Here is a 59,526-nt window from a genome sequence, read left to right on the forward strand (position 1 = left end):
ATTGCATGGGCTGGGAACATCACCTGCATTGCAGTGCACAACAACTTACCTGTCACTTTCTAGGTCACCAAGGCAGGTGATCTGAAGTTACCCCCTGAGAAGCATCTGGCAAGCCCTGCAAGGCAGGCAGGGGTCCCAGCAGGCACCAAGGTTGTCACCTGTGTGCCTGTCTGATGTCCGCCACAAAAGATGTGCCAAAAATTTAGTGAGGAACAAATTTACCAGCAGCGGCAACACACCACCGTGCACAGCAAGACCCACGTAAAGACGCAAAGAGCATCTTCTGCTGGGGAAAACCCTTCTCCCAGTGAGAATACCCGGGCCTCTGTCATTTGGAGGAAACCGAGGATTCCCAAAAGCCTGCGTCGTGTTTTGACATCTGACGGGCACCCAACAGCAGCTGCAGCCCCTGCGCGTCTCCCCCGCTCACTCATACCGTGTGTTCAGGCCAGGCAGCGAAGCAGAGCGAGACACCACGTGAGAGACAGACAGATACCATCCTCCAGGTCACACTAGTAGTGTATTTATTGGAATATCTCACATGCAGGAACCAAAGTAGAGATGACTTCTGGAGCAAGTTAAACAATGGAAGATTAATACAGTTGTATCATCCTTAACGTAAACACTTTCTATGTGAATACAGCAACATTTCAGTGTTGGGTTTCTTTGCTTTTTGTGTATTTTGTTTCTCTTTACACAGTCAATCTCTTTAAAACAGTTATGTCCCCCTTCTCCCCCTGCCCCATTCCCAAACAAAAAAATATCCAGTATCTTCAGTAAATAAATATTATCCACTTTTATCTGGAAAGCCTACAGCTGTAATATACAGAGAAGCTATTACACAGGTTACATTTGTAGGGTTAACGATAGCTCATAATAACATGTACAGAATGAGGAGCTTGTACTCATAAAAACACAGAGCAGGGTGAGAAGTCTGGCGTAGGTTTGCCATGGGCTAAAGAGAACCAGCACCGGAGCTCGGCACCGCTCGAAAGCCAGCTGGGTCTCGGTGAAACGCAACCTCGCCTCTCTCCTGGATGGAGGAGCAACCTGGGGCACGGCGTGGGGAGGCCGGGGCTGGCAGCCTGGGGATGGACCAGGCGGGCACAGCCCGCTCCAGAGGTTGCAGTTTGGGAGGGATGAGTGGAAGGCGCTGCGTGGGCACCAGCGATGCCTCTGGGCACCTGGCAAGGGGATTGCTGCCTCCTCTCCTCTGGGGGTGGGCAAGGGTGGGTGGGTGCACCCAGCAGCTGAAGGGTTACCTCCAAGGCGGCTAGAAATCCACTCACCGACTGCCTGCTTCATTATTTCCATAAAAATAACTGTCCTGAGCTGTTTTTTTCCAGGGTAGGCTCCGCAAGCCTTGTGGTTAGCATTTAGGAGGTAAACAATGACTGAGCTGGATGAGGCTGGCCTGGGGATGGAGATAGCACAAGCAGTTCCCACTCCACAGGACTCCCAGCAGCCGCAAGAGACTTGACAACTCATCGGATGAAAAAGACTGTTGAAAATGCTGCTGTGTTTGCTCTCCTGGTCTGCATGTCCTGTCCTCATGGGAGAAAGCAGGAGAGCAGTGAATGGAGAGGAACAGGAACAGGCTGCGTTGGCCAGGGTGCTGGGGAAGGGTGAGCCCAGCTCCTGCAGCAGCTTACAGAGGGGGACCATCACCCCTGCCCTGGGTCTGAAACCACCGCCTGGATCTGTTCTTCCACCACTGGAGGGAAACATCTCGCCACCACAGCCAGCTCTGCTGCATCCTCCATTTAAAAGTGGAAACAGCCAATGTATCCCATAAAAAAAAGCTGAACGAAGTCAAACGAACAGAAACCCCCACTAAAATCCTTTTTCAGCTTGGAGGTGTAAAAACACCCCTGGAAATGGCAGAGCGGGTTTGATCAGCACATTTCAGAGATGGAGGCTGTGATAATTGGAAGGGGAAAGGTATGTGGGAGGCTACGTGAGGGTCCCAGTAAGGACCAGTCTCTGCATTTATGTTGTTCCCTTTGAGAGACACCATGCTACGTTTTTATGAGCAATTCTCCTATGAGCCTTACCTACATACTAAACACCCTAAATGTCTGTACAGCACATTGTTATCTATTACACCTGCCAAAGATGCAGCTGAAATCTACACGTAACAATTAAAAAACCCAAAAGGATATATTTAAATAGAAACCATTCATTTCTTACATCTCAGCACATGAAGGGTTAACAGAAGAGGTTAAAAAACACACTGGAAAGAAAATATATTGACAAAATAAATATTTTAACCTAGATTAGGGTATAATTAGAACTTACAAAGGACCCCAATAATAATTTAGTGTCATTGAGTGTCAAGCTGTGATTCCTAATATGCCTAGGAAGCATTGGGATGTTATTTTTCATGGAAAGTGGATCAGGCTGCAGCTCCATCCCTCTTCTCGCAAGCGTCGGAGCCACGCAAGTCCTCTGCCCACTTGCACAGAGGAAGCACTTAGAGTGAAAGCGAAGGGAGAATAAATTGAGAGGTCGGTCTTCTGAAGCAAAAAACCCCTTCCCTTTCCCTCAAACAGTTTCCACCGCTCAGGTTTTCTGCAGACCACAGGAGGACGGGGAAGATGAGAGATCCTGATACAGGACATTAGGGAAGCTCTAGCATAGCTCTTACATTTGTTAAAGAAGGTTTGGACTAAACCACCCGTTCTGCCGCATGCTCTGTCCCCTTCGGTGCTTCCAGCCCCTGCGTGCTCAGCCCGCGAGAGGTCTGGCGGATTCGGGCTCCAAATTTAATTCACATCAGGGCTGTGCTTTTACCAGACCCGTCAAGGGTCCCACCAAAAGGACATTTAGCCATTGCCCCAGGCTGAGAACACACCTCTCAAGGAAGGCATCTCCTGAGGGCTGCCCTACTTCCAGCAAAGCCGCTGCTTGTGCTGACGGCACCTGCCACCCCCTGCAATATCCAGCAGATAACGCGGGGCGTCAGCGGGGACCACAGAGTGCCTGAGGTTGCAAGCACAGAAGAGAGTCCCTTGAGCTGTGCCAACACATGCTCCTTATCTCCCCTCAGCCCCAGCCTTCTTGTTTCATCTTTTTTCCTCCCGGGTCAGAGGGAGCAGTCACTGACAGCTCTGCAAGATCTTCCAGAAAGGGGCCAGATTCTCTTTAAAGCAACAACTTGGAAGTCCCAGGACAGGTTTAGCATGACAGAAAGAAGTGTTAACAGCGCACACCCCCCCACCCCCCTTTTTTTTTGCTTAGGGGTGGGATAAGAAGGGCCAGCAAATCCACAGCAGTGGGACTCTGCAGGGGGGCTCGATGACAGCGCTGGTGATATCCTTGCCACTCAGCATCATTTGACAATGTCCCCATGCTTGAGCAATGCGATTATCTCCTCCGGCTTGGCAGGGAAGCTGGATTAACATGCTTAGAATCACCTGATGTGGCCATTTACAGGGTCAATGTGTTTCAAGGATTTAGAAGAGCAAATACACACTTAAAACACCCACGGAGCTTTTTGCATTGACAGGAATACCAACAATTCATTCTATGCTGGCAAGACTGCTCAGGCAGTCACCAGACACTGTCTGAAATCAAATCAGCATCACAACAGAAGTTTCCTCAGGTTTCTGGGAGCTGGTGGCCACATCTGATATGTTGCGGCAAGGCAGAGTCTGGCAGGAGCTGGCAGTGGGGTGTCTGGCAGCCAGTATCTGAGCATCAGGCTCGCCTTGTGTTAAACACCGAGGGCAGCGGGCAAGAGCAGCAGTGCATACATGCAACCGAGGCAGACTGTCCTGGCACCTTCCATCAGCCACAGAGAAGATGAAATGGAGAGGAAGCCTCTGCAGACCCACATGGAAGGGCTTCAACTGGGGAAAGTGCCAGCAAGTGGGGAGAAGCAGCAGCTTGATCCCCAAGCTATCTCCATCCTTACAGTGATTTTCCCTGTCCACTTGCAAGCCATGCTACTTTCTGCACAGTGCAGAGCTGACAGGGAGCAGTGAGCTACAGAGCAGCAAGCTGCAGAGCAGAGACGAGCGCTGGGGGGTGGCAGGGCAGCCTTGCCTGGGCTCAGCTACATACAGAGGGATCTTGGAAGAGGATGCAGGCAGGGCAGGACAGAGGAGAGGATGAGCAGGGACAGCACAGAGTGACATCTGACCTGGGACAGCCTGGAAATCAAACCCCAAACAATGCTTCCCTCCGAAGATTAGTGTGACTGCTCTCAAAGACCATCAGTGCTGCAATCGGGCCATTTGGTAAAAGGTTTTATGTGTCACAACCTACCAAAGCGTGGCAAACCCTAGAGAGTAAGTTATGAGCTGAAATAACTATGCTCAGAGAAAAGCTTCTATCACTTTCACATCAGCTGTTTATAGCACAGCTTCTTGGTCTAGAACAACTTCTGAGGCAGCTTGACACACATCAGCATCCCGGGAAGCTCAGACATGCCAAGTCAGAACAAAGTGGCTGGTTGCCTAAGACAATGAGCGCCCTGAGGAAGAGGGGCTGGAGCGCTGCTGCCTGCATGGGTGTTCATCTGATAAAGTGCCTCTCTGTCAGGACAGGAGATTCTCCCTGCCATGCATTCAGCTCTCTCTTTGATCCTGCCATCTTGTGCCACTGGCTTCCTACCAAGGAACATGCTCGGGGATGCAGCGATGGCTGGAGCTGCCTGTTCCAGCTCTGCTTGTCAGCCCAGCAAGGCAGGCACACATGCTGGAATCCCTTCTGGCAGCTCCAGGAAGAGCAGCACTCTCGACCATGCCTCTGGCAAGCAAGGGAATATGCTTGTTTGCACAGACAGGAGGGAGACTGCAGCCCCGTAGGAGCTGGGAGTTAATAAAGGGGCGGAGGTATCAAAGGGCACTCCAGAAATTACAAATAGCACGGCCACAATCATCCAACACTTTGTCAGGCCCAAACCTAGAAGGAAATGAGGCGTTTCACCTCCAGCACAGGCAGGCATGGCTAATCCCTCCACAGTAACCACCTCCCTCAGCATTTTCATACAAGCCTCTGCGAGGTTTGCCTCTTTTTCTCATACCTACCACCAAGAACCAGTGTGTCTATCCTACCGGGCATGGCAGGGAATGCAGGAACCTCAGTTCACACCCAGTCCACGAGCAAGTCCCATCCATCTGCATGGATGTTATTAACAACAGCTGAGACAAATGCAGAGCTCTACAGTCACTGAAGAAGGAATCTAAGGTAAGGAAAAAATAACCTAGCTATTTTAAAAGGCAAACAGACTAGAAAAAATCCTCATGTGAGAATGCTCTCCCAAAGAGCAAAATGCTTCACGCGCTAATGTTACAGCATCCATTTAGCTCAGCGTTTTTCATTCTCGTCAACTGCCAGAGCTACTGGACATGGCCAACAGACTGCTTTCAAATTAGAGCAAGCCCAGATAAAACACAAGGAAAAAAAATACCCTGTGAGATTTAGAATATGAAGCGCCGCACAAAGTGGGGAAAAGCGACCACCATATGGTACCAGGAGATGTGTGAGTGGGAGAGTAAAGGATTTTAACTTGTGAAGCACATGTTGAAAGGGGAACAGTTGTTCCTTGCTGTCGAATCCGACACGAAAGCCAATACATTAACATTTTATCTAAAAATAAAGACACGCTCCTCCTGAACATTCCAGCTCAGTCAATTACATGCTGATCGACAGAGCAGTCTACTTGGCAGGACCTGCCTACAGAAGAGGATGATCCCTACATAAATTGAAGGGCAAGGCTGCTCTCTCCCCTCTGGGCTTTTGTTTCAACACAGTGTGACGTACTCATGCATTCTAAAGGGGTTTTCAGCATCAAGAGCTGGTTTTGTGCAGCTGGGATAGGAAGGAGGGGATTAAGCGAGTGCTGGAGAATCGTGGTCTGGCAGGAATAGTGTTGGACTTAAATAGAAAGAGTCAGCTTGTGGGGGTGGATTGTTTGGGGAGGGGGGGAAGGAGAAGCAATCTATGAAATCAGGGGGAAAGGGGTTGTTGTTAGCCAAGTATGGTGGGAGGACAAAGTGGCCGTACAGCGACCTTCGCCTGCAGAGCACGGGGGTGGGAGGGCGGCTAAGAGCAATCTTCACAGTGCAAAGAGGGCATCCTCCGAGCGCTCTTGCTTTTTCCTGCTGGAAGGATTTGTCGGAGGGGTGGGGGCTTCCAGGGGAGGGGATGGCAGATTGGGAACCATCTCCGCCGCTTTGGCTCGCTCTTCTAAAAATTTGTCAAACTCTGCAATGCAAAAAAAGAAGGGAGACAGGTAAGAAAGGGGGCTCTACGTTTAGCCCTGGGGACAGAGGTTAGCAAGGTCTGAAATTCCAGCGCCTGGCATCCCATCGGGCTGTGTTCGCAGGCACACGTATTTGTACAGCCTGACTTCCTCAGGAAAGGGTACAGACGTCCTTTGAGACACCCTAGCTCAGGCAGCAGAGGGAATCAAACCCACACGACACCATCAGCTGCGACAGAAGCGGGAAACATCATTCCAAAGGGCTGAGCAGCCTGGGGACGCATTCCTGCTGGCACAAACACAGTGCACAGCCAAGAAAGATGGCAGGAAAGCACTTACAGCCGAGAGGGCTCCTCACACCATAAATATGAAATTTTTGCTCTGAAATGCTCTCCTCACGCCTTTCCGAGTGCAGAAGCATTTGCTGGGGAACATCAGGCTGGGAGAAGTCAGCATTTCAGCAGGGATCAAAGCAGATAATTCAGTCTGCCCACTAACCTGAGAATGGCTCATAGCCACAGGCATCTCTGCTTACCTTCACTGGTCACTCCTTCTTCCAGTTCGTCTCCTTTCTGCAATTGGAACAAAAAGGTGTGTGAACACACAGGCAGTGCTTCACCTTCGCTATTATCCTCTATATACATTTAATGCAACTGGACAGTTTCTACGAATTCTTTCCACATGCTAACTATTTGAGCAGGGCGACCTGGGGAAATCACGCAGCTCCCATGTCAAGAAGCCAATGGTGATTGACATTTCACTGTGCTGCAGAGCAAGAGGATGAGCACTAGAGATGCTTCTGAAGATTGCTCGTGGACAGCTAAACTTTCCCCGTTGGACCTGAATGGCAGTCCAGCGCTGTTTCCAGTTCAGACAGTAGCCTTGGTCACACAAATACTGTAGAAGATGCCATCATTTCTGTCACATGGTCCTTTAAAAAAGTCAGGACTGCTGTTTGCATTGTGTCTTCAAATGAAATGCACTTTTAGCTGACAAAGGACACATGCCACAAAATAGCTTGGGGCCAACATTCCTCCTATGGGAGTTCACTTTAGATTTCATACAAAAATATAGCAGCTTTCCTGGCATCCATGCTGTACAAAGATGAGACTAGGGTGGGCTGGATGAAGGATACTGATGGCCAGTTAGCATCCATGAGATACAAGGGCTGGGATGCCAGGGGGTCAGTGCATTTCTACCAGCTGTGTGCATTTCAACATGTAAATTTCCAATAGTGCTTTTATAAGGAAATTTAAAGTCCAAGGATGTGGCATCCTTGTCAATCTGTCACTATGTTAAAGATGAATGAAAATACTACTTGGAAACCTCATGTTGACCTTGCTTTGAAAAAGAGAAGTATTTGTTCATACCATGGCTTCTTTACCAGGAGAGTGGAAACATACTGATTGGCCTCACAAAGGTTTTTAACGCGTGAGCATTAAAGCCACCGAGCATCTACTAGCTTTCTACTGCACAGAGGTTTCCAAAGGTACACACAGCAGCCACTGCTTCCCATGCGGAGGTACTGTTCCGATGTACCCCAAAAAGGGTGAGGAAATAAATAATGATTAGCTAGCCTAACCTGTAGCTTCCTCAGCTGGGAAGCAGAGAGCTGAAATGAACCCTTAACAAAAAAAGGAAGAGGGGAACCCAGAGTGAAAACCAAAAATCCAGTCCAAAGTTTCTTAGAGGGCATGTCTATGCTGCACCCACATATGGTCAGGATGGGGACCCAGGTACCCGGGAGAAGGGAAGCCGGTACAGTCACAGCCGCAGTGTGTGCAATCTCCAGGCTTGTTCAGGCATTTACACGGCACTTCTCTGCTCTTTTTGAGCAAGACTGTCTAGGGGATGACAGATATACAGAGCTACCTTGATCTCCCTCTCTAAGATCTTATCTTCTGCTAAATTAATTTAAATGGCAAAGACAAAAGTTTATTGTTTAAGCAGAGTGGACATGCTACATTTACTGTATCTCTTTAACAAAATGAGGCCAGTTTCTAATTAAATTAGAAAATGACTGCCTGTACTGAGGCCTGAAAAAACTACCTGCAGCTGAAAACCAGTGACATTTCAAAGACAGCCAGTCAGTCTGCCAAACTCTAACACTGAAACCCAGAATCTGTTTAAGCACTTCAGGCGGCTTTGGAGAGCAGGAGCATTTTCTTCCTTTCAGTACAGTCAGCTCCTCTGGTGCCGAGCGGAGGGCTGACGTGCTGGAGCGTGCCTGCAGCTCTGCTGCCAGAGCTGGGGAACGGAGCCTGAACCCCACAACTCCCAGCCAGGAGCTGAGCAGGCAATAGCAAGGGGCTGGGGGAGACCTTAAGGAGTAGGGAGTTATCTAGGGACAGTATCTGAAGTCATAAGAAGTAACAGAAGGAGATGATCCTTAGGGATACGGTGACCACAAGGAAACAGCTCAGTTCACTAAAGCCATGTTTAAAAGAACAGACTGAAACGCAACCCACCACTGGTCCCCAAAAGGCACTTGGTTAATTTGAGTCAGATGCTTACATTAAAAAAAAAGAAAAAAAGACCGGAGTAAATGTGTACTAGCTGTACCACTGCTTAAACCAAATGTGTATTGGTACAGCAAAACAAACTCCAGAATGAAGACAAAGCTACTTTTAGTTCTGTCTTTTGTTTGCTTGTTTGTTTAATAATTACCAGACAATAATCATTTAGGAGAAACTGAAAGTTATAAATATTGAAGAGAGACGGTTATAAATTTTTATTATTACTATTATGAAACATGTCAAGATTGCTTGCCAATTTAAAAGACATCTCCATTTGAAAGGAATCTACGCCCTGATCCAGCATCTCTTAAATGCATGCCTCAACGTAAGCATGTACTTAGATCCTGTCAAAGCTAATGCAGCCTTAAACATGTGCTTTAAGTCCAGTGCAGAACACAGGTAAACCTCAGCACATGTTTAAATGCTTTCCTAAATGGGAACCAGAAACATGATTTCTGGAACGCATGCTGTTCTGTGGTGTTAACATGGAGAAGTGAAAATAAAACAACTCAGAAAAAATCTGTTTTGATTGAATTGCTGAACATGACGCTATGTCCTCCTGCTTAGATATTCCCTTCAAAGGGAAATAAGCTACATGATTTGGAAGTTTCACTGCCTCCCATTACGAGAAGTACCAGCAATGCATTGAAAGTTATCCGTACAAGTGCTATTGCCCATGTGAAAAATGAAAATATAAAGGGTCTCACCAAGTCGGTACTGAGCCACTCCTCAATGTCATCCATGACAGAGGACTGTGCAACAGGGATCTAGGGAGTGCAGCGAGAGAACAGCAAGGCAGGCAAAAACCAAAACACATCCACAATCATGGCCACAGAGCGATGGAAAACGCCAGAAATAAGATTAAAAACAAAAAAAACACAAAGATGTAAGATGTGCTGGAAAAAAAGGCAACAAAATATAAATGGCATTTCAAATAAAGAAACACTTGGAAAGGAAATTATGAACAACAAGGCTAAAAAAAAACAGGAGAAAGATTATGGGGAATGATGTGACTTGATGCCAGCGTAAGACGGGTAACTTCTCGACCACATATTAAAACCATCAAGATGGACTGATGATTCTAATCTTGATCGTGAAAAGCTTTTAAGGGTAGAATACTGGATATCAGTTAGGTTTTGAAATGTTAAATTTACCTTTTACTTTTTAAAATGGGTATTAGCCACAGTGAAGGGTTAGCAAAAAGAGGGGCTCAAAGTCTTCAGGCAATGCTCCTATGAAAACAATTTGATTTTCTCCGCAGGTGGAGGCCGGCAGAGCCCAGGGTACACAGTCATGTTTCCTTCCAGATCCTCCTCCCACCACACCACTGAGCCTTGGCAAGCCTCGGCACACCAGTTTAAAGCAAAAGCATCCCGGCTCCCTGGTCCCACTCCTCTGCCAAAGGTGACCCTCTCGCAGCGGAGGCGGCATAACCCAACGTGTGCCAGTGCTTAGTGCGGAGTCTCAAAGGTGAAGGTGAGGAGGAGGACGGGGCAGCAACTCCTGGTGAGGGCAGAGGAGGAGAGCACAGCACGCGCTGCTCTCGGCTCCAGCACCAGCAATGCCTTGTAGTGCAACAGCAAGGCTCACCGAAGCCTGCTCGTCAGGCCTCCACGGACAGTTTAACAAGAAGGCATGGAGGGTTTGCCTCTCCTCCCGTGATAAAACCGCTCACGTTACGTTGTACAATTGCAACAGGCAGCACAGACGCAGCGTGCTGAGTGCTGAGGTGCAGCTATTTCACAAAGCGCTACAAGCAACTGGGTCAGCGAAGGGAAATTACTGCGTATTAGGTGTAGAATTTCCTGACTTAACTACACTGCTTAAATACACCAGAGGGCTGCAGAAGTAAACAGGAAAACACCACAATAGATCTCGTAAGGACAACCTGAAAAACATTTGGAAAGCAATGTCAGACACGCAGGTTCCAGGCCAGAGCACAGTGGCCGAGCAGCAGGGCTGGCAGACGAGATCTCGCGGTGCTGGCGAGGCTCTCCTAGGAAGAAAAAGTGTCAGGGGTTGTCCACAGCTTTGCCTGAAACCTCTCATGGGAAGAAGAGATGAAAGAGGCTCTGCAGATGAATTCGCTGGGGGATGTAGTTTTGTCAGGGACTTTAGTGGAGGAAGATAGACAGACGCTGAATTACAGAGGCAGCAGCACAGGCTGATGCTGTTTTGCAGAGCTCCTCAAGAAATTTTTTTTCTAATCAGGTGGCCCTTTGCACTGAGGAGGTCAGTTAAGCCCTTGCTTGAGGTGAGGTCTGCTAAGGTGGGTTAGTTGTGCCAAAGGACTGGAAATCTGGGGGTCAATCCAAAGCATCTCCCACAAAAGAGGCACCAGGAAGATGGCTTGGCTCTGACTGCAGGTTGCTGGAGAAGTGCACATGACAGATCCAAGAAGGGTCAGAGGTACAAGTTGTCATTTTGCTTTCAGCTAATACAAGAAGATCCCAAACAGAAAATAAGTTCCTGCAGTTTCCTTTGGAATGGGCCAGATTTAGGATAATCGCCCCTTTTTAATTTGCAAGGGAGAGCTGAATCATGCACGTACAACGCTAACGCAGTGTGCTGAAGCTGCTGCAAGCTGGCCCAGATGGCCATTAATATGAGGAGGGCTCTGTAGACATCTTCCAACGTGTTCCTTCCCAAGGGCAAGTTGCATCTTGTAGAACTGGCTTGTTAGTTTAACAGCTTTGGAAAATACTGGCTTCAGAGATACAAAGCAATGGATTTATTCAGCCTACAGCAACCTAAAACCTACTGCAGAAGTTTCACTGCTGTCTCTCTCCTGTATTGCTTAACGCTGCAAACAGTAAGTAATGCTTTGGAAGGTGTAGCCTTCAGAGCCGTTGGCTAGTTTGCAGCTCAGAAAGGTACTTGCATTTCTTTAAGGATAAGAAAATCTGTATGGAGAGGAGGAGGAAAATAGCAGGGTTTTTTTTGCTTTTTTTGTGAATAAAATAAGAGCAGCTGTTCTAAAAATCGTGTTGGTACTGTGTGGTCCCTGTATTAGGAGGAACAGCAATTCAAATCTTGGGTATCCAAGATTTGGTTGGGAAAACACAACAGATGACTGAGCAAGTATTGGATTCCTGAGAATTGCAGGACTCCTGAGTTTGCAGGAGTCCTCAAAGAACAGCTCAGCAGTATAGAAGTCTGTGCTGCTGTAAGATTTAAAAAAAAAAAAAAAAAAAGGCAGGGGGGTAGAAAAAAAAAGGAGTTCTACTTTCAGACAGACCTACTTTATATAACAAACAAACAAAAACTTCAGAAGTGCAAGAACACTTCTCACAGGTCATATATAAGAAGCAGAGAGAGCTGCAAGATAAACATTTGAGCATGTCAGCCATTTGCTATTCAGCACTGACCTTTTAAAAAACTTCCCCCATCTTTGAGCACACTTGCAGAAGAGCCAAAAGCTTGTATTTATTGCTCCTTCCATGCTCAAACTTTCAATTTACATTCCTCAGACTGAGCCCCATTTTCCCCATAAAACATGGGTTAAATGTATCAGGTTTAATTTGTTCAAGTATAAAGAGGGGGGAAACTCTCAAGAGTAACTGGAGGTTTTACAATATTTTAACTATCACATTGTAACATTTATATTTCATTTGAAACTGACCACACACAGAAGTTCACTTTTTGCCAGTCAGTTGTGTATTTGGCAAGTCTCACCCTTCCAGAAGCCCTAAACTGAAAAACGTGGAGGGGAGTTTTGTTAAAACTAATCCCCTAAAACACAACAGAAGCAATGTAAAAATAAATTAGCTAGTTTACACATTAAAAAAGACAACAGTTTCTGGGAACAAACAGCAGTGGCAGCCACAGACTACATGGAAATGGCTCCAGAATGGGATACCGTCTTGTTAATACTTTGATTATGCAAACATACACGGTCTAGTGAAGCGCTCAATCTTGGCAAGACAGCTCCCTAGATAGTCAGTGTTGGCTACAAGAGCTGTTTTTGTAACGATATTGTGATTTCTTTTTTAAAAGTCTATACTCTAAGTAAATGAAAATTAAGTCTCAAAATATTTTTGGGTACTTTAAGTAACTGGCTTTAATTAAAAGTTGGGCTTATAGTTCAAATTCCTTTTTTATTTAGTCTTTGGAAAATCCTACAAATGGGATCATCTCAACAGTCCTGAAAGGGAAATGGAAAAGGAGGGCTGGGAGAACAAAAATGAGTGTTCGATCCCACAAAACCCACAGGAACCTGGAATTCATGTTCATACTTATCTAAGTTAGATTGTGTTGGTGTTCTCACTAGCAATCAAAAGCCAAAGAGTATTGCCAATATGTTTCCTCAGAAGTCATAAAATCCAATATTCTACCCTTAAAAAGACAGCTTAAGGTTATTATTATCACATTTTATTTCTATTAAAAATGATCCCACTGGAAAAGAAGCAGGTATGAAATGACAATTCAGGTCTCTAGTTGAGCTCATTAATGTTCTTAAAATGTTTAACAAGGTTCATGCTAATTGTTGCTAGACTACTGTCTTGTAGTAGCTTAGTTAATTCCACTTCTTTATAGACGTTTAACAAAGCTGACACCAATACTTGGTTAGCTGCTATTCACTCCCCCCCGTTAGTTAGCAATAGTAAAGAAAGCTCTGTCATTCCTACGGTAGCAGAATGAGAGCACTGAGGTGCACACTAGCAGTCTACTCCAGCTTACTACTACAGTCTTACCATCTATTTAAAGTTGTTGTGATCTTGAAATAGCTGTCTGGCCCCAATATTAGAACACATTTGACTTTACATGTAAGGATTGAATTAGCTACTTGATTACTTCTAACTGTGTTTACACATCACATAGATGGGGAAGACAAGAGCTCAGGTGCAGTATGTTCCCCAACACAGCCTGTTGTACGTATACCTGTTGTACCAGCCAATCTGGATCTGATAGACATGTCCAGACAGTGAAAGCCTTCCTTCACATGTGGTATCACATTGTCCTTGCAGACTGCTCTGTAAAATGCCATGGCTGGACAGGTAAAGAAACCCACATGCTCTTCAGAACAAGGGAACACGCCTGCTTGCCTTCAAAAGAGAGAGGGGTTCTACCACACAGAAGAAATGAGATCTTCACACATTTATTTCTGTTTGTCCGCAATTCAAGCACTTTAGGCTCCAAGAAGATGATGTATTTCAACAGTCTCATGTTACCCAAATAATTTCCACATCTTAGATCCTATCTCTCTGTTGAAGGCATACATAGTGGCAACTCACTTTGTTACTAATTAACATCTCAGCAAAGGTTTAATTTAATCTTTACTCACTTATCTTTACTACGGAGAGGAATCTCTTCTCCAGCCAGGCATACTGCTGGTGGTCAAGATGCAATGCTGAAAGGTGTTTGTATCACTTTCTGTGAATTCTGGTTCAGTTTCATTCTTCCCCTGCCACTGTCCCAAACAACGTCTGGCCTGACGTAGTGGCTTAAGCAACACCTGCTTCTCACTTTCGTAACAAATACCCATTTGGCCTGTGAGTGGGGTGACAGACTATTCTAACAAATGAATATATTCATGCAAATCTCAATAGCTGTCCAAACTCATGAGAATGGAACTGGAATTAACCTGCACTAAAACGTGGTGGCCTTGTGTCTAAGAGCTGCTGATACAGACCCTTGTATGACACCTGCATGGTCTAACTTGCAAACCCCCAGACCTTACACTGCAAACAGATCTGGTACTGGAACAGCTCAGCTAACATCCCTAAGTCATGTTTGAACGAGGCACATTTTCGGCAGATATCATTTTGCCTGCGTTAGTTTTGTAGGCAGAGCTGAAATGGATAAAGGTGTGGTTTGTGTCTCCATGGTCCCGGCATCACCTTGCCAGCAGAACTGAGCTGTAGATTAAGCTGACACAGAAACAACACTGCCAAATTCACTGGGAGAGTACACACGGAGCCCTGAATGAGCCTCCCTCTGCAAAGGTGTGTTGGTGAACTGGGATGCACAGAAATGGAGTGGGAAGAACTCAACCCTAAGCTTAAACGTGTCGCGGTTTGGAGAGATCGTCAGGTCATGAGGGGTGCGAGTACCGCTCTGGCAGGTGGAGACACTTTCAGTGGTCTCAGTGTTGTACAGGCACAGGTAATAGCAATGTCAGCTCACCCCTCTTTCCCCTCTCATCTCTAAAGTACAAAAAGTTACCAAAGAATGTGCACATCAAGTTCATACCTGGGATGCTAGTTATTCCACTGGTATTGCAAATGCTACAAAGTTGTATTAATAAATATGGTTAAGAACTACAGCCAGTTAAGAGAGAAACAGAGTTAATGATTAGTTTAGTTTTATTTTAGGTATTTCTCTCTCATACTTAGCATAAAAACAAGGTGACAGGCTTGTAAGAGCAGCGACTGGCTGGACAGCCAGACCCCCTTCCCTCCCCAAATCCATATGCCTCCATGAATGCTGCAGTATCCTTTTTCCAGACTGAATAACCACAAGCCAATGAACGAATATCGTGTTTGTTTTTTTAATAAAGCAGTGGTGTGAGTGGTGTGAACAGCAGGGGTGCCGATTTCATGCTTCCCTGCTCTTGTAAACAGTGGAAAGGCAAAGAAGAGGAACTAACTCAATCACTGGATTATTCATTATGGATGAACATCTAACAGTGGCATAGTACATCTCTGGCTGCAACAGAGCCACCGAACAGCAAGAGCCTCTGTGAACCACAATCAACAGTATCAGAGGCAAAGCAAGCGCTGCTCACTTTATGGCTTTTCCCTCTCATGTTACAAACTGTGGGTCTCTGACAAGCACTGAAATGAAACTCTGGCTCCCAAGGATAGGTACCTACAACTGGGCTTACCCACGTCTGCTAGCAGGCACAGAACTGCTTCTGGGTGCTTGCATAGGCAGGCAGACAGGACGGTATACATGCATGTGTCCAATCACTTTGCATGCACAACCCATGCAAACTTCTGACAAATTCACAAGCTGGCCCTCAGAAATAACCTGGATTAGCTCTAAGCCTAGAAGAATAAATGCAAAGTGTTTCACAGAGTTGGTGCACTTTGATATTGCACACTGGATTTTCTCAACCTTAAACTTTCTGGGTTGTTTCTCTTTTTAAGCACTGGGCAGCTCAGTCTGGGACATTCAAGACTCTCCCTGGAGTGAGGCATTGCCATTCCACAGGCTTCCTGACACCCAGCCCCACAAGCTGCACTGCAAGCGCACACCAGCCCAAAGGGAATTCTGCACTGCACCTTTCTGAACTCAGCTGCAGTCAGGACTGTCTCAGAGGGACTTTGTGCAGTTAGGTCACATTATTGGTACTAATCTCAAACACTTAAAAGTGATGGATTACATTGTCCAAAAATACAAAATTGGTCTTAGAACTTGGCTTTAAGGCATAGCTGAGGCTATTTTTTACCTACTTCTGACTTCTGCACTTAAAGCAGACTTTTGAACTTCTCTCTGCAAGCGTGTTGATGAAGGACAACTTCAAACAAGGTCAAAATGTGCACAGATTCAGCGATCTTCAGAAGCTTGACTTTATCAGAGCACTGGCATCACTAGACACAGGAATTAAATCCTTACAGCCAGAAACACGATTGTACCTTTTGGAGTCTGAATCCTAATGTCAGTGGGGTGGAAGATGTCAATCTGGGTAGCAGTTCTCCCATTCCCTTCCTTTCATAAAGAGCTATCCCTACATTACTCAATTCAATTAGGTATGATCCTACAACTTCTGTATGTCTATTACAGACCACAAAGTTAAGCACTACCAGAAGAGGCTGCTTTAAAGACATGTAGAAAGTGTCCTCTTTATGAACAAGATCCATGAGACTTGTGTTTATCCCTCGAAAAGTGGATACTGCATAAATAAATCAAGACAGTATAAGGAACCAATTGGATCCCCAGGCCTCTTCTGAAGGTGATGTGGGATCCTACAAATGATTCAGTTGGTTACAGGCCTTTGTGCTATGTAAACCAGAAATTGGTTCAAATCTTTCCCTTTGCCCCAGGTGGGAAATAAACTCCTTGTACTGTCTGATTTCAAGTGGTTCAGTAGGGCAGGACAAGAGGTGAATGGAGGATGGTTATTCTAGGTAAAGGGACTGGGATGGGCAGTAGGAATCGCTTCACTGGTGAAGTCCTCACCATTCCTTGTGTAATTAGCCACTTGTCTATAGGCTCCATGTCTGAGTTCCCACCTTTACCTCTCCTCTGTGTTGAGAACAGAAATTGTCCATAAAGAGATAAACCACAGCAACAACCCATGATAAAGTAATATAACAGCAGCAAGTTAAAAACTTCACATACACATACACACACAGAGTTGCCTATGGTAGCTTCTGGCAGCAGCTGCATCCCCCTCTGCTGCCTGTCAGCTCTGTCCGTGGAGGTACAGACCTCACCCCGACCTCTGCACTTCCTACAGACAGTTCACAGAATTTTAACACTTCCTCCATGCTGATTTTAAAAAAAAAAAAAAAAAAAAAAAAAAAAAGTCACTGACTAGTAGTGAGGCTGATGTTTGTCATCTTCTTAGAAAAAAAAGTATAGGCTATACAACCTACTAAAATCAGTCAGACTTTACCAGAAACACTAGTATTACGCACTGTGGAGTTTCCCTTGTTTACGAAGCTGTGAGTTGCAGCACACCCTAACTTACCTCCTTAAGCTCAGCAGACAAGACTCTGCCCCAAACTCTAACAGTACGACAGCTCTAATGATGGCGTTGAGCAGGAGGGTAAGTAATGGCAGTTTGCTGCAGTGTTCTGGCAGTCTTTCAAACTGCCCCTCTTGAAGAGCGACAGAGGTTAAAAGGACCGCTGATGCATCCAGTTCCTCTGAGCAGGTTGCAGACTGCATGGCACAGCAACACAAAGACTCTCAAGATGGCTTCTTGTCCTTCAGCATCTCATCCCTGAGCCAGGGCCCGGATGCAGAGTCATTTCTAGCTCTGGAGGGGCTTGCTCAGGACCGGCAGAGCACAGCAGTTCCAGCCCACCTGCCCTGCCAGAACTGGGCTAGCTCAGCAGAGAGCCACTGGTATGTTTATGTACCTCCATGCAGATAACCATATACGTGGGATACATCTCCTGTCCCCACTATCACATCTTTTATGTCTCATTTCAGTACTTGTGCTGAGAAAAAAAAGGGAGAAATCACTCCAACTTCATCTACTATCTGTGTAACACTAGAGAATTGTTTCTTGGACACCTCTCCTCCCAGTTGTGATCATGCAACAACTCTGTGGCAACAAAAGCAATTCCCAACATGGAAAAGCAATATTAAGAAAACAGTGTATTTTTAGCTCATCTTGTTTCCAGCTGCTAAATCATATTAAAAGACAGCTAATGCCACGTGATTAGCCATCTCTCTACAGACCATTCTGAGAATGACTACATTAGAAACGTCGGATGTGCTGAATTTTACCACTGGACAACTGTGCTGGAACAAGAAGTGTGTGAAGAATGTGTTGCAAAGCTTTTGGCTCCTCCCTAGAGCTATTCTTAAATTAGCTCTCTACCCAAATTAACGTGCGTCTTTCGTTTACTGAGCACTGCCAGTTTTTTGCTACACATGCCGGGGCTGGTAACTTTAGGAGAGTTTAATTTTCATTTCCTTTAAGGAGAGACACCCACAAGCCTCACAACACCTGACAAGAAGCAGTGTTTACCAATTTCTGAAAGACTGCATTTCAAAACAAGCTATTCTGATTACATGATACAGTCATCAGGACCTTTGAAAAGAGGCTGAAAGTCTCTACGACATCTCAGAGCCCAAAGTTCCACAACCCATAAAGCGTTTGCCCAAAAAAACTTTGACCGTCAGATTAGCTTAGACACAACCCTTTGAACTGACAACACTTCGGGCAGAGCAGCAGCTATGCTGGTGTGAATGACATGTCACATTGGTGCCTCAAGCAGAATTGGCTGAGAACAAAAGTGTTAATAAATAAGGACATGACCCCATGGCCACCAGGGGAATAGAGCCCCCTTGACCAGTAGCTAAATGCAAGCCTCTTGCGTTTAGTTAGCCAGGAACAAAGAGCAGAATATCAAATCCTTTCCCAGGTCCTGCCAATAACACAGCACAGTGATACTGGGGGCTTGGGTTGTCACACTGGCTTCAGGAATTCCTCTCTCACCCCCTTAATATACTTCTGCCCCCGCGTCCCCATCCTTCCCCCTTTTCCCTCAGTACTGCTGGCATGAGTTTTTGTGGGGCCAAGCTTGAAACTGGTCACAGAGCTGACCTGGGTTATAAATTACCCTTTTTGCAGGAGGACAGGGACAGGAACAAGCAGATAGATTTGTGGGGCAGGGGGATGCTCCGTAAGAAATCATTGCTGAAGGCCTGCTACCAATGAACTATGGCCGAAGCAGGCAGGCAGCTGTGATCTGACCCGAGCTGGCTCCGAATGCAAATTCTCCCTGGCTCAGAGAACAAGCTGCCAGGCATGCCAGCTGCCCTGAGCACTCCCATTTCAACTTATGAAAGAACCAGGGCGAGATCAGCCAAGGCATGGGGAGGCAATTCTCAGTGGAGGGAGGCGTGTGCATGCTGCACTGGCTCTCCCATACTACACTGGCTCTGCCGTGCTCCCTAGTGGTCAGCACAGACCAAAATTAGACTAGGAAAAGGCTCTGAACTTGCACCGTCATCCAAAAACTTACATGCAGCTGAGTACAAAAAAGCAGGACAGTTTTAAGAAGCAGGGTGGTAGAAAGGGGTTAAGGGACGATCTGAAAGCTCTTTTCACTTCTGCCTTCACCAAGGTATGCAGACAAAGCTGGCCAAGCTTGCTCTCTCAAGCATGTTTCTAGCACCAGCTGCTGTGAGGTGACAGCACATGGGCCTCTTCTGCCCACACAAGATAGCAGGAGCCTGCCTTGGGACTGACAGAACAGACTGCGTGCAAGGGCAGTTATGGTAAGGCACGTGAAGCATTAAAAGTCTACATAATTTCTCTCCCTGTACCTTGCATGTGTATCTGAGCACTCAGAGCAAAGTCTAGCAGATTAAGACTGCAACAACTTTCATAAGCAAAAATGAACCAAACAAATGCACACCAGTGTTCACAAGACATTCCCCACTTATTCTTTTCAGCAGTGATTCCAGTCAAAGAGCTAGACCCCCCAGGCAAGCTGCAAGAACACAGGAGAATTTACTCACTATGATTTTGAAGTCTTTTAGGCTGGTGTGCTAAGTAGCAGCTCTTTAGAGATCATTACTGAGCAAGTACTTGCTTCTAGGTATCAATTTCAAAATAGCCAGTACTAGCATGTTGCTGGAATACATAATGAGAAGTCTCGGTCAAAGCAGCTGCCTAAAGCTTGGATTCCATGCACGGCTTCAGATAACAAAATGCAGAGCAACGACCTACCCCTCCTGTGTTCTGTTTTCGAACATCCAGGGCAGATGCTAGTCCTTTGACAGCCTGTGGATCCTCATACGTCACGCTGAAAGAAAGGAACAAACCACAGAACTAGAAGGAAGTCCAGCAGTCACCCATGCAGAATGCACTTGCTACTCTGATTTACTCCCCCGGAAATCAGAAAGCACATTCTTTTTCTTAACAAGATTTCAAGTGTACTAAGTGTATTCCAAGAAGAGGAGTGTGCTCTGTATAAAGACCGTCCATCAGTTTCAGTAAGCATGTTGAAGCAAAAAGAGTAAGACTAGCATTATGAAAGGTAGGCAAATAGGTTACAAGGCACCATAAGTGTCTCCTAGAGCTAGCAGGGGACTATGAAAAGAGGCCTGATTACAGATGACGTTTTGCAAAGCTCTGAAGATGACATTTGGAAACCTGACCTTGATGTGTGCATGGGGGGGAGGCAGAGGGAGACTCGAAGACAGATGAAACATAGCTAAGCAACTACAGTGAAGCATACAAAGAAATGCACTATTTACAGGGGTTGGATTTGTAAAAAGCTTCTTAAATTGTTATGCAAAAGGAACATGTAGCAGTCACGTGACAGAAGCAATAGCATCATTTCTGAGAGCACAGTGGTGAATCATGAGGTGAAGCAGATGCCAACACCTGCCCATAAATCAGTTCCTGGGAGGAGATGCATGTCTGAGCTGGAGGAGCAATTTCTCCTCCAGCATGCTGGCTTCTCCCAAGATCTGAGCACAGCACGCTGAGGCTCTCACCTACACACCGCAGCAAGTCACACTCACATCTTTACTGCCTCACTGCTGCTCCATTTACACAGCATACAATCCAAGGAAGATATAGCAATCCTCCCTTGTGAAATCATGGACTGATAGGTGCTCCTTGTTCCATTAACTTGCAGAAGGAGATAGAGGTGCAGTGTGGGAAGACTAGTTTCGTGCTTCATTTAGCACAAGAGACAGAGGGACCTCCATTAGATCTCTCTGCAATGCATCTCCTTTCTGACTATACATTAGGGCTCTCAGCCTGAAATCTCCAGTGGTAACGTACGCCTCTACAGTGGAGCACATCTTCTCAACACTGATACTACAGCTAAGGCAGTACCAATAGCTATATTGATAACCGCAAATAAAAGATCCTAATAAATTTGCTGGCTCAAGTTTTCAAGAGCTGGTAAGTTTTTGACAATCTGCTAGGGTCTGAGCTAAACTATTTAACAACATTTATTAGTTTGAGACAAGATATTGATGATGTTCTGACTGCTGGTAGCCACTACATCCTCTAGAATCTGAAACCAGAAGGAGGCAAGATATAATATATGAAAGAAAAATACCTGAGTGTGTCTTTTACTGAATCTCATTTGACAAGGATCAAAGGATTTCTTAATAAGTGCATAGATTTATTTTATATTAAAATAATTAGACCTGTTAAATGCCCTTGAAAGTGCCAGATTTGCAGCTCTAGAGATGCAAGCCCTATGCATATAAACAAATTAGGGATAGCATGGCAGCTGGGCAAGCTACACTGCCTTGACAGCCCACCAGAGTCTGACTGCTGGGCCAAAGGGAGAGTTTAACTGGATGGTAATTCTGTTTCCAAGCCCCTGATAACAGTAATTCAGTCACCAAAGTATATTCATGACCTTCAGGTGAAGGACCCTTATGCTGCTGTATCTCAAGAACTGGCCGGGTGGATGGGATGAGAAGCCTTTATGAGAGGAAGCATCTGCAGAAATAAAGGCAAGTTCATTTCCAAGTTTCCAGTGAGCTCATTAACTAAGACAGTCAAATAACATTAGTCAGCCAGTCAGCTCTGCCCAGCAGCAGGAACTTCTCCACTCGCTCATACTAATAATGACCAACAGGGTAGGGATTGGATTAAAAGCACAAAAACATACACCAAAATGACTTTTTTAGTCAAGAAGTTTCAGATTTATGCCCTTAGACAACAGCAGTGCCATGACTCAAACAGCGCTAAAAACAAACTCCAACATACTTCTTTCGCTGCTCAGCCAAGGAACTGCCTCTCGTCTGTGCAAACATGTCGAAGTCATCACGAGGATTACAGTGTTGTAGAGAGCTGAGTGTGCCACTGACGCTGTTTGTTCCCAAGTCTGCAACCAGAGGCAAAAAAAGTGAACCAATGAAATAGCAAACCATATGGAAGCACCACTGCCATGACTGTATAGGTTACAGAGGAAGTCATTAACAATACAGGGCAGCTATAGATATCATCTAGTTAACAGCTGCAGCACTGAGCACAGTTCTGTCCAGAAGAGGCTGGAGGCTGCTAATCATGCATTTCTTAAAAGATAAATGTAGACATTGTCTTATTTCTCCTGGAAGCACCACACCATAAGCACTCCATCAAGAAGCCAGCATTTGGGAATTGGTGTGCACCTGCTGCCAATCTCATTCTGAGATATTTACTATTCACTAACATGGTCCAAAATTTTGGCATAGTCTTCTCCACAATGTTGTCTCTCACCTATTGACTCTGAAACCAGCAGTTTCAAATCAAGTGATAATGATATTGGCACAGTGCTGAAAGAGGTGAAGAACCTTCACTCAAATCAAGTGATCCTATCTAGCAATCTTTGGTTTGATTTAATGTAAAACATCTGACAGTTTCATAAAAACTTTCATCCAAAGATTTCAAATATTATTTGTAGAAGTGAAACCAAGAACATTCACCAGACTGATTTCATGGAGAGCTATACCTAAGCAGAAATAAAAGTAGTAATACAAGTTTTACCATGAACAAGAACCTGCACCCTTTCCTTCAGTCTCCCCTTTGGTTAATAAATCCCTCCCTTTGTGCTGGGCTGGTTCCCAATTACAGATCGCTACAGTGCAAGGGAGTGGGAAAGTCCTCCTAATCCTACTACACACATACCCAAACCTTCCAAAGGCTACATGGCAACATTAATCAGGTGGAGGAGACCCAAAGGGAGCAGAAACTCCCTGACCCACAAGTGAAAAATGGCTCCTCATAAATTCCAACAGCCCACTGTGATAAGGGCTTGTACTGGGTGTTCAGGTCAGTCACAGGGACCTCAGCAACCGCTCAGGCTTGCTCCCACAATCACACACCTGGATTGCCTAGCAGCCCCTGCATGCTGTTCAAGACCCACAGACTGGTTAGTCTTGAAAAAGTCCACGCATGGCAGCCTCATGTTCATCTGCCCTATTTAGACCAGGTACTCACCAAGCCCTGCAAGCTGTGAAGAAAGTGAAGACGGGGGTGCTGAGTTTCCAACCATTGGGCTTACTACAGCTGGAGAGCCAGGACCCAGATCTATTAAGTTATCTTCTGTCACCTCATTCAGTACCTGTTGGGACACAAGAAACACAGCAAGTTACACATGCCAGAGATTTCTTCTTGCAGTGCAACATGAAACACCAAAAAATAATGGGCACTTCCTAAAAAGATCTCTCTTGCATATTGCCAAATGGACCAGTCTCTTGGGTACTACAATGATGGGTGCAGAATAAAAAGGGTCAGCCACCAAAAAATCTCAGTTTGACTGCTTAACACAGCAGGAAGCTCTCCTGGAGGTCATCTACATCTCTTCAGATTTAGCTAATGTGTCTGTGTTCTCCACCTCTTTTAGCACCAGACCAACATCGGATCTAAGTCAAACTGAATTTAGTAACATCTTCCACATTAGGTGTAAACTGTTTTCAGAAACATAGCTTTTTTGTCATGACTAAAGTTAGAATGCAGAGCCTGTGCTGAAGTTTGCATCACACTGCAGTAGAAGAGGCAATCAAACAGGCAAAGTAAATAGAGGAAATGGTTAGAAGAATGCAGAATAGAAAATGTAATAGTGTCACATACTAATTCATCATGAACCCAGATCTTGAACACTATAAACTGACTATAAAATAGTCTTCATTGAATGAATAATTAGAACTGTAACTCTTCAGCTTGGAAAGGGGATGTTGAAAAAGGAGATGAGAAAGGTTCTTAAAATTATGAGTGGCATGAAGAAAATTAACCTGAACAGCGGTATTGTAAGACACAGTGAAGAAGAATTAGGTGGAGCAAATAAAAATTATTAAGTGGCTCAATCAAATGTAAACAGAATATTTATTACATATAAATACCCACACAAATATGTAAAAATGTGTAGTGAAACTGTGGAGCTCACTGCTTAAGGACACTGAGAATTCCTGTAGTCCACATGGACTCAAAAAGAATCAAAAAAGTTAATAGAGCAAAGAAATGTCATCCTGAGCTAAAAGTTGTCACTTGCGGATTGCCACATTCTTGCACTCTTTTCCTGGTATCCACTATTAGCCACTACAGGCAGGACACAGGGCTGGACAGGTAAAAAGTGATACTACTGATATTAGTACGGCTAGTATGATGTAACTGCTGATAAAATAAACGGAGCGAGGTACTTACTCCATTGCTGGTATTTTGTGTTGAACGTCCCGATCTGTATCGTTCAAATCTATTTAGAAAAAAACAAAAAACCAACATGGACTATCAAAGCCACCAATAAACACTCAAAAACACGAGTTTATAACAAAGCCATGACATGCTTGCCAGTGAACTTAGTTTTCAATGGTTCAAGAGGGAACCCTGAGAGCTTTAAGTCCAAGCCAGGAAAAAGGGAGAACAGTTGCAGAAGCTGCATTCTTGGCAAATATTAAGTTGACCAATCTGATCTTGCAGCACACACATGCCTGAAAAGCACTGTCGGATTTGTCTTTGGGTTTTTTGTTTGTTTGTTTCCATTAAGTGCTTTGTGATAGACTATTCTCTTAGCCAAGGGACAGAAGGAATTGCAGCAAGATTGATGCTCCCAGCTAAGTTGAGCACCGCAGCAAGTCTTAACTCCCACTTAACAGCTCCCCCTTGCTGCAATACATGTAAATTAGAAGCCATATGCATGCTAGCACAGTCCTACCCAGGCAGCACATGTCAAGAGAAACAACGATTAGTAGATTAATTTCTTAAAACATTCCAGGTCAGCTCAAAGATTGTTAGAACCTATGTTCAAATAGGTTGGTACTTTCCAAGAATGAAAAGTAATGACGTTGGATAAAAATCCTCATACTTCTTAGGGGAAGAAGTCTGGCTAGTCAAGATTTGGTCTCTTCTCTACTCCTTCCCCAACCAGCTGTGCATCTGGGGTCGCAAACCTAAACGAAGCTTTTGTGAACTCAAAAAAGCAGAGGGAACTACCTCCTCCCAAGGCCTGTCTGAGGCCAGTCTGATCTCCTTCCTTACCAGGAAAAGCACTGTGATTTCTCAGAGGCTAGAATTTTTCCTCATTTAAAAGTAGTTTCATGTGTAACCTCTCTTTTCAGTAAAAAAAACCATAATATTGATAATAATAATAATCCTGTGGGTTTTCGCCCAGAGGGACAAAATACAACTGCATCTCAAGCAAACTAAAATGTTTTCTTAATGTAACAGAGGAAAATGCAAACTTAAAAGGCAGCAAAACCAAATTCAGGCCCAAATTTCAATTTTAGGAAACTGTGGGTGTCTACTATTACTGGAAATGCAGCTCCCTTAGCTGGAAACCTAAGACACCTCCCACCTCATATTTCTCACCAAAAGGCTTATGAGCCACACGTTCGTTTACATCCAAAGCTTCACAGTGAAGGCCAGAGCTCCTGCTTGAGTCACTGACAGAGCTCGGCACCCATACTAGATATCAGCGTGATGAATGTGGAGCTTTTGGAATAGCAGAGAAGGAACTGGAATTTATTGAATGCTCAGACCAGTGCAGCAATTCTACCACAAATAGCTTGCTAACATCACTCAGCTCACCTTTCAGTGTATAATGACTACAAATACATTAGCCCCAGTCAGCAAAGGCGCAGATGGAGGAAAACAGAAAAAACACTAAGGCTGACCAGACTAAGCCTTAGTGACAGTTACACTCTGCCATTTGTAGAATCACGCTCGTGCATGAAACACATACCATTCCACATAAAAAGCCAGCATTTGTTTCAAAGTTTGCCCCGATCTCCTCTGAATGACTAAATCAAAGACAAAAATCGAGGCCACTGAGTCTAGTTTCCAGCCTTTGCCATGACAGCATAGATTCACAGATCTAGAGTCTAATTTATTTTTAAAGGCTTGAGAAACAAAGCCCTGTGCTAAGAGCAAGTAACAAAGGGTACTCTTTAGTGCCTCACTCCCCAGGCCTGTCATTAAGGGGAAGATTAAACTTTCCCAAGACTGCTCTATCACGTGTCACCTACTGCAGCAGATGTGGCTGACAGCGCCTTTGTCTAACATGTCGAAAGTCCTGTGACCCAAGTCCCGCCCCTGGGGATGATTCCCACAGACCTACTCTTCAAAACCTCAGCTCTGCGCAAGACAGGCTTTTTTCAAGATTTTAAGTGTTACTTAAAAACAAAACCCTTACATGCATGACGGTCACGCCTACCTCAGACGGCTCCCTTTGCACTAGTACTGGAACTAGAAAGCTCAGAGATCAGAAGACAGAGCTCACGGGAGCCTCCCTAAGCCAGGAAGCAGCACAAGCATTTGTGCAGAGCCCAGGCTAGCAAGTGGAACTAGCAACTGCAGCTATGCTATTTTCAGTCCCAAGTCCCTACATCTGTACAGCACCGCACAACAGGGACTTGCAGATTCAAGTCTCTGCTAGTTCAGAGAGTTTTGCACAAGGTTGTCCTGCATTTTACGGATATGCCCCACAAAAATTCAATGGCTAGGACAAAAAAAATAATAATCATAGTATCAGAGGAAACAACAGAAACAGGAATGTTACCATAGAAGACTGTGGCTTTCTGTGGTTTGGTTTTCTGCATTTTGTTATGTTGGACTGTTGGCCCAGATGGCCAACTCTTGTCAACTGACCTATTTTACACTTAAGTGAAAACCCAGAATGAATGTAAATAGTTCATGGAAAAGGTGTCCCACCTTTCGTATCGGAGGAAGACGTTATTTAAATCATCATTCACATGCAGCAGTTCCTCTGTGACTTCTTCATTGGACACTCGTGAGATAAGCTCCACGATTCTCTGCTGCATAGCTCTACAGGTTCGGTTGAGTTCCTAGGAGGAATGCATTGTGCACACGCATTCTGATAAGCAGCTAGCAATAAGTAGATTTAGTTGAGCTCTGTTCACAGCCAAACATATCCCCCAGCTGAGAAACACTAAGACAAGTCTATCTTTGCATGATTAAATGTCACCCAAAAGCACATCTAATCAAACATGCCCTTCAAGAGACGATGGCATAAAACCTTGAGAGCCTATTTACAAATCAACATCCTGATTCTTCTTTAGCTCTGAGCACTTCAGAAAATAAATATCTGTATTTTAGTGATCTGTTTTAAGAATAAAACATGTTAATACAACAGCTTTCCAGAAGAGAGCTTTCGAGGAAAATTCAATCTGCTCTTTTTTGGCAGTATCATCCTTAAAAACTAAAAGATGCACATGGTGGAACAAGTAGGGAAAAAAAGTTCATCAGGGCTACCACAACTAGCTAAGTGTGGGCTAGGAAGAGAAGTTTTGGGGACACAGAAGTTACCAACTACGGAGAACATGAGGGTGAACACAAAACAAGGAGCAGGAGCAGGAAAAGATGACCACACCACACATACTTCAGTACTGAACTATACACAGAAACATTCCTTTCAACTGAGCAAGTCCACAGACAAGAGACTGCAAAAAGGCAGTGGGGAGTTTCAGAAGAAAATTTTAAAGAATATAGAGTAAGGACGTTTATTTTAGAAGTCTCTCGTGCCAAGAAATCTAGATTTGAGTTTGCCTAAACCAGGAGTTCTGATGCTTCCAGGACATCTCTTCCATCACCAATTACTTAGCAGAATTCTTTACTCCTGAAAGGCCTCAAGACCAAAGGTCAAAACCGGTCTGTTGAGGAGGAACTACAAGAAGAAATGTGACATATGGCATAGCACCACTGATTAGGCCCACGGTTTTACTTCAATAAGCACTGACATTTCAACTAAAGCATGTCCCTCTGTCATCTTCTCCCCCCTCCCCCAGCTCCACTTCACAGCAAAAATTCAGCACTAAACAAGGATGACTTGTTGGTACACAACCTTCGGGATGAAAGCAAAAATGTGTTTGTTTTCCTTGCTTGGTCTGACATCCTAAGCTCTGGATAAATTTCACCTAGTGCAATCCAGCTGCCTTAACAGCTTGAGGAATGTGTTCTCCAATGTCAGTTTTGATCCCATCACTTGAGAAGCAGATTGTGACATTTCAGAGGTTTGTTTGCTGCCTTTCTGAGAGGGCTGACAGTACCTATCTATTCTGCTCAGAGCTGGCTCTCTAGCAAGCTGTTTACATTTGATTGTTAGAGAAAATGTCAGGAATTATTTAAGGAGGAGGGCTATATAAACCTCAAAGCAAGGAGTCCTTACATGCAGCAACCGGCTCACAGCTTTCAAAAGACCAACCATCCTTTGTGATCAAAAACGGTTTCTCCCCAGCTCTGTGATTCAGATTTAGGATGCATCAGTCAAAGAAGGGAACCAGTTGGAATAAAGAATCGTTGCTGTCACTCCGCTTTATGATCAAGTTCTTTCACCTTAAAGCTATGCTGTAAGGTTACACTGTCAAGATGTTAGTAGTTGTTTCTGAATGTAAGCAAACTGTTCTACACTATTCTGGTCTGTTGTGGTTTCCTGGCAGCTTCTTTTGTTTTGAGCAGTCCGACCCAAATGGGCAGTAACTGAAAGGCTCTTTATTGCAAAGCCTCTCATCAGCTGCCATGATGACTCCGAGACAAACACACAATACCACTGCATGGGAGAGACCAGTTTTTGGATGGATTTCAGACTCTGATGTATCACAGAGAGCAATTCCCTGCCTTCCTCCAAATGTACTGCTGTGGGAGCCCATCCTCCCTGCTGGAGGATCGAAACAGAAGCCTCTTTCTAAGCTATGGAAAGGCAAATACCATGTTAAGGGCAGCAGCTGGAATGCTAGATCACAGTACTCCTCATCTGTATTGCATGCGGTACTGTATTACTTTCCTCAGCCAAAAGGCCACTCTGCTACTACTGGCCTAGGGAAGCAGGTATGAAGCCTGGGACATAAGCTCAACTTACACCATTTTACCTCTTGACATAATAAGTGCTGCACCGGACTGAGACTTTCCAGCAAAGAAATCCCTTTTGATTACAGAGTCTAACCCTCCGGACAGCATGAAACTTCGCCTGAGCACCCGCCTTAAGACACTACCTTCAGGAGAATCTAAAGCACATCTTCTGGAAAGACAGTTAGTTCATACATAAGATTTCAAGTGGCAGAGAATCCACAGACCCTTGGCAATATTTAGTCCAGCTGGAACCATGGAGTGTTTTTTCCTGCATAGTGACTGGGAATCTTTTGACACTGTATGAGTGATGATGGAGGAAGTAAAAGAAGCAGAAATGCTCAGGGCTTACAGAGTCTATGGCAATTCTAAGCTGCTTTGTGGTAAAGGAGACTTTATATTCAACATGGAAAAATTTCTAACTACATGGAGAAGAAAGCATTAGAACAAGTTTAAAGGGAAGTTAGGAAATCCTTGTCACTGGAAGCTTTAACAAATGAGTAACATCAAGTCATGAGACTAACCAGGGTCAAGCACAGCCCACATTCATTATGTAAACCAAACAAACCAAGGCAGTGAAGTAAACTACAACAAAAACCACATTCCCCTCAAGCACAGCAATGATCAGAATCATATTTGCCAGAAAACTTACCTGGAGTAACTCAAGGTCTGAGGAATCCTCTTGTCCAGGTACCATTTCTGTCAGCATTTCAGACATCACTTTTGTATTCCCACGAACAATATCCAGTTCACTGCGCAGCCGGGCAATCTACATTGGGGTAAAAAGACAGCAAAATACTGCACAATGTTTTGGTTTAAGCAGATCATTTTCAAGAACTGACTTTGTGATACCTCTGGTTCTGTCTGACTAGATATCTGAGGCTCCAGATATTCTAGCAGGGAAAAAAAACCAGTAAAGATAAAAAAGTTTACCCAGGAGAGAATTTTAGAAAAACAAAACAAAAAGAAAAGAACTTTGTAGAACCACTTACTATCATCACAAACCCAGATGTGCTATGCATGTATGGAAGGGAAGCAATTGAAAACAGCAGCTAAAAACAGACCTCGGTTGCAGTACACCGTGCATGCCTCACTGAAGCGTGGGGAAAGATGTACAAATGCTGATCAGGATCTTTGGCTCCAAAGTTATTATTTTTGCAGAGAGAAAAGAAGATCCTATATTAGGGCATTACAGATGCAGACTTAACTCCCTGTTAGAAAGACTTCCTGCATCTGCAAGACATTCTGTGCCTTTAAAGGAGGGGGGCTAATGATAATAACTGCTAACCTACTGCACAACCGCGGAGTGGACTGGTACATCAGATTGTGAGGTTTTGTAACTGCTGCCATTAGGAGGCCATACATACAAATCTAAAGCCTAGATTTTACAGTATAATAGGAGGAAAGATTACTAAGTAGAACCAGACCTAGGAGGCAATCAAAATCAAAAGAGTTAAAATGAAAGTTCCTCTGCAAATTGGTTTCTAATTTGATCTGTTGAAAGAGTCTCACTCAAAAGAATCATCATCCCAATACCTGTTCAGAATTAGCAGTGATGGGACCAGTCACATTCAAAGCTGGGGCCTGAGGAGCAGAATACGCCGTTGGAGAAGATGAAGAGTAAGAACTGGTGCTCATCCTTTGCTGAGACTGTGAATTGTGCATATTTGCTGCAGGATCAACTTCAGGAACACTCTGCCGCATCAGAAAGACAAGAGTTCAAAAGCTGAACTGTGACAGCACTTGCTTTGTCAGCAACCTCAGCCCAAATATGCTCAAATATAGAACATAATTACACCTTGTGGAAAAGGTCAGTGTAGTTATGAGAACATACTGGCGGGCCAGCCCATAAACAGACAGCTGCAACAAAAATGCATGTCCATCACTTTTGACCCAACCCACATGCATTTAAGTCAATTTATCTGTAGGAGAAAAGTGAGAAGCAAAATAAAAACAAGAGCCAAAGATAAAAAATTATAAATTATTTAAAACTAGGAATTAAGTTGCAGACTTACAAAAAATGATGTGATACTGAATTTAATTAATCTTGACACACGAATTGTAATCTTTCAGTCCTTGATCACTTGCATTTACCACTTCAAAGATTCATTAACTTCAGTTTTCAGAGTGAATAATCAGAACACCTGTGATCATTAAGTTCCCTCCTAGCAGCAATTCTGTCAACTTTCCAGACCTAACTTTTCAGAGGTGTAAAGATCTCAAATTACCTGGGATCAGTAAGAGATTCAGACTCTGTACACCTTTAAAAGACAGGCAGGCCTTGGTTCAGGCTTATCACCAACAGAAAAAAACATATTTTTGAGCAAAAGAAGTAAATCTCAATCATGTATCCTGCTGGACTCTCTCTGAACAAATTAGCTGCACTTGTCTGGTGGTTTTGTGGTACAAGACAAGTGTACAAACCTCCTCCAAACTTTTATTTTCTTAGATTGATGTTTGACTCAAGGGAGGAGATACCATTAGCTTATCAGCCTGACAAATGCAGCTGTATTATACTTCTCTTACATGCCCACTACTAAAAACGTCCTTCCAGGAGAGAGAAAACAGGCCAAATTCAGAGAAAGAGGAAAGGGAAGAAGGGTAGTTATCCAACTATTTAGACATCTTGGGAAAATACCCCTGGAATCGCAATGCTGCAGCTTACCCTCTGTGGTGTGTGTATTGGAGACAGAGCATCAAGATCTGCCATGGGAAACTCTATGCCTTTCCTCTTGAGTTCTTCATAAATATGCACTACTCCAGTTAAATCGGGGCTACTTCGAAAGGCATCAGCCCAAGCCTGGAAAACATGAAGGATTATCCATAGACCTTCCAAACGAAGTTCCAGCTCCACCCTGATCTCAGATACTGACTACAAAAGCTTTCATGTATTTCAGCTTCAAAGGGAAGCTGTAATCATTAGACCTTGTCTAAAAGATCCTGCAAATATTATTAAGACAGTCACGTACACATTTTATTCAAATATAAAATAGACACAACCCCAGTGCACAGTAGCAATATCTAGCCCCTGACATCATCAAAATCTGTAAATGCAAATGAAAGCCTCTTCCAATCTCCTCTACTTAGCAGTGATTGCATGCTCATCTTTTCTGGCAAATTCTATGGCCAATGACCTGCCAGAAAAAGTCTGTGTGAAAGATTAAATTGATCTAAGCAAAATTCATAAAGTCATACAATAATCTTAGGTAATCTCAATTTATTTTGTGAAACATCCTCATTTGTTGCCAAAGAAAACACACAGCTGTCAAGTTTTCTTCAGTATTTTATTCGGATCAAACTTAAATAAAAAAGGTAGTTTCTGAGGTTCTTCTATTGTGAAACATGCAGTCCCATGAGCAGCACAACTAATGAAGCCTGGGTTCTTTCAGAGCATATCCAACATTTAGACACCCCAGTGTGTCAGAAGGAACAAGTTTAAAGGGAGAATTTCCCACAGCCAGAACACTCATAATATCTCTCCCGCACGAATTCTCTGGTGTCTAAAAAGACGTCAATTCACATTTGAGCTTTTTCTTCAGTGGAAGCACTAAGTGTTTCTCTTTGCTAGCCAGCCTCCTGTACTCATGAAGTTGCTAGGAGCGTAATATCTTGAAAGCCTCTACCCTTTTTCACTTTTGCTGGAAATTAGCCAAGAATTAAAAATTTAGAGGAAGGAAAAATTGAAATATTATGACTCAATTAAAAATAAGGTATTCCACAAACCCCCACATATGTGAGGTAGAGTATCAGGGTGCTGGATCCAGAACTACTGCGAGACATGTGTGTGGGCTCTGAACTTAATTCATTTAGTCATCACTTTTACACTAGTTCTTTGACTATTTTTACTTTAAAAGCTGTTTTTAACCACTTTTTATATTTGAGAGAAATCAAAGATAGCAAAGCAAGATAAGAAATAATATTAATATTTAACTTACACTCCTATTCTGTTCGATTTTAAGAAAGAGCATTTCCTACCCTATGTGCCCAGGAGACAATCCATTATCAGTTGCAAGCTAACAATTCTGGGTTTGCTTCTCAGCTTTGTTAAGAGTAAATTAACTGCATCAACAGTTCTGATGCAGTGCAAGTCCAAACAGCCCTATTTGAGCCAGAGAAAACAGCTCCAACTGCAAAGAGCCATTCTGTTTCCTTGGAACTGACCTTCCAAACCATCCCTAATTCTGATGGAGGTATTGGCTGTACAAGTAACTCTACCCTTGCACTTTCTCTGCATTTTCAATTTACGTAAGTCATGTGAATTATGCTTCTACATAATGGCATTCCCCACTTCAACTCTGTTTGCAAGTAAGAGTGAAAAATGTTAGGCAAGGGATGGTCTATTTAATAATCACTTAAAATAAACTTAGAGGCAAAAGTATGCTGCGTTCCTACCCCCAAATTTTAATGAGGCTTGTTTGTCCAGGAGGATGTACTAACGCATCCTCTTTCACTGGCTTCCTATAGATTTTGTTGTAGGCACTAATGACAGTGAACTCACTTCATTTGCACTCTACCTTTTTAATATATTCTCTCTTCTGCAATTCTCTTTCTTGGAGAAAGGAGACACTTTCATTTGTATTCTTCTTCTGCCTGAGCTGGCAGCATTACCTACATTAGTGTGTCTCTCAGAGGTCACAAGCAGGACTGGGCGCTATTGTCCGAAGTGCTGTCTACACACAATGTAAGACAATCCCTGTCCTAGACAGCTTACAATTCAACTAGGCAAAAGTAATATTAGCTCTACTTTACGGATAAGGAGCTACACACAGAGCTTAGGAGACTTGCCTATTGTCAAACAATTGTATGACAGAGGTGAGATTGAATTCATATCTTCTAAGACTTTGGGCCAGACTATCAAAGGTAGATACTTAAGGATGCTGCTGTATAAATCCCACTTGGCACTTCAGTATGCCCGAACGGACTAATTAAATACCATTGCAAATCTGGCCCCTAAATCAGTGATCATCCCAAGACAATTTTTCCAGTGTCAGACACTTTTTAACACATGTACCCTCAAAAGAATTTGCCATGCCATGCCATGCTTCATCTTTGATGACAGTGCTCAGCTACTGGGCAGTGAGGTGGTATGAACTCTGAGGTGATATGCAAGTTCTTCCCACAGGCACAGCAATAAGGAATATTTCCAAGGCCTTTTAGCAAGGTGAAGAAGGAAGGATAAGCAGTATGTAATACATGCTAATTCACGTACACTGGGAAATAGGTTGAGAAAGTGAGACACAAGATGCTCAACATCTCAGAACAGTCAAATCTTCAGATAAGAAATTGGATGGCAGCTTCATCCACCCTTGCTATGGAAAGGCCCAGGAGTACAAGAGCTGTGTGGCTGAAGACATAGACTGTTTGTACAGCTTTTTTTCCATGCTTCCAAGTGCTATTAATCCTCTAATTTCTGTTCTTATTAATTCCCTGCTATCAAATTGTAAAAAGCCTACAGAAGGGGATAAACGTAATGTTAGTGGAGCAGAGCTGAGAAGAGATCAGTCCCCTGGAATGGAGTTAACTCCAACTGCAGGGAGCTCTAAAGAGCAAAGTCTAAGCTGAGCGAAGTGGTCATGACGTATGAGATATTTTGGGTATGCATGTCCATAGGGCACCTGAGATGAGTGACTGCAATCACTTTTCCAAACTTGTCAGGCAATCTGGAAAACAAAGTCCCCTACCACCTCCAGCTAAAGACACACTAACAGAACCCACCCACAGGCAACTTTCGTAATTCTCAGGCTTCTTATACCAAGAGGCATTTAGTACCCAGAGTGAGGCTTTTAGCTCTACTGCACTAAGTCTATTCAGATAAAGCTGTTTAATACACTTGGGCAATGACTGCAGCTTTTTGGTTATGTTACAAACACTTCCATCTTAGTTGCATTGATGACTGGGAATCCACTTAAATTCAGGACCCAGAGTAACCAACATCCCCTTAAAACACTGTCGCAAACAGTATGGAAACACACAGAGTTTCTCTTTACAGGACAGCATTTAACCTCATTTCCTGGTCACTGCATGCATCAGCTCTCCCACCAAAGCAGGCAGACATCCGAGGGCTCAGTCAGATGCACAAGAATTGCTTTTAATAATTTCATTAATGTTGTGCTATTTTTTTAAAAGCCTTGAGATTAGAGACCAGAAATAAAGGGACCCCACAGACACCAATACAATGCCCACCTAATTCCCTCACCCAGTGTATTTCCTGTTCAGAAATCACTTATTTACATTGTCATGCTCTAACGATGTCCTATCTGTGTATCCAAATAACAAATAAACCAGCAGAAACTCAACTGAATGCTTTGCCACAAAAATCAGAAGTATATTTGGAAAACTATGCTGCGCATTTGTAAATACCTTCCCATAAGAAACACTGCAGCAGGTTTATATAATTTTAAATACGCAGTGTCTTTTAGTCTCTGGTGTATGCAATAGCCTGTAGGAGCTTAGTGATAAAGCTTCCTATAATTGTCAGATTTCCTCCAGGCAGGCACCAATGTTTCCTCATGTGTTGCTAATGGTTTGTGGAATTAACATGGCTGTTTATTGTCACGCTGCACAGAAAAGAAAAGGGGCAGACAGGCCTACGTCTGAACTTCTCCACTGCAGGCAAGGATCTGACAGTGCACTTTTACTGCACAATAACCAGAGAAAAGACACCAAAAACATTTTAACTCCTATATGGTCATTTACTTTTCTATAACCATCTTTAAAAGGGATTCAGAATGCTTTCTAATGGAGGGAAACAGCTCCATTTTACGGTCAGGGAAACAGACACAGAAAGGTAAGTGTTCTGCAACTGACAACGAAAGTGCGATCCTCTAAAATTTCTTGGCCTCAGATGACAAGCCCATCACAGAAGCAAGTCTCCAGCTTCTAGATTTGACTGTTAAGTTGCAAAGCCATCCATTTATCTTTTATTAAGTCCTCTTGTTATAGAGTACATTGGTACCTCTAACTAGAATCCAGACATTTCTCCCTGGATAAAGTATCTATGCGTGTACGTGTCTGCTCTTCCCTGCCAACCTGGATATACTGTTTGTTTTTACATATAAAAAACTTGCCACATTTTTAATGATGACAGCCTGTTTAGTGATGCATAGCACTGAAGCAGACAGTCCTTATTTCAGGCAGCAACATATGGAAGCAGAGACAAGCTGTGTACCTGAATCAGTGCTAGTACTTTATCCTGTACAATAGTGGGGGGATTATTCTTGGGCGAGATGATTTTCACCAGAACACCATCTATGAAGTCACGGTTTGCCACTAAGACGTGAAAGCGATGGCCACAGTTCTTCACACAGGTCTCCAACACCTACACACACAAAAAAACCCATTCATTGTTGGAGCAAAGCTTGATCACACACACAGCACCTATGTGGTTGGTTTCTGATTTTGGTTTTGTCTTTTTTTTTTAATTTTAAAACTTTTGATGGGAGGGAGAGAAGACAGAGGAGAAATTACACTTATACTCTTAATTCTTCTTTTCTTCCCCAATTTTACCAAAAAGCTTACTTTTCTACACACACATTTAGATGCACCTCACCCACCATTAACATATTGGGGACTTTTGTGATCTACCTTTGCCTGTGTTCAAGGTAAAGACATACAGTTTCTTCCTCTTCAAAGCAGAACTTTCCAACCTGCGCAGCTGAACAGCTAAGTACATGGCATCACATCAAGAGCAGGTAAGACAGAGGACATCCTGTCACAGTGAGATATTATCGTGCTGTGGCACTCCACCATTTTCTATGTACTGGAACACAGCTGGACCCAGCTGCTCTGAGCTATAAGCCACGTTTTAGAGTTGGGAATTCAGGTGAATGATCTTCACTCATTCAAAACACTCCCTTGTGAATGTTCTGACAGGTTATACTTTGACACATTTTCCCCCTGCAACCTAGCTAGAGGCACCTTCCAGTTGCCATTCAAGTGCCATGGAAGAACAGCTGTTGATTTTTCTCTGAAGAACATGATTAGCATGGAGATAAATCCAATGCGTCACTTCTCCTTACAGCCATGCCTAATAACCACTGTGACTCTGTATCTGAGGAGTCTGTAATTACTCTCCTACTTCAGCTACTTTCATCAGCCCTGATGACACGGACTCATTCCTGATGAATTTCGCTCTTTCCTGCACAATGGATAATCTCATGGTTTGGTCTTTGGTAATCTGTCAAAATGACAATCCAGGATAGGAAATGGCAAGAAGACAGAAAGTACAGTTACGCTTCGTCAGGGAGATGCAAGAAGAGCTGTGTGAAAGAATCATACAGATCACCTACCCACAGGAGTATAACTCGATCTAGTTACTGCTGCTCATTCTTTCGACTGCTGCTGTGCAGAGCCTGCCCAGCACCACATGTTCAGGGGTGCTGCATTACCCAGGAAACCCCTAGCTAAAGTCATCAGTAGGAAAGGTCACTGGCAAATTATCTCACACCTTAGCAGTGCTGCCTAAATGCACAGAATATAATTTACACTTTATTGAGTGAAATTAGATCAGCATAAATTAACACGAGTCTCCTACACAGATCCATTCACAAGGGTAATTGTGAATCAGCTATTTATGAAGCTGAAAATATGGCAAGTTCACCATCCTCGCTTGCAGATATGCCCACAGCTGTTGCCTTGGAGTGGAGAAACGGTTGGACACAGGGAGAGGAGAGTAGAAGGGAACAGACCCATTTGGGCTACTTTAATTTTCCTCAGTCAGTACTTCGGATGAATAAGATCCACGAAAAAAAAATCAACTGAGTCAGAAAAATGCTATGCAAAGGTTCCAGCAACTCTCCCCAAGGAAGTGAGGAGGCAATTGGAGAGAAGAAAAGAGCAGAACAGTGGCTCTTAAAGCAAATAGTGTGTACATTCAAGAAACTGCCAGGAAAAGGAAAATGGCAAAAGAAAAGGATTCTGCCCTTTTGAAGCATTCCAGCCTGCCCCCACTCACCGTCAGTGCCAGCATGACCTCTCTGTAATTTTTGTTTCCATTCAGCCTCTTCTTCAGTGCTCGAATGGCATCCTTTGGACTGAAGGAGAAATACATCATTTTTAAAAGACAGATCAGACACACTTTTCACGTCATATATTGTGGGAAAAGGAATCCTGTACCACTTCCAGCTGGACATAAGCATGTGTGTTAACTTCAGATTACTTGACTAGAACCAAACTAGGGTCATGTAGAATTATGTGAGGAGACAAGATACCACAGAAGTCAAGACTGGAGCAATGCCCGAGGGCTCCACAAAGGTAGGATGTTGATCAAGCAGGAAAAATTGAGACCCACTCAGAAAAAGGCCCAGGGTATAAGTTCTCCTGCAAACTGCAAGCAGCACAGCTTTTCTGATGCTGAAGGAGATGCATCAGAGCAGGTCTCTATTCAAATGGCTGAAATTAATAGCATTGCAGCACTGCAAAGAGATAACACCTGCTGAAAACAAGAACCCCAGAAGTACAAAGTCAGTACCCTCTCCAACAATACGTTTTTCACCCCAGCCATCCCAAGCAGAGACCGACCACAGAAAGTGCTGTATCATACAGTAGTTTTCTGAAATGCCTAAGGAGCTGGAAAACTAAGCAACTCATATGCAAACTACGTTCAAACTACGAGCATCTGCCCCCAGACTCACTGCACCTCCTCACATGCTGACTATGACTGGATGAAGATTGTGTTCATGAACCTTTCAAAGTTTGCTGAAATAGCACATACCCTTCTTCTGTCTCGTTGATAATGTCACAGATCTCCATGTTAAGTGTCCAGTCTTCACTCTGCAGAGAGCCATCTGTGGCCTTTTCTGTAAAGAAAAATAAATCTTTTCACATCTTCCTGATTAGGTACTATACTTCAATCCATCTTCAGTTACTCTGAGCTGAAACTATCCAGTAAAAGAAAGACGGGGCGGCGGGGAGGGAAAGAGTCCCCACTGACTGTAAGTAATGTCAAACCTTCCCTCCTGGTTTTAAGGATCAGCATAGAAGTTTCCAGACAGAATCAATTATCACTCAAGCTCACCACCTTCAGCCCACATAGATGGGCTGTTCTTTAAAGACTCCTGAACTCCTGGGAGAGTAGGAAAATGTCAGCTAATTCCAATTTAAACTTCTCAGATGCTGCATTGTTGGCAAGTTATGAGGTAGGAAAATCTCCCCAAAATCAATATGACCTCCTCCCTCTTTTAGTAGGAGATACCTCCACATGAATTGAGGGAGGAAAGATGGCAACTTGGAAACAGAATTCAAGGGACTCCAGAATTTCAGTGTGAAAAGAACCACCAGCACGTGAAAACATTTAGCACGTGACAGTTCAGGTCATGATATCATTCATGGGCACCCCTTTTTTGCCCAGAACTCTTTTACTCCTATACCGCAGTCCTTAAGTGTCCACTTGCCAGGGGGCTGGGCACTGCTTCCCTCCATCCCATGCTATGAACCCACTCTCCTCTCCATGCTGGGACTACATACACATCTCCCAAGCACAATCTGCCTTCCTCCTGACTCCCAAATGCCCCCTCACTATCTGCATGGTGGGTAAGTCACTCTGGCATCAGACTAAATTCTAAGGAAAGGATGACCTATAGCACTGTGACAGTGGCAGATGCCAACTGTTGGCAGTTTAATTTATAGACGTCTGCAAGAGTAGCATAACCATAACTTCAAGTAATCAGTTGACAAGAACTATTTCCTCCTTGGGATTTCCTCCTAAATCAATATAGTTCTGTCTAGTGGTGCCTAGAACATCCCCTGAATTTTTCACACTTCTCACTTGCAGCATTCAAACCCTATGTGTGTTACGCTACCCACATTCAGAAATGCTCCAGAGTTGAACATAAAGTCTGCCACCAGAGAGACCTAGAAAGGGGACCTTCAAGGCAAATGTGACCTTCTTTGTTAAATTAGTCTCAGTTTTTCTACAGATCCCTGGCGTCCAATGTTGGAGGGTAAATAGGGTAAACAAAAGCATTTTTAAAATGCAAAATAAACCAAGAAAAAAAAAAAACACTTTTAAACATTTTAAAGCAGAAACAAAACCACAGATACCACCTTCCCAACTATCCTTCTGTCTTTACATCAGACCCCAATCTGTCCCCCAGAACAAGGCAGATTTTGTTTGAGAACGCCAGGCTCCAAGGACTTCACACATCTCTTTTTCTGTTTACCAATGACGTTTTCCCATTAACATATGTGACTGAGGATATAGATGCCCACAGGCTATAATTATGGGATGTTATTTGGAGAAAGACTATATGTCTGGGTAATTCAAGTTTCAGTGACTTGTCTACACCAGAATTGTGGCTAAAGCAGCTCCACCAAGGACAGTCATTGCATGAGTCTGAGACAAACCAGACAGCTATTCAAAATCCAAGTAGAAAGTGCCGAAAAGAAGCCATCTATCTCCAGAATGGAGAGGACTCCATGGAAAAGGAGATTATGGAACAGGGGAGCATTCTTTGCAGGCCTTGCTTCCCACTCAGAGGGGCAGTGCTGCAAGGCATGGGGATGGCTGCACAGGGTCTCACCCACCGGGAAGGAAACGGAGGGTGGGAGGCTGCAAAACTCCCAGCTCTGCCATCTTCAGCTCTGAGTCTTTTTCAGCCATCACCACTTCATGGTAGAGTGGCAACGAAAACTTTCTGTTTGAGGAGGAGCCTCAGAGAGATGCATGGGTTCCAAAGTGTCCAATAAATAGTGGACAGTTTATTGAGTATTTTTAAGTTACTGCATTTTGGATACGTTAGGCAGGGATTCTCTTAAGGAAGAGTGCAGGCAGAGCTGTTTAATGTTTTCTGGGATACAGGAATTCATCTTTGTGCATAGCTACTTCCAACAATCACTTTCATTAGCTGCATTTTGTTCTTATACTGTACATAAGGCTTTATTCCTACAGAATGTGATCTGCCTTCGCCTTCATATAGTCCTTGTTGCTTAGGAAAACATTTAACATTAGAAAAAAACATTAATATTCAGAGATACATATTTTTAAAAAATCACTACATCTGCTCTGCTGGAGAAGGTGATCCCCAAAGCTGCAAAGTATTTATAAGCACAGTGCTGCAAAATGAGAGATTACGCCTTAAATAGAGGGTATTCCTTAAGGTGGGCATATGATTTGTTTTCTTGATCTAAAACTATATTAACAAATTTGTGTCTTCTTGACAGCATTTGGCATCAGGCAGCGACTTAGCAATGTTCATACTCTCTGGTCTCCTCTAATCACTTTTTATAAATGATTGTGGAAAATGCTGATCCTGCACAAAGTTGTGCTAGCAGCAAATTCATTCATTGCTCTTGTAAAACCCGTTTAGCTAAGGTTTATTTTGACAAAATGTGTATATGGCAGTACTCCACAGCTAAAAAGTGTGATATTTTGGAGACGGTAGAGTGAAGAGATGCTGCTGCAGCACTGTACGGAGGGTAGCACAGAACACTCATCTGGAGTCCCCAATAACCTTATTTGTATTTCCCTTCTGAGATACACTATGGAAAACAAAATCCCCTTTCTCCCAGAAAGTTTGGTTACCGCCTTTTTATTTTTTAATTTCTGTTCTTTAGTTGGAGTAATACGTGGTTGAGACTGTGTGAGTTTAAGATGTAACAGTTGTCTTTTTGAGAATTAGTTCTTTTCCCCTTGGGTAATTTTTAATTCGAATAAGAGTCAGAAGCTAATTTTAGTCTCTTCTTCAGCGACAGAGAGCACACAAGCTCTTGTCATCTGTAGTCGTTTGTCCTTTGTAGGGTGTGTGACCCAGATTTGCTGCTGCAGTGCTCTCTCAACTGTTACAAAGGAGTTAACTGACTGCAGAGAGGCATACGAGTTTGTGTGTGATTTGTTTGAAGAACAGTATTACGCTGCGATGAATTGAAAGCCTGTTGAGCTATTCCAAAACTAAAACGCAGCAGGTTGTAGTTCTGGATTTCTGGTGAAACAGCTCTGCCCGCACTCATTCGTAAGAGAATGCCCAATATATTCAAAATGCAGTAACCTAAAAATTCTCAATAACCTGTCCAGTATTTACTGGACATTTTGGAAGCCATGCATCTCTGAGTCTCCTCCTCAAACAGCAGATGGATACCCCTGACAAGATTAAACAGGTTTTGGAAACTATCACAGAATTGCAAAGGAATGGCATGCAAATCATGCAAATACCCTTTAAAAAAGTCACCAGTTCCTCAATCTCTTTCAACCTCATTAAAAGGCATCTAAATGGCACTAGTTCACACAAGGACTCTGGAACATGACCAAAGGATTCCAGTGTGACATAAGAAATGTTAAATCAGACAAGGAAAAAGGCAATGAGTAGGAGTCCCTCCTGCCCCTCCCCTCACTGAACTGAAGAGTTTATGGTATAGTTTAATTGCATAACAAAAGGGCTGGCAACTCCCAGCCTGGGTGCCAAGGGTGCCTTGCACAGCTTCTGACCCGAGAGCAACTCTGAGAGCTGTGTTATTGCCGAGTTTGTCACTGCAGCAGGGGCCAGGAGTTAGTGTCTCACACGGAGACATGATACCACCAGTGAGATTATCAGAAAGTCTCTCTCAGAAACAAGATGCTATCAGTTCCCACCACGTTTCCCAAATTAAAGAAAAAATGTTCTGGTAGAAAGACAGACAATTTGGCACCCCACGCCTGACATGCTGCAGACCTTGGACACTGCATATGCACACGCAAGCATTAGCTTATCTCTAGTCCGTAAAGAAAAAGAGAAAAAATCGTGCTATTTTTTCATTCACACCTTCCCTCTGATATCTAACTCTTGCGGCCGCATTTCCACACTCTGCCAAATGGCAATATCAGTATTTCCCTGCTCACATTGAAATCGTGTACATTTCATGGCATTCAGAAGGCACTGTTCAGTAGTGCAAAGTTTTCAGTGCAAACAGTCTCAGTGCCCACACCCCCCCAGCCAAGCCTCTTCTCGAGCAACCTGCTCCAACCCGAGAGATGTCACCACAAGGAAATCAAGTCAGAAATGCCTATGTAACCAACACATAATAAACAGGCTGTGCAGGGCAGGACAGGAATGCTCTTTTAAATGCAGGGAAAAAACAGAAGAACTTTTACCACCCATCTTCAACGCAGCTCAAAAGTCACCTAACAAAGAAATGCTAACACTAGTTGTCCTCAAGAAGCCGCTCTCAGCCCTTTTCAGTCCATACTACTTTTGCTTCAAAGTTACAGTTCCATGTTGATGACGCTTTTAAAATTTGACTTTGTTCACATATGGATGAGATAAAGCAGAACTCCTCACTCTTCCCTGCTTCCCCCTTCCAATGCTCATCTCTGACCATTATACTGAACCTGCCAATGGAGACAGCCTGAAGATTTTCATTAGGATTGCAATTGTACAAGTTGAAGTCTGTATGTTATTTAACTCACATGCCATATGCATGCTTATACAGCTGAGACTGAAAAACTGACTGCTGGAAGCACTGAGAACATCTACTCTAGCTGAATGATCACAGCAGGCACAACCAGGGTAAAAATCTCCCCAAAAGGTCTATCTATAAGCACCAGTAAGTGACTGTGGTGCTGCATAATGTTCTTGAAAGAAAAGGCAAAAATGAAAAGTAAATGTTGCACTAGCTTTATATCACATTATATGAAAATGGCAGAACTGTTCTGTTTTGCGTCTGAATACCAGAATCTCGTGAATGAACAGATCTTGGTGTTCAGAGAAATCACAGTTTTCTCTCTTGGGACTTCTCCAGGTGTTGCTTCAGAGACTCTTGATTCATATGTTTGGGAAGAATTACGCACAAAAAATCACCTCTTTATGCAAGAAGCATGCACACCAACGCACTGTATTAGGGAGATCCAAAAGCAAGAAAGTTCCAATTCCAAATTTCTCCCCTCCCCTCCAACAGTGTTTGGTGTTCAAGTAGCATAAAACATGGGGTTTTTGTTTTTGCTTGGAAGTTCAGAAGATTGTGGATCTTAGATCTTCATCTTGCCTCTTAGCAGTCCACCTGCCTACCAGCTGTGCTCCAAGACTGAAATTAGCAAATCAAACAGTCAGATGTGTTATATTTCACTCTGCATAATATTTGACAGAGAACAGAAGAAGCCACAGTATTAGCAGACTTTTACTACCATCCTACTGGTCCCCCTCCCTTCAGCTCAGTGGAGAGCTCTCAGAAGCAAGGGCTATCAGATGAGGTCAAATGCAAAATGCTTTTATAGAATGGACAAAGGTCTTTGGAGGGGGGGGGGAGGCGGGGGGAGGAGTTTTGCAAGGCAATGCAAAACACACAAGATAGCTCACAAGGGAAGATAAGCTACTGAATGAGATGATAGCATCTCTCCTCCAAGCTATAGGTTATAGAATTGTTTTGCTTTAAAGCATCGTTGTGTTTTGTGACTGCAGTTGTCTCTCTTGGATTCAACAAATCATCAATGACCTGCACAGCACCGTCAATAAGACCTGGGGAAAGACCATACAGAGGCCACAGAAACATATTTCAGCTGTCCAAGCAAAATGAAGATAAGACTAAAGATCCTTAGCATTCGCATAGCTGCTGAGTTCAAGACATCTCACTTGGAAGACAGATACACTAGAATAACACACTTGGATACTCCTGGACTTAACAGTCTATTCTTGCCTTCTCTATATTTGCTTTTAGAAAGACAGTCACGGACACTTAGACATTATGGTAACCAACAGGAGGTTTTTTCCTTTTTATCAAAACGCTGCTATTAAAAAATAAATGTGACTCATTCAAAACTCAAGATCAAAACTCAATTCTGAAGTGACTTACTCATAAAAACCTGCCAGTTTCTTTGTTAGAAAGCACAGCTCCTATAGCATTTTTCAATTAGCCACCTCACTGCTCCAAGTCCTTTTTCTACATTCCTTATTTCACACTGCTCTGAAAATGCTGAGCTTCACACTTCCAAAGAAAAAGCCAGTCAGCTAGAACAAACGGGCTCAATCTGAACTGCAAGGCATTACAGAAAAACGTGATTTGGGTTGTACTGCTGCAGCACTGGTCATCCACTTTGACCAGTGTGATTTTTCAATTGATTTTAGCTATGCTTACATAGAAACTCTTTGTGATGAAGTCATCTATCCTCCACTCATTGTTTTGCCAAAGCTTCTGGGGCTGAATAAATGACTAATCATAGTTTGTAATGACTGTGGAGTCTACATTAAAATAAAATAACAAGAGAAGCTGTGGACATGCACATGTGCAATCATAACGAGTATTTAGCTCGAATGCTGTTTGAAGGCACAGCGGTAAACTGGGAACTGTCATTTTCTCCAATTAACTTTCAGGTTTTCTTCTTTTTGAAGCTGCCGCCCAAATGCCAAACTTCTTCAAATGTGCCTTCCAGATTACACTTGCCTGCAATCGTGAATATGAAATATGCAATTATTGTGCTTTTTTAAAGACCACATAGTATTCACAGTTATGCTGTGACATTCCTGTGATTTAGATGTGCTACAGAAAAGACACTGCCCACAAATTCAGCCTCTCAGGAGTAGGAAACTACAGCTGATTAACTGAGCATAGCTGCACAGCAATTTCAGAAGCAGAGCAAGGTGAATGGATTAATACATATTAAACAAATATTAACAACTGTACAACAGAGAAGATTTTTCTTTCGTACTCAGATCAGAGCTTCATCTGAACAAAAATCAAAACCAGAAATCCTTATAATAATATTGGAGTAGGCAAGGGAGCGTATCAGCCTGACTCGCTTAGTTTACCACATGTCATAGGTATTGATGTATTTGCAGGCTGTAAAACCAGATGGACCTTCCAGTACTACGCTATTGTATTGTACAGAAATGGCCTGATGGGGTAACCTAGTCCAGGCAGTTTCTGTACTTAGATGTCATTCATCTCAGGCACAAATGATGGTTTAGTCATAGTCCTTAAAAGCATTTGGAATCTGGATCCCAAGCAGAACAGTGTGTTTCTATACAATAAAGACTTTTGTTACGAATCTTCTCACAGAAGTTCCCCTATCAGCAGAAATTGTTGCTGCTGACAGCATGCTCCACTGAATGACATGTGTATGCAAGTTGCTCTCTTTCAAAACAGATGGCAGAAAGAGACTACTGCTTCTTTAAAACAAAGTGAAATCCCTCTGACTTATTCATTCCATACAGCTTTAAAAAAAAATAAATCAAAACTTCCTCCTATGTACTGTACGCTCATTAAAGCTAACGTGTTGACCTATGTACTGTAAATAGCTATCCTTCAGAGCTAGGACATACAGCAGCAGCTCCCAGCTCATCAAGCCATTTGTATGACTTGGAGGCACTTTTCCCTAAAACTGAGCCTGCACCACACATTTCTTCACCTCTTTCAGCAGTGACCTTGGCCAGATTCCCATCCCACTGCAAACCCACGGTATTCAAAGTATGGTGCTACTTTACGACTGACAAACAAGGACCCGCTCACGTCAGAAATCAATACGCTAAAGCCTTCAATCAGAAGTGTCAAAGCAGTTTTAAAATATATGTCCTGTATTAATGGATTTTAATGGATTCAAACGGAGATGTTTACTGTGTGATTTACTGTAGGGGAGCGACAAATCAATGCTCCTTTATGACATGTCACATCTCATGACAGACTGTCCCCCCATACTGTTGTATCAGTGGAGATGATGGCTTGCCACTTCGCAAACATCTGTGATCTATTAGGCAACACTTCCAGTAGTCTAATATTATCACACTCTGAGTGTCCATCTTTCTTCTCGAGATGAGAGGCACAAAAGCATAAATTAAAACCTTTCGGGTGACAAAATGTTCTCCCTTGGATTTGCCTTTTCTGAATTAGACTGCAACTGCTGTGACTGGTCCATATGACTCTGTATGGGACAATTTATCAGCACAGCATTGCTTCAACATTGGGATGGCTACTTAAATCTCCCCCTCCGTTGACCACAGTAAGGCAGCAGATGCTGTATACCAAATCACACCGACATTTAGCCACTTCCAAAGGCAGAACTTGGATTGTAGCCTACTACTTGCCAAAGGGTTTTTATATTGGTTTAATTTCTCCAAGGAATTTGGATGATTGAGAGGGGGGCTACCTGTTCCCTAATTGGGGCTACCAGTTCCTTAACTAAGAATCTCAGGTATTAAAACACTGACATACTGGATGAATAACACCTGTTCACCAACACTAGAAATACAAAATTTCTTAATAGCTGAGTCTTTGGCTCTCCCCCATCCAAAAAAAACGCCAGACAAAGAAACCAGCCAAAGAAGCTGAAAAAATAGTCTTCTTCCAAACAGCCCTTAGTAGCTGAGAAGCTTTTCTCACCAGAAAGACAACTCGCTACAGACAATGCCAATATTCCAAAAAAGCTCTTAAACTATCTAATACATGCACATAAATTTGTCCTAATGCCAAGAAACAACTGCTAAAAAAATGCAGACTCCGTTCATTTTATCAGCCTTAACTTACAAATCTGAGAGAAGGGGCAGCTGAAAGTAGTGATTTATTTCTCAACTTCTTTGTTAACAAGTATGCCAAAAGTCTCTACTGCATTTATAAGAGTCGCACAGAACACCAGTATGGCAGTTTCTTACATAAACATTCCCCCCAAAATGCAGAAAAACAATACCACACATACAAAGCAGAAGAATGTATTTGACCAGTAATATCCTACAAGGAGGTAACAGAGAGAAAGAGGAATATTCTACCCATCCGGATGCAGTTTTACCACCCAGAACTGTAGGCAGAGCGGTATTACAATTTGATATCCCAGCTGCACAAAATGTTGCAAGCACCATCAAGAGCAACAAGGTGTCCTCATCTGTGACTAGCTGCCCTGTTCCAGACTTCAACGGCATCCAGTAATTACAGGTGAGACCGAAAAAATGTCTTTACGAAAAGTTATGGATGATCAGTGTGTCAGTGAGCTATATTTGAAATCTATCAGCTCTTGATGGCTAATTTTGTACTACATGAGTAAAGCAAGTTCTAATAACTCACTTGGGACTTCACTCCAGTACTTACAAGCTACGTGCTTTTCATATTCATAAAACAAAACTAATTGCCTTTCATGGATGAAATGTTCTAAGAATTTTTAATCCACGTCAGCTGCAAACTCTAAAAATCCATCCCCATATATTTAAAACTCCCCCTCCCACCCACTCACTTGTAACATGTTGTTTGCTGCAAACAAACTGGAAGGCAAAGATAATCCATCAGGCTCCTACATTAGTATTATTTATATTATTTTTTTACAGGTTACTCCTAAAGTCAATTGCCCACATTCTCACATGCTTAAAATAAACTGAAAACACTAATTATATTTAGTGAGGGGAAAAAAGGGAAAATCTTTCGTTCCTACAAAGAAAGCAGTTACAAGAACAAGTTTACTCCTTAGCTGCAGCATGCTGTAGCCGATTTTTAAGTAAACGTTCATACACAATAATTAAAATGTGTTACAAATCAAAAGAAACAAATCTTGCAGTAGACTATTTCATGTCCATGTTTCCACACCCAGCTCTCCTATCCATCTACAGCTACGAAGATGAGAGCTGTGTCCTCTGGACCACGATTATCCCACACGTAGAAGCAAACTAGACAGTGAGGAGCCTGCAGCTTTTGAGGGCTGACAGCTCACGTTTTCTAGTGTGAAATGCTTCGGTTTGCTTTTCAATTTTGCAGCCCTCCCTTACACTGCTCTACAGGATGACAGCAGGCCTGTGCAAGAGGCAACTACCTCCAATCCCATTCAAACTCTCCAATACCTCCATGGCTTGAAGATCAGCGTCTGGAGTACACTAAGCGTTTTCACCATGGGAAGCGGGGAGAGCTGGCTCCTGTTCCACTAGGTAACAGGAATCACTTTTGCCAACGTTGCTGTCATTGAAGGGCTCTGTTGCCAGCTGCCCGTTCCAACAAGCCAAGCTTGCTATGCCTGTAAAAGCTTAGCAGCTAAACACTTCCAATCTTCTCAGTGCAAATCAGGCAACAATAATAACAAGATACACGTGTGCAATTCCGTCTCGTATGGGCTGAGAAATGTGGATTTCTTGGTCCCTAATAACCCTGCTAAAAATTCTGCTCCATTTGTACAGCCCTGTTTCTCATGTGCCACTGCCATAGATAAGCCTGAAAACAACTGATAAATAGAAAATGTAAATACCAGAAGTTTAGATCAAGTATGCAAATGCCCATTTCTGAGACTGTCATTTCAATTTTCCCATAAGTCCCCACTCACCGACTTGTGTTATCCAGTCATATGACTTTGTAAATTCTTCAGGTCAGTAACTGTCCCTATACATTTCACGTTCCACTGCAATTGTCTATATTACATGATACTGTTAGTGAGGTAAAATTAAAAACAATGTAAATTTATCAGGGGACTGCAGCACACTTTTGGAAAATAACTATATTGGTCCTTGGACAGTTAAAATTCTAACTAGGACACAGATTTTGAGCATGGCATAAAACCAGTTTGGCTTATTTACCATGTGCAGCAGGGAAGCAAATCCTTGCAGATGAAAAGGGCTGATCTAGTGCATTCTGAAAACTGCACAGTATGGATGGGAAGGTAACTTTCCCAATGTGAACGTACAGGATCTTCTGGAATCTACAGAGAACCAGCTCTCCAGTCTTTGCTGCTTACAGCTTGTTTATCAACAACACAGGAGAAATCACAGGATACTGAATAACAAATATGAAACCTACTGAAGCCTTTTTGGCAATGTGACACTGATATATGCTAGTGTCACTGCTCCTGCTTGGGAAAGCAATGAATATCACCAAAGATGCCAACTTGGCCCCATTCACTGGTGGCCAGCTGAATGACTGAGCTTCACCAGCTCCTGCTGAGGTTAGCCTCTCCTGAGCGTTCCCTTATGTTTCTGGGTGAATCAAGACTTTCTCAACTTCTTTCAGGTTTTATGTTCATGTACACTGTGCACATCCTTCCTGAGCCCAGCAGCAGCTTCCTAAGCAACTAACAACAGTATAATGATGTCTTTTATGAAAGAGTGCCCTTTAGAGGCGTAAAGCTTGCCTGAGCGAGACTGTACCGTTTCAGGTCTCTCCTGGAGATCATCAACGGCCTGGAGATGATTCTGCAAGCCAGCATGCAAACTAAGGTTTGCTTTAAGGGGTGCCACATGTGAAATACCTCATTAACAGCAGCAAGACTCAAGGCCAATACCCTTTAAGGAACCTGGTTGGAAGAGGGATTTTTCATTACTCACTTGCTATGCCAAGTCATTGGCATAGATGGAGATTTTAAAGGCAGTTTTAATTATAGTAGGTAAAACCCACACATGATCAAGCTGCAGTGTCAGAAAACCACCAGAACTGAACACTGACCCATTTGGGTTGTTTGCTGAACTTTAATCACTTTCCAAGTCTGACAGCTGCTCAAACTTAATTGCTCATTACGCTTGTAAATAAAAACTGATCTCATTCTCTGATTAGCCAGCCATCTTATAGTTGCCATAACAACTTCTGGTCTAATAAGTAATTTCAGATTTACCATTATTTGTACTAGCAGAAAATTTCACAAAGGTCTGAGATCTGTCTTTTCACTAAAATACCCTTCTAATTAGAAGACCTGAAAAATCAGTAGAGAAAGGGCAGCTCGAAGATAATGAAAAAACAAGCTATTTACTACAACAGCTTAAACATGAGATAAGGGTACCCCAAAATGAAATATATACTTAACCCCTACCTTTCACCATCAATCATCTTATTATCATACCTATACACCATAACAACTGCTCAGAAAAATAATAGACCGTGTTCAGGCAATAATTGGTCACAATGTGGAGAGTGATTTCAAGATTCACTCCAGATGAAATATTCCAACAAAGTTTGCATATTTTCTCTCCTAATCTTAAATTAGGAACCAATTAACTGGTTAAATTCCTTAACACTATTAACTGATTGGAATGCTTTTTGGTGAAGACTGAGGAGTTCAGATTCTTGACAGCGTCATATAAAAGAGGGAAAAGCACTTTTGAGTGAAGGTATTGAGCCCAACAGAAGTCCATTGCATCAACTGCAATGAAAGATGTTTTGGAAGGAAGAGCTACAATACAGTATCTCATCTCTGGATCACCTCAGTCAAAAACTTACTTCAGGCTTGACTTTTTGGACAAGATTACTAATTAAAGCCTTACAAATGTCTGAAAAAAATATATCTGTATTTCAGAAAGTATTTGGTCATCACAGTTTAAGTAAAATGCCTCTATTAAAACATACAGACATATTTGTTAGTCTGAGAAGACAAAGTGATCCGAAGCTATCAAATACTGCTAGCCTATAGGCCTAGTACAGGACATACGGACCTTCCAAAATTTGCCGGCAAAGCTGCTGAAGCTTGCAACCTATTTAATCTGCTCAAGGTAGCTTTTTGTGTGTATAGGCAAGGAAGGACGCCCTTTTCCTTCCAAAGGAAAATAAATGCAGAAAGCTACAATTGAGACAAAACTAAAGTTAAAAAAAAAAAAAAAAAAAAAAAAAAGAGGCAGGAAATACCAGATTTTAAAAAGGGACCTTCTGCATTTACTTGCTATGCCAGAAATGTGATTTTTTTGTTATTTGGGTCAAATACAAAGCTGGTCACACTTCTTGCAGTAGATGTATCCCCATGAAAATACAGAGGATGCAACATGCCCAAGTTAACAATATCCTCAACATTCCTGACCACATTTGGGATGTAACAAAGTCTTTCTTGCCTTAAGAATAAGAAACGGATGCTCTGCAAAGTTCTTTGGGTTCAAACACAGTTTATAACACCAATCTGTGCCTTCACTTTGTGCATGTTTTCTTTGATCTGAATTTGAACAAAGAATTTCTTCCCAAAGTAATCTAACCCAGAAGGCTTCTGAGGACCAGCTGGGGAACAGACTGGCTTACTCTCAAAGAATAAGCAGGCTTACAAACTAACCAAATTCTTCAACAGGTTTCTCCTGAATATCTACTTATTTTTTAAGTCTCCTGATGCTCTCTGGACTACGTTGCAAACACTGAGCTGCCAAAGGGTTTCTGTCAACTGAGAGATACAGAAGCACGGGTAAATAGTCTATACATAGCCATGACAGGAATTGCCCAAACACAGACATGGTATATACATACATGGACTTATTTGCTTCCCTAATCCTTGATTTTGAAATTAGTTACTATATTATGGGGCCTACCTTATAATTCTGGCAGGTACAGAACAATCATAGAGTATATTTAAATTTAAAGACAGTGCTGTCAATAACAGACTGGCTGTATTTATTTGTGTCTCCCCTTCTTCAGCAATGGGAAGAGTGCCTACAGGTTGGAAGATCTGGCTCCATGAGTTAGGTAAAGAAATGTTTACCTGTAGCAAAGGGCCTGCTCCTAAGGGAAGAGAGACCAAGCTGTAGCAAAGCCTTTAGACCAGCATCTTTTATGCTCAAGAATCATCAATTTTAAAAGAGCCCTTTCCCATTGACGATAACTGAAACAAATGAGCAAAACAATCATGGAGAACCATCAGCAGCATGACTAAGCAAATACACAAGATAAGGCCTATCTATCGTAGATAGGGTTTTTTTACTCAGCAACAAGTTTCTTTCACGTAGAAAACTAGTAATTCCCAGATGGATGCAAATGAGAAAATGGAAAACTAGTTCTGAATGATCTGTGCAGACACATATGGGGGGAAAAAGGTGTTAATGCATGCTGGCCTTTTGGGTCACTTCCTTACTTCTCAGGGCTCCTACAACACTTCTTTCTTCCCTGTGTTCTCCAGACATTTATGCTTTTTATCACCTATACATTGCACAGACTTTGAAACTAAAACACAAAGTGTGATATGATTTACCCAGAGTCAAGTATGATATACCAGATGAGAAAAGAGATTGTCAGGCTAACCCTGAAGAGCACCAGCCCTGCAGGTACTGTGCAGGGTCATTTACCATGAAGGATCATCTCATCAAAATTTCTGCAAAAACTGCTGCTGTTCCTCCACTGACCGTTATGACTGAGGATACTACCAATTGCCTTGGTCACCTTCAAAGAATGCTTAATTAAAAACTTCACATAGTTTACAAAATCAAAGGAAAGTCTGGCTAATTTAAAAATGTTCTTAATTCAACTAAGGAAAACACACAATACTTCTTTTTTTTGGTGAAAATTGTTTTGGATGAAATACAAAATCAGTTGGAAGGGTCTGTGGGCATTTTCTAACTGCGTGGTTTTAGTCAAGCGTATTTTAAATATGCAGTTTAAAAAAATCTGCCAGGTACACAAACAGAGCAGTATCAAACTGGGAACGAGCTGTCCTCACACTGCAACCTCTCACATATAGATTTATATTAGAAGCATATGGAATATACATTTAAGCATACTGTGCTAGAAGAGATAAAACTGCATTACTCAAAAATACATGCTATAATACCTTCATGAACTACAATCTGCTTTTGTGCCTATAAAATAAATCCAGTCTTAGAAACCTAGTATTAAATGGTATTATACTAATTATCCAGCTTCACACATGTATGTAGTTTCTCCAAGTTGCCAGATTCATGAGTCAGTATTTATTTGCTCCTTTAAAAGCAAAGATATCCATTTTCATATTTCATGGAGATTCTCCTTACAACATAATCCATTGTCATGAAGTGAAAGCAGATCCAAATAATCTTATAAAACTAAAAGCACTTTATCAGACTCTCTTTTGCATGACTAGCACAATTCTACATGAAGGGAGGGGAGGGGCTGGATTTTTAGCAACTACAGGAGTACCTATAAAAGTACTTAAACTCCAAGGAGACTACTTCTTGTGCACTCTTCACTGCAGGCAAAGACAAAAGTCATCTTTTTGATAAAGCGTATGCTGTGGGCATCTGATAGCAAGAAAAGTTACTGACACCTTGTACTGAGAAAAGCTTCCCTTCGAACAGGGCACAATACTTCAGTGGCTATGGCTAAATGCAAAGGACATTTTATTTTATTATAATGCAATGACTGAAAAGAGATATGATCGAGACCCCAACAGCATGCTGCAAACACATAATTTTATTGGTACCAGATCCTAAGGTTATGGTGTGCACTTTAAACACTGACTTCTGGCATTGGGAAAAGGTCTGTCTTTAAAAAAAAAATGTTTTCCTTACAGCACAGCACAGCACAGCAGTAAGTTTAGTCTGAAGGGAACTTAAGCAAATTGTGTGTGTGGACAAGAAAGCCTGCGTTAATTTATCCTGCAGGATTACCACGGGCTGCTCACTGTAATATATCTCTCTATTCTTACATGTAGCCATCAACTCATTTATTTAGAACCCTTTTTTTCCTAAGACTCATAAACCCCTTAAGATATAAGAAACCTGCAGAAAGGTCTTGAGTGCTTCTTATGAAAAGGAAAATAAAAGGTGTTCATACACCCCTCCAAGCTGAGGCATTTTCTCATTTAAAAAAAAAAAAAAAGAGGGGGGAACAAAACAGCAGCTCTGAAAACAGAGTCTGTCCACCATATTTATTATCAGTTTCACAGCCTTGAATGGAAACTGCAAGTGCTTTGATAAAAATCAATTGAAAAGCTGTCTGCCTTACTGTTGCTTCAATAAAGTGCCTCTGTATCTTTTGCTGAAACCCTGTTTTTGTAGCCTCCTTAAACAATACTCTGTATTAAATCACTGCACTGTGCCTCTTCTGAAAACAGACTACAGGCCAAGTGCCCAGACCGGCACCCCTCGTTCAAACCTCCCTTCATCAACAGGGACCAAGGATGTAAACCAGCATCGTCTGATCAACCCCCCCACCCCCAGTTATTCAGGACACCTTAATTTCTATTATATTGTTAAAAATTAACTTTCAGGTCTCTGTGCATTTAACTCAGGTGCTGGACCTCTCTCCCTGGGGGTCTTTGGCTCCAAGTCAAGCAGACTTCAGGCTCCAGCAAGAACGGCTGACTTCAGCAGCACACAGAGCCCTGACCAAAGCCCTTACCAAAATGGACCTCAACACTCCTGTCCACCACCCCATGAGGAGTCCATTTCACACTTCACTGCCCCAACGCAGCCCTTCGCACCTGAGGGAGCAGGGGGGGCCAGCAGCAAGACTTCCTTTGGATTTAAACAAATACTCTGCTGAAGCAACTGCAAAGTCTCCAGACTAAAAAAAAATACTACAAAATCTAACTGGTTTTACTGTGTCCTCATGTGCAAGCCTTAGGCCTATATCAATTAAGCAGAATGAGCAGAAAAAGTCACCAGTACTCCACATTCCTGTAATTCAATCAGCTTTAATCATCTAAGATGTTTTCCCTAACCAACAGTAAGGGTATTTGTTCTAATAACCTTGAATACAGTGGTGACACTTTAAAGATGGCTCCCTTGAACAAAGAAAGATAAAAACACAATTTATGGCAGGATGCTGAATCTCAAGGCAAATTCCCACTACTGTAAATTGCAGCTTTTTCCCCAGGTCAGTCTCTCTCCCAATAGCAAGCAGTCTGTCTTAGCTGTTTTACTACACATCTTCCTGTACTTCTCCTCCTCACGGGTCAGGAATATTCTTCAAAATAGTCCTCCTCTAAGGATCTAGTCTATTGTATTTACAGTATTAACTGGAAAAAATAAACAGTTCAGTCCTAAGAACTGGGCCAACACCCAGTGCCACAAAGGATCTTGTCAGCCCTGACACACTCGGCAGCCTACAAAACCCGCGGCACCCAATTCCTCCCTCTAGACTCTTGCCAGCTTTCACAAAGACCTTCTCCAAGGCTGGTGGCACGGCCACCCCTCAGCTGGCCAGAGCCACGCAGCACAATCTGTCAGTGAAAGCTCCAGTGCCCCCCTGGGCTCTTCATCCAGGATCACTGATGGCTGCTGGATTCACTGGGCGCCGAGCACGCAGCACTGGTTAAAATCACCAGCAGCACAGCAGGCTCCGCACACAACCCCTGCTCAGGGATCTTCCCGAGGACGCTTGCTAGGAGGCACTGACCACCAACAAAAGTGATATTGTGAAGGGGTGAAGGGACCATGAAGACTTCTTCTAAGTCCTGTGAAATGCTGAAAAGCACTGTTTGCTCACAAACCCTTTGAGAACTAATGGATGCTGCTACATAATCCTGGGTAGGATTTTTATCTTATATGTAAAACAGTGCAATTATCTCCCTTCACTGCAACCTCCAGGTAAAAAGCAACATGGAATGAGCAAAATGGTTTTTAAGTTCAGGAATCTCCTAGGCACACCACAGCAGCCCTGTCAAAAACCGCCTCCTCCGCTCAGGTGAGGACCTTGCTAGAGACATAAGGACAGTTCAGCGTCCACGGGTCAACTGAAGTATTAAAGAAAAATTAAGTGAGGTTTGTAATTAGTAGCCATGGTGATGGCTTATACAGTTTCTGTTAGGTGACCGCTGGAAATTAAACAGAGGCTACCATATAAGCCAGTTCAAAAACCAGGTAGCTTTCAGCGATGAGGAACCTGGCTGCCATTTAAACCAGCACTTTAGATGCAGGAGACTCTATCCATCTCCATTACAAATCCTCTGAGCTCATCCTAGCATTACTTTCCCACATTAAGCAAAAGAGTTAACATAAAAAGCCTGTCTAGCTTCAGACATTATCCAGATAAAGAAAAGGAGAAAAGAGAAAATCCCTTGTATTACCTCTCTCAGCTCTCCCCAACCTTCTCTGACATCTTTGTTCTTTGAGACCTGGCATTTATCTGAAGACATTGTCTAGCCCTAATTAAATCTTCATGTGAACCACTGCTACTTCCTGGCAGAGAACGTGCATTCTTGGTGTGCTGATGGACCTACATAATTTTCTGCACTCCTCCCTTATGGTGAGTGTTAGGCCTTGCTTGAAAACATCACAACTGTGTTCAACACAATATGTTTAAACAGAAATACAAAATTATTCAGTTTCTTTTAAAGAATGAAGAGAAACATAAGTGAAAATTATATTTGACAAGCTCATTGAAAAAAAACTGTGGAAACACTGGGCAAATAGCACCGTCTGAGAACAAGGCATGCTTTTGTTTTACTGTTGTCTCAGAAAGGGATAACTGGCAGTGATATGAGAAGCAGAAAAATTTTTCTTCCAAAATAAAATCTGCAGCTATCTCTTCCCCCTGGGGATGAAAAAACATTCTTAAAGTGCAGATGAATTTTCCATTAAGGGAAGCTGCATTATAAGCCCCTCACACACACCTAACCTTATCTGATGAAAGCAACTCCTTCAGAGCTTTGTGTTCGAAGCCTCTAAGTTGGCAGCGACTGCTCATTCAGAGAGAGCAGGGGGATGTAAGAGCTATGAAAATCTTTGCACTCCGGAGTTAGAAAAGCAGAAGGCTAGAAAAGCAGATTTTACTGCTAACCTCCCCCAACAATTCTTAAGTCTTAAGGAAGCCCCTTTAAACCACTTACTGATGCTAAAAGAATCTGACAATAAATAAATGAGAAATTATTGCCTTCCCTTAACAACGCTCATTGTAGAAGGCTTGTCCAAGCAGCAAAGCAGCCAGCTGTCCTGCCAGATGTGGTCAGATGGCCAAACACAACAAAGCAAATTCACTTTAAAATCATGTTTAACTTTCACTGTTCTCATTATTATCCTCAAACTCTCGGCACTTCTCTCCCTAACCAGAAGAAATAAACACCCCAGATGGTGGAAGAAAAACAGCAAGCTATACATATGCTCCATATAGTCTGACAAAGCAAGAGTCCAGCCATCTTCAAAGCACATGCGAGACTTACCCATTTAAGGGGTAAAAGCTCTACAAGGGGGTGTCTCTGCATATGTGTGTGAGGCAACTACTATAAAAGGACTTCTGGGTTTTGAGGCCATGACCAGGTACTCTGAAAATTTTTTCCACTGTAATTTCCAAAGACACAAGTCTTCCATCTTCCCATAAATCAATGTAGAATAGCTATAGACTAGACTATACATAGCTATACGTTATACTAGATATAACCCCTAAATAAGGCATTAGAATTACTGCTGCTTATGAAACAAATCAAGGAAACTAAGAGCATGGTTTCACTGGAGAGGGATGCTAGCGCATGTGCATTCATTCAGCTGAACATCGCCTTGGTTTCTGGGACTGCATGCCATGGTCCCTGCACTGCAGGAACCTGAGCCAGTGTGTCGTTCTTTCCCACTGCACTGTGAGAGATCTTATATTTCTTCAGGGCCTAAGAGAAGAAAGCAGGAGGCAATGACAGCCCACCCAACTGTGGGCAAGTTATCAAACTCTGCAGAAGTGGCGTCCAGGCTTTCTCCCGTGGCCCTGGCCACGGCAACCCAGACCGAAACCAGACTTGCCACAGCTGAGAGTGAACACATCTGTGGGAGGGAGGGAGTAGACGCAGTAACCCAGGAAGGCCTATGGCTAGCCGCACAGTGAAAGCGCACTAAAAAGAACCTGCCTAATGTCACCAAAGCATTAGCAAAACCACAATTCAAGCTCTGGGCTGAAAACCGAGCATGTACTTCTGTCTCTATAACCACATCACCCTCTCTGCATATGCACAGGTCCAGGGAGGTTTCAACACTTTGGGAAAAAGGTGGCTGAATGACAGGGTTGCTCTGTAACAAGGTACTCATACACAGGAAAAGGAACTGGGGGATGCAACAACTTTCCTTCATTCATCAACCATCCTGAAGTGGAGTCGCTCCCTCCTCATGACGAACAGCCTGCCCAAAGCCACCGGTACCCCCACAGTCCTCTGATGCCCACAGAGGCCTCCATGACCCACACTAACCCCCAGAGACCCCCACTAAGGCCTACAGCACCCATGAACCCCGAAAACCCAACACCACCTCCAGAGCCCCCACCAACCCTTCAACGGCAGAGCCCCCACCATCTCCAGAGCCCCCCACTAATGCCTCACTGCCTCCAGAGCCCCCCATTAAGCCCCAGAGATCCCCACAACCCCCAAAGATCTCCACTAAGCCCCACATCCCCCCCCTTCCCTGGCTCCAGAGCCCCCCGCGGCCCCTCACAGACCCCCCACAGCCACCACAGCACCTCACCGACCACCAGAGCCCCCCGCTGCCTCCAGAGCCCCCCGCTACCTGGAGCCCCCCGCCCCCTCCAGAGGCCCCACCGGCTTTCCAGGCCCCCCCGGAGCCCCCTGCACCCCCCGGGCCGCCTTACCGAGGCTCTGCCCCACCGGGGTGCTGAACGGGTTCCCCAGCAGAAACTCCATCTTGGGATGACAACAAACAGCGGCCCGGCGGCCCCCCCTCCCCCACCCCGCCCTGACTGGCATCCGCGCACACCAACCGTAGCTTGTTCTGCCACGCGTGGCCCGCCTCCTTGCATTCGATTGGGCGGCGGCTGGACGCCCCGTGGAGTCATAGGTTACAGAGCGTGCCCATCACTGTCAAGCGAGGGGCCCGCCCCCGCGGTAGTCCCGCCCTTTACACGCCCACCGGTTGATG

The 59,526-nt window shown here is 43.3% G+C and overlaps 1 protein-coding gene across 3 annotated transcripts; it reads right to left on the reverse strand.

Moving 5' to 3' along the window:
- Positions 1–506: 506 nt before the first annotated feature.
- Positions 507–59,323, reverse strand: TOM1L2 (target of myb1 like 2 membrane trafficking protein). Of its 3 annotated transcripts, XM_049791016.1 has the most exons (16): positions 59,240–59,323; positions 38,877–38,961; positions 38,118–38,196; positions 36,333–36,482; positions 31,830–31,964; positions 30,701–30,859; positions 29,817–29,933; positions 27,014–27,147; positions 24,512–24,560; positions 23,309–23,432; positions 22,097–22,214; positions 20,087–20,162; positions 16,852–16,917; positions 9,435–9,494; positions 6,747–6,783; positions 507–6,213 (listed from the first exon to the last, which is right to left on the reverse strand). In XM_049791016.1, exons 1-16 carry the CDS (start codon positions 59,289–59,291, stop codon positions 6,065–6,067), a joined length of 1,590 nt encoding a protein of 529 aa, XP_049646973.1. In that variant the 5' UTR covers positions 59,292–59,323; the 3' UTR covers positions 507–6,064. The 3 variants fall into 3 exon arrangements, with proteins under 3 accessions (XP_049646973.1, XP_049646974.1, XP_049646975.1); XM_049791017.1 differs by lacking the exon at positions 16,852–16,917; XM_049791018.1 differs by lacking the exons at positions 9,435–9,494; positions 16,852–16,917.
- Positions 59,324–59,526: the final 203 nt, after the last annotated feature.

Source organism: Accipiter gentilis, chromosome 33 (assembly GCF_929443795.1).
Source record: "Accipiter gentilis chromosome 33, bAccGen1.1, whole genome shotgun sequence".
Lineage (NCBI taxonomy): Eukaryota > Metazoa > Chordata > Aves > Accipitriformes > Accipitridae > Astur > Astur gentilis.

Excerpts from the sequence above, each read along its gene's own strand:
- TOM1L2 (XM_049791016.1), bottom strand. The coding sequence starts at position 59,291 with ATGGAGTTTCTGCTGGGGAACCCGTTCAGCACCCCGGTGGGGCAGAGC. Across the intron at positions 38,962-59,239 it reads CCCGGTGGGGCAGAGCCTCG|AAAAGGCCACAGATGGCTCT; the intron begins GTAAGGCGGCCC and ends TTTTCTTTACAG. Across the intron at positions 6,784-9,434 it reads AGTGGCTCAGTACCGACTTG|AAAGGAGACGAACTGGAAGA; the intron begins GTGAGACCCTTT and ends TTCCAATTGCAG.